The 72,089-nt window shown below is 31.3% G+C and overlaps 5 protein-coding genes and 1 long non-coding RNA gene across 6 annotated transcripts; 3 read left to right on the top strand and 3 right to left on the bottom strand.

Moving 5' to 3' along the window:
• Nucleotides 1–15,786: 15,786 nt before the first annotated feature.
• LOC129902972 (protein EXPRESSION OF TERPENOIDS 1-like) lies at nt 15,787–18,245 on the bottom strand. The gene is made up of 2 exons (XM_055978441.1): nt 16,902–18,245; nt 15,787–16,469 (listed from the first exon to the last, which is right to left on the bottom strand). The coding sequence occupies exons 1-2, from the start codon at nt 17,653–17,655 to the stop codon at nt 16,087–16,089; spliced, it is 1,137 nt and encodes a 378-aa protein (XP_055834416.1). The 5' UTR covers nt 17,656–18,245; the 3' UTR covers nt 15,787–16,086.
• A 23,052-nt stretch (nt 18,246–41,297) lies between these two features.
• On the top strand, nt 41,298–41,827 carry LOC129904498 (uncharacterized). The gene is made up of 2 exons (XR_008770433.1): nt 41,298–41,384; nt 41,563–41,827. It is a non-coding gene; the product is annotated as an uncharacterized LOC129904498 (long non-coding RNA).
• A 1,353-nt stretch (nt 41,828–43,180) lies between these two features.
• Nucleotides 43,181–48,847, bottom strand: LOC129904585 (coatomer subunit alpha-1-like). Its single transcript, XM_055980146.1, has 3 exons — nt 48,356–48,847; nt 46,966–47,460; nt 43,181–46,364 (listed from the first exon to the last, which is right to left on the bottom strand). Exons 1-3 carry the CDS (start codon nt 48,561–48,563, stop codon nt 43,411–43,413), a joined length of 3,657 nt encoding a protein of 1,218 aa, XP_055836121.1. The 5' UTR covers nt 48,564–48,847; the 3' UTR covers nt 43,181–43,410.
• A 2,779-nt stretch (nt 48,848–51,626) lies between these two features.
• Nucleotides 51,627–54,440, top strand: LOC129903325 (S-type anion channel SLAH4-like). Its single transcript, XM_055978848.1, has 2 exons — nt 51,627–52,580; nt 53,823–54,440. Exons 1-2 carry the CDS (start codon nt 51,648–51,650, stop codon nt 54,090–54,092), a joined length of 1,203 nt encoding a protein of 400 aa, XP_055834823.1. The 5' UTR covers nt 51,627–51,647; the 3' UTR covers nt 54,093–54,440.
• A 10,686-nt stretch (nt 54,441–65,126) lies between these two features.
• LOC129903069 (floral homeotic protein PMADS 1) lies at nt 65,127–69,155 on the top strand. Its single transcript, XM_055978550.1, has 7 exons — nt 65,127–65,555; nt 65,632–65,698; nt 66,154–66,215; nt 66,340–66,439; nt 67,502–67,543; nt 67,648–67,692; nt 68,731–69,155. The coding sequence occupies exons 1-7, from the start codon at nt 65,368–65,370 to the stop codon at nt 68,908–68,910; spliced, it is 684 nt and encodes a 227-aa protein (XP_055834525.1). The 5' UTR covers nt 65,127–65,367; the 3' UTR covers nt 68,911–69,155.
• A 679-nt stretch (nt 69,156–69,834) lies between these two features.
• Nucleotides 69,835–70,263, bottom strand: LOC129902360 (protein yippee-like At3g08990). The gene has a single exon (XM_055977582.1). The coding sequence runs from the start codon at nt 70,261–70,263 to the stop codon at nt 69,835–69,837; it is 429 nt and encodes a 142-aa protein (XP_055833557.1).
• Between the last annotated feature and the right edge of the window lie 1,826 nt (nt 70,264–72,089).

Raw genomic sequence — 72,089 nt, 5'->3', positions numbered from 1 at the left:
GCATTGGACTCACCCAACTAATTTTTCAAAATCGAATTCTAATACCCTTTGTTCCTGATGTTGTTGATTGTGGGTTCCATGAAGAATCTACAAATGGAGAAGAGTAAGAAGGATTAATGTTCGAGTTCGGATTCGAATATTGAAAAAGCTTCTAAAAAGGTTTCTAAGAAAAGAGAGAAAAAAATTAAATCTGTAACTACACGGTCAAAAATATCAAAGGTTCAGTTTAATTATGTATCTATTTAATTTCAGTCTTAATCTAATGTATCATAAATACTAGATGTAATGTATCATGTTTTCATTAAAAGTTCTGATATATAACCCTATTTTTTTAGAAAGTGTCTTAGTAAATTTCAATTTCATTACTACAGGTATCATTTATCATGTAACAGAGTTTGCTATGTATCCACAACATTATTCAAATTGGGAAGAATATGTATCTGTACGCATTACTCAATACTCTTGATACATGAACAGTGTTTTCAGGATTGTATCAATGTATGGCATGTTGTTATTATGTATCAGATATATTTCAAGAAATATCATATATCATTATTTTGTTTTCTATATGCAGTTATGGAGACTATGTATCTGCTCACATTACCCAACTGTCTTTATACATTAATCCTAATGTCCTATAACTTGTATAATTTGTTTATATGATACATAACTGTATAGTGAAAATATATTGAATTTTAGTATCAAAAAATTTGTCATCATAAGGATTGAAATGTACAGACAATGCTAATGAATTTAGACATTCGAAATTCACGCCGAACAGGCTGTTTAAAAGGTATTTTTCTGACGCAAAATCTAGTGTAAGCAAGGGACTGCTCGTTCAACAATTTGAGATGGGCGGATGGAAGAATAATCAGGATGTCGTTCAAATAAAAATCATATATTTTATTCACACACTCATATTTTCTCAATTTGGTGGTATACCGATATCAATCGATGATTTCGAATAACCGATTGCAGAGGACTTAGATAACGTAGAATAGTTATGTATCAATGGATAAACACTTTTATTGTTTTATTATTTTTAAGATACTTTTGTCGAAGTTTTTGAGTGTTACTCTTAAAACTTGTCTATAGTTGTTTCAAAATATGAATATAATGTGTTGTTCATTTCAACATGTAAATAGTTATGTAGTGTTTTTCTGTAACTTTAGTGTGCTTAATACATAACACTTCTTATGATACTTAATAATATTCATGATACATTAAAAAATATCACAAATAAGTATCAGACCCATAAATGTTTATTTGTAAATGACTATTAGTATTTTTTCTATTTTGGTAGCTCATGTTGGTACATTGATGGCATATATATGATACACTTCGTACGAATTCAAACAAGTAATAACTTGACATATATATTATACTATATACCTTTTTAACCGGTCAAGATGATATAATTTTTAATACATGTACTAAATTTTAAGTCACATTGTATCAGTTTCACAATTTTTCATCTTTTTATATTCTGAACAAAAATACATCTCAACTTAAAGGTTAATAAATTGTTAAATTGAATAGTAACACTCAAATATATTGTATCAGAAATAGCCAAACTAACATCACAATGTAGTGAAAATTAATAGAACAATGAAAAAACTACAACTTAAAAACTATTCATCAGGAACATTAATGTATCATAAAATCACCGTGTCACTTCTCCTTGGGAAAGAATGTACAAGCTCATCGGTTGTGATCTTCTTGTCCACAACGTCCACAACAGTTTGTGTTTGATGTTATCTTTTCATCTGGATTATTTTTTCTTCTTTTTCTTGATCGTCCAGGCATCCTTTTGAATCTGAGCGACATCACTACTTCATCTAAAACATTATTTAAAATAAGTCAATTTTTCTTATCTGACATTGAAACTATTGGAACTTCATATGTTTTTGCTATTGCAACTGATTGGTAGTAATCAGAGCACCAGATACATTATAAATCACCAATGAATCATGTATCATTCAATAAACATGCTAGAGTGATTCATAAAAACGTCAAGCTATATTATATAGTAATGTATCATGAACATTATCTTGTTTCATAATTGATAATTTCGAATTAATACATGTATTTGATATATCTTAATGGTTGCATTTAGTTGTTACATGTATTAAGTAGTTATTATTAGCCTAATACATTTTTATATATCAGTTCTAAATACATTTTTCATTCTTATGATACAATTATATCAAATACGAAATTCGTATGTATCTGATATTTATTAACAACCACATTATAATATACATATCAAAATATAATCAAACTACATGCATCATTGCCTACTAAAACATATTTGCACCATTTGTTTAAACAAGGAAACAATATATATGTATCAGATTCATACATATTAATCTTAAATATATGCATCAGTGACAAAAAAAATACGAAATTTGGTATAGTTATGATATGATACATACATATTTTTTCAAAGAAATAATATGATTCATGTCTAATAGTGTATCATGAACAATCTATTTGGCCATAATATATAACATGACCATAAAACTACATGTATCTTTTATATTTGACTCAAAATAAACATCTGACCCACAACAATTAAGATGCTTAATTTATCTACTAAGTATCTATATTACTAAACCTTTTACGACATGATACATAAATAGCAATGTATCATTACATTCAATACTTCCAAGAAAACACAATTCAAAAATCAATAAACTACACAATAAAGATAAATCCATACCTTTTATTATCAGATCCATACCTATAAAATCGAGAATAGCTTCAATTTCAGGATTTCAATATAAAACTATTTGATACTATCAGATCTCAATTTTTTCCCCTTGATTTATCAATGTCCAATTCAGTTGCAATGGCTGATTTTAAAGACAAACGATATATTTTTCCAACTACGATTCTATTACTTTTGTATCATTCATACCTCACTTCGGATTCCCATATTCCTGAATATCTCATCAAAATTGAGATATTCATGATGTATCTTTCATTGATTTTCAAAAATTTTGATCCAAAATTGAAAGAAATTTCGATGCTCTATTGAAGAATCTTGAAATTTGAATTTGATGAAGTTGTTATGAAATGGGAGGAATTGATTATCTGTTTGAATTATGTGATAGCGTGTATTATGGGATTTAATTAGATTCTTACATTTTGTTTCCTTAAATAACGTAACAGCCTGGAAGTCTATGTATCAAAACTTATGTATCCGGAAGGCACCATATGTATCTGGATGATTTTAAAAATCAGGAATTTTTGAAATTAAATAAAAAAAATAGGGATAAAATATAATTGAGTCTTAGTATTATGGGATTTATGTAACTTATTGTTAAAATTATGGGTATTTGTTCAAATTCGTCCGTCTGTTTTTCCTTTTCTACCATGTGAGTCTAGTTTCTAATGTTGGGGTTTTAATTGGGCTGCAGGTACAAAATGGGCCAGTGCAGCCTTTTCGTTTATGGGCCGTAGGGGAGGGTAAAGTAGCTTTATGAGGTGAGAATTCTCATACAAATGAACTCAACATCTAAGTATCTACTTATATATTACTCCCTCAGTAATCAGTATCACTTTGTATATTTTAATTTGACTAGGTACGAATTTAAGAAATTGAGAAAAACTTTTAAATTTATGTTTTTAAATTTAAAATGTGTATAATAAACATAAATTTTGTGATCTTATATATATCATGTCATATAAGATAGTGTTATTAAGGGTAAAATGAAAATATTGGACCGTCTATTTAAAAGAGAATGTGTTTTTTTCCACAACTCTTTAGTTTCAACTTTTCATAAGATATATTTAACAACACAAAAATTTAAAAATATTTTAAAATATTCAACACATCTTAAATTTAAGACCACACAATTCAAAAGTATTTTTACTTACATAAACTCGATACGAAATCGAAGTCAGACGAATAAAATGAAATGAAGAAATACATGTCATATGAAAATTTAAAATAAAAGTATTATTAAAAGAACATTCGTTTCGAAACAGCCTAAATAGAAAAGCAAGACAAATAAATTGAAATAAAGTGTATCCAAATTGATTGACAAGATGTGCATTGATTTCAAATTAGATTTAGGGGGCGTTTGATTGGGAATAAATTACCCTGATATTACTTTATCAGGATAAGTTATCCCGAGATAAGTTATCTTATCATATATATGAGATAATTTATCTCATTATCTATACTATTTTAAAAGCACGAAGAACCTTAAAATGTTGATTGAACTTATTACCCTTAATTAAAAGGCTTTGTTTTAGACAAAATCATTTTTTCACCATTTTTCTTCAATTATTATACTATTATTTTAATGATATTTAATATTGACTATAACAAATATAATAAAAACTAAATGGAAAAAAAATTCTTATTATGCTTAAATTTTGAAGAATCTTTTTCCAACTAAAATAGACTTGATTTTAAAAAAATATAGCAAAAAAACTTTCAAAATAATAAGCAAAAAGGTTTTAAAAAAAATCCAAAAATAGGGAGAAAAAAATAGTCATCAACGTCCAAAAAAAAAATAGGCAAAAAAGGTTTTAAAAAAAACAAACAATCTGTATGGCCAAAAAGAGTCTAAAAAATTAGGTGTTCCAAAATAACAGGCCAAAAAAAAAGTCCAATGGCCAAAAAAAGTCCAAAAAATTAGAATTTTTTTTTCTACTAACACTTGAATTACTAAGTTTATGGGACACTTCTAAATTAATTAATTTTCATTAAATTACTATTTGATTATCTTTTATAATATTGACTCATAAAATATATGGGAATGAAAAATAAAAGAGTGCTAAAATATATGGTAAGAAGTGGTAGTAGAATTAAGGTAGACTCCTAAAATAAATGAAAAGAAGAATTAGAAAAAGACTTCTAAAATAAAATATATGGAAAAGAGAGTTAATGTTTAAGTGAATTTAATGTAACTCCTAAAATAAATGAAAAGAAGAATTAGAAAAAGACTCATAAAATAAAATATATGGAAAAGAGAGTTAGTGTTTGAGTGAATTTAATGTAATATAATATAATATAATTTTTTTTTCTTAAAACAAGGATTCGAAGTAATCTTGGATCATTTATACGTCCATAATTTGTTTGTGGGGGAGGTGTGGGAAGGGGGGAGGGGGGCGCTATGCTTACACAAATTTATTCCTTTTGGAAATTAAAAATGATTAAAATATTTAAAGATTTCAAGTTAGAATTTATCTTGCCATATTTAGAATCTACTTAGTATTATTTAACTTCAATTTACAAAACACAAATTTTCATGCACATTTCCAGATATTTTTATGTCAATTGTTGTAAATTTATTTTCTTGTACTTCAATTCATGTTGTTGTTTTTCCTAATTGTGATTTAATCTATTTCTATTTTTTGTTTATTTAACTGATATTGTTCTTCAAATGTTTAAGTGAATTTAATGTAACTCCTAAAATAAATGAAAAGACGAATTAGAAAAAGACTCATAAAATAAAATATATGAAAAAAAAGAGTTAATGTTTAAGTGAATTTAATGTAATATAATATAATATAATTTTTTTCCTTAAAACAAGGATTCGAAGTAATCTTGGATCATTTATACGTGCATAATTTGTTTGGTGGGGGAGGGGGGGGGGTTATGTTTACACAAATTTATTCCTTTTGAAAATTAAAAATGAATAAAATATTTAAAGATTTCAAGTTAGAATTTATCTTGACATATTTAGAATCAACTTAGTATTACTTCACTTTAATTTGCAAAACACAAATTTTCATCCATCTTTTCAATTATTTTTATATATGTCAATTGTTGTAAATTTCTTTTCTCATACTTCAATTCTTTTTCCTAATTGTGATTTGATCTATTTCTATTTTTTGTTTATTTAACTGAAATTGTTCTTCAACAAACTTTTGATTAGCTCCATGACATGTCCTTGTGGTCTCATGATCTTATTTTCACAAGGAGAGAAACAAAGTTGATTTGTTTTCAATATTGTATTATTCAAGAGATGGAGGAGGTAATTTATATTGTTCGATAGTATTTTTATATATGTCAATTATTATGAAATTTCTTTTCTTGTACTTTCATCCAAGTTTTTAACTTTTTTGTTCTAGTTGTGATTTAATTTATTTCTATTTTTGTTTGTTTAATTGAAATTGTTATTTAACAGACTTTTGGTTAGATCTTGATATGTACTTATGGTTTCACGATTTTTCACGAGGAAAAAAATAAAGTTAATTCGTTTTTGATATTATATTGTTCAAGAGATGGAGCATGTAATTTATATTGTTTGATATTACTTTTATTTATGTCAATTATTGTGAATTTTTTATCCTAATTGTGGTTTTATCTATTTCTATTTTTAATTATTTAATTAAAATTTTTGTTCAACAAACTTTTGATTAGGTCCATGACATGTACTTGTGGTCTCAGAATCTTATTTTTGTAAGGAAGAAAATAAAGTTGATTCATTTTCGATATTATATTGTTCAAGATAATTTACTTTATCATAAAAAAATTGCGTGATTTGATTAACTTCTTGCAAGATACTAAAATTTATATTTTGATAATCTTAAGAAAAGTTTGAAAGTATTTTTGAATAAAATAAAATCTATCAATATAGAAGGAGATATTTATCAATTAAATATCATAATTGTGAAAGAAGATCATTTTTAGGTTTAGAAGTTTAAAGAAATAGCGTTTGAAACATCTTTGTACTCGGAGGAACCTTTTTAACATGTAGTTGTAGTTACTATGTGATTATAGTTGTAAGAATCTTTTTTTACGTATTACTATTTTCCTCAAATTATTATTTAATTATATTTATAATGTTTTAAATTAAAGAGTCCTAAATAATATGGTAAGAAGTTTAGAAGAATTAATAATTAAGGAGTCCTACAATATATAGTAAAAATTATTAATAATAATAATAATTAAGGCGTTCTAAAATATATCCTAAGAGGAATATGAAAATGTATGGTAAGAAGTAATCGAAAAATTAACAATTATGGAGTCGTAAAAATATTGTAAGAAGTATCTACAAAATTAATAATTGAGTAATTAATTAAGAAGTCCTAAAATATAAGATAAGAGGAAGAAGAAAATATATGTAAGAAGTATTATGAAAATTAATAATTAAATAGTCCTAAAATAAATGGTAAGAAGTGTTAGAAAAATTTATAATTAAGGAATCCTAAAATATATGATAAAAAAATATTTTAAAAATTAAGGAATCCAAAAAAATATGATCTAAAAACATATATGGTAAGAGTTCTAAGATATTGCAATCCACCTTAGTTGTAACTTTTCATTTCTAGTAACGTACATACTTTGAAAGGTGAAGGGCAATACATATTGTTATACGGATAGCTAAAATTTTAAAATCACATACTTGCACTAATTATTTAGCATCTGCTAATAGACATTTTTCTAGAACAATTATATAGGGCATAGTATATTCCCCCCCCCCCTCCTCTCATTTTTTGCATTTATTCCTAATTATGATATAAATTATGTGGTTTTCTTTTCTTACCCTTTACAATTAAATTTCACGGCAGAGAAAATAAAATATAATCTCTCTATTTTATATCAAAGCACATGAACATTTTTCATAAGTTAATATTCTTTTGAAAATAATTTAGAGAATAAATAATTAATATTGAGGATAAATTTAAAAAATAATTATTTATAATTTTATTGATGACATAAGACACACGTGCAAAATACGTATTCTAAACTAGTTAAGATATAAATAATATGATAAATAATTCAAAAATTATCTAATATCTCTATCCAAATGTTAGATAAAATAATTTTTATATTTTATCGTAAAATTATTATATCTTTATATCTCGCATCAAACGATTCCCTAGAGATGGTCAAGTCTAAAATGATGGTGCTGGCACAGTTACAAAATGGACCGTTAAACTGTTGAACGGACAAGAATACGAGGGCCAACAGAATGACAAGTCATTCTTATTGAATTAGTGATTAGATAGATAAGACAATTCCATTCAACAAAAGAATAGTGCAACACATTAAAAGGAGATCCTGTTTCTCCAAGGCATGAGATTAATTTATACTATTGTAAACCATATAATATAAGGCATTAATATTGAGAGATAATACATGACATAGGTTCAAATTTATTGAGTATATGACAGCTAATTAAGCCATGGTATATGAGCTAGGATGTACGAAGAAAATTCTTATATAAACCATATAGTTCCACCATTATTTGTGGTCAGGAAGTTAAAAGCAGATAATGCTAAAAATCATTTTGGTAGTGTTGGCAACAATTAGTCAGCTCCATGTATAAAGAGTGCTAATCAGTCTGTTAGCTTATTAGTTTGTCCTTTTTAAAAAAAAAATTTCTAACCCTTGTGAATAATTAAATCATTATTATGGATGTAGATTTATTTATTTTTCTAATTAGAAGATGACTTTAGGTTAGTGAAACGCTTTGCGTCCTTTTTATGAGAATTTTCAATACAAGTCGTGATTGTTGCAAGTTTCGCTTTCTATAGGGAGAAACCCGTAAGTCTCATGAGCTAGTATTTACGATTTCAATACTAGAGTTAATTATGATGTCTTGACTAATTAATTGTTTGGAGAAACTATTGGAGTGAAATGGCAGATACGGGTCAAGTAATTGTTGGACTCCATGAAATTGAGGCATGCGGCAAAGCCCATACGTATGAGGAGACAATTTAGAAAAAAGTGGGCCAAGTGTAGCGGTCCCATTTTCGATTATCAATTGGTCCATCATATCATATCCTCCATTTGCATTCAATTATTTATAGATTACAAATAAATAAATAAATAAATAATTTGTATTTATTTGCATTCACCCCAAAAGGCGGAACCCATGTCCACCACATTATTAACATAAAATAAGTTCCCTATAAAACAAAATTTAGTCAAGTTTGATTAAGCTTGTGTATTCTTAGACAAAAGAATAATGTCAAGAATATTGAGTGAAAAGATAAAAATTAAAAATAATATTTGAAATTTATTAAAGTTGGAAAAGAATATTTGTTAGACGGATTGGACTTAAATTTGAAGTTTATACGTTCGGAATTCTAGTACAGCAATCTTAAATGCTAATTATAACATGTTGAAATTTTATATTGGCCGGGGGCTTGGAACATTCTCTTTATATATTCTTCAAAAACCTCAAATTTTGAGCTGGATTTTAAAGTTAAATTAGACTCAAAATCCTTTTTTAAAATTTTATTTTATCGTGGCATCAAAGCTATCCCATTCATGGTTTCACTTACTTGATGTTGTGCTCCCATAATTTTATATTGTCCATGTTCTATGCATTCGGAGAATGTTGAGTCTACATCAGTTGGGCTTTGGATCTTTTTATATTATCTTAGACACTTTACCTCTCGAGCTTCTATGATTGAGTTAAGTCCAATATTTTATTTTTCAATATCATCGTAGACACTTCACTTGACTTTAACATGTTTTAATGACTTGATAACATTTGCAACTTGTTAAGTCATATATAGCCAAATACCCCAATTCAATTACCCTCTCATAAGGTCACAGCAAAATCCTCAGGGCATTTAGGTCCAGTTTTGCAGATAGACGTACAAATGGGATAGAAGAATGTAGTACCACTGCTGCCATGCAACAATAGAAAAAACACTCTTGTACGTTATTTGAAGACACTATTATTATTATTTAGGGGTCCAAAAGACACATTAATTATTATTGCAGTCTCTAAATCTGAATAGTAATATGTATTTTATGTTGGAATGTAGAGTACTACTGACATTTATGAGGACTAAAAGTTGTGACATTTTGGACCACTTTTTTTTTTTTTTTTTTTTTAAAAAATTATATTATTTTTTTGCCAAAATGTCAAATACCAAAAATATTACAGAATGAAGAAGCACGCTGGCTTGTTGGTGGAGGCCTCAGCCTACTCTTTCCTAAATTCTCCACACCCTATTAACCTACTTCTTCATATCCTAGTGTGTATTGTATCATTAGTTTGGGATTTTTTCTCCTAATTCAAATCACTATTTTCTACTAATTCTTCTTCTTTTACCTAACTGAAAATTAAAAAAATCTACTATTACTAACTAAATGATTGTGACATAATTAGTTATTTAGTTTTGTGTTGTTTTCCAATTTTTAATTTCTATTAATCCTTCGCTCAAAAAAAATTGAGAATTTTGGGGAGAAGTAGAAAGTAGCAACCCTTTTTGTAAAGTCAGTTCCACTTTATATAACACGGTCGGTTGTACAAGAGTCGAAACCATTTAATTTTAGTGTAAATTTGGATGTAATTTTTTAAAATATTTTAAAACTATGTAGAAATATTATAAATAAAAATATTTAATAATTCAAAGTATTCAAAAAGTCATGTAAAACAATCATGATTAAATAAATACTTATTCGACTCTCTAAATAATAATAATGATATACAATAAAGTGTTGGATAGAGAGAGTGGTACCTATTAGCTCTCACGAAGTCTACTTTCGAAAAAAAGAAAGTAATATGAGTAATAAATAAGTAGTAGGTGCCCAGAGCATTTTTAGAGAGAAAAATAATAATAGATGATGATGCAAAAACTACCACCATATTGAGGTGTACGTCAAATTGATAGGTTGAGCTGAATTAAGATGGTCTGAGTTAATAGATGTTGATAAATAAGTGAATTATTGACTCAATTAATAGTTACTTGGACTGAAATAGACTAAAATTCAGGCTAAAACTCAAACCTTCCAATTCTCACTAAGTTTTCATCTTTTTATTTGTTCTTCCAATTAATAGTTATCATGAATCAATTTGACCTAGATATCAATATAATCCAAACTTTGATGAATTAAAATAATTTAAACTAATAAATGGACGAATCAACAATTAACCTAAACTTAAACGAATTGCGCTAAGTATGATCCATGGGCTAATTTTTCCACCTGTACCGCTACAAATGCCATCGCAACAGAGAAAAAAAGTCAGGATAACAAATATTTTTCTAAAATGACATAATTGGCGTTTTACTAATTTTTTAATTTTTTTTAGAGTAAAACGCTTGCAATGATAAAGGTATTAAGTAAATGTATTGAAAAATGATTCCTTTTGTTCTTTTAATATCTACTATGTAATATACAAAATGTTCATGAATGGTCATTTGGTTAATAATTATTTATAAGAGTGTAAAATGTCGATGGAGTGCCTTTAGTTTCAGGTAGGCTGACAAGTAGTTGCATTTTGACTTAAGGAGAAACAAACGATAGTGTGAAAGGACAATAGGTCTCCAATCCCCAAAACAACCCTTATCATTCTTACCATCTTTAATAAAACTATATCCTAAAATTTAATATTTAATCTGCCAGATCACGAGCTCTGATAATCCAGAGGGTAAATAAAAGGAAAAGGAGTAATTTTTTTTATAGTTATATATTGAAGTTTGATTAAATTTAAATTAGATTTTTTTTTTTGATTTTTATGAACTCAAACACAAGATTTCTAATTAAATGTGAAAGTATTTCAACCATCTCACCGCCACAATCAATGCAAGAGGCAACGTAAATATTATAGTCACTTCTCAATGTATTTTTCAAAATATTGAATATATTATATTCAAAGGATGATATAATAAAATTGTCTATTTGCTGCTTTTTAAAGAATGTGTCAAATTAATATTAAACATGTAAAAATGAATGAAGGGAGTATAAGCAAAATGAAAGAAATTTCAAGATAATTGCTCAAGGTAAATGAAGCAGTTGCAAAGTTTTATTTCTTTGTTGAATTACTCAAACATTTCGTCTTTGCCGAAATTGTATTGTATCCTGAAATTGCGTAAAAGTTCAATGGGCACATTCTAAGTTGCATAAAATTTATGTAATGATAATGTCATTGAAAAGCTAAACCGACCAAAATTCGTTTTAGTGTTCACAATTAAATAATTATACAAATTTAATGATCTTTTTAAATAGAAATACATTACTTAAGTAAAAACTAGCAAGTTTCAATAATAGAAATTATGAAATTAACTATATAATTTATCGATAATTTCTAACTAATCTATAGCTAAAAAGCTTCTAACCCTAGCTGCTTAAATTTTCTTATAATCCATTACTAATTCATCATTAAATGAGATTAACACGAAAATTTTATTGTTTAAATTAGCTAAGTCACAAAAAGACAACTCTACACTGCAAAAAATTATATACATCCTGGATAATATAATATAGTGTATATAAATCCCCACAAAATAAAGAAAGCTGCTTCTTGTTTGGGGACCTTATTAGAAGCAGGCAGCTGCAGGAAAAAGAAAAAGACCATGTATAGGCAACAATTGTTTCTAAAATCTGCAAAGTCATTTATTATTCCTCACCATAAATCTGCCATTTCTCTGAATTACACTATTTTTGACATATTACAGAAAATCTACTGTACTAGAAAAGCAAAAAATTGGCCTGAATTAACTTGATTGGGACATATAAATACTTAATGGATAATCACATGGATGCTCATCAATGACCAATACAATGGATACTTCCCTAGTTCTACTAGCTAATTTTTTTAAAGAGAAAATAATATTGAAATTTATAGATTCTAAACCCAATATCAAATTCATAGCTTATTTTAATCATCGAATTCATAGAAAAAAACTTTAAATTTATTTAAAGGATGTTTTATATAAAATTCAATGTCTGAGCAAAATTTATTAGGTTGGTTTGAACCCGTACCTAATATTATAATTCTGCCGCTACTATTAAACTTTTTACACAATAACAAGGTAAAAATATATTTACATAATCAGATCGATCATCTTTAATTTCTTTTTACAAGATTGTATATAAAGTATAATAACAAGTAATAACCCGCTATGACTGATTAAACTACATTTATAGGAATCGTTTGGTTGGATGTATTAGAGAATATAATATAATTTATTTTTTTATTTGATAGGATTTTCAATTTATATATAAAAAATGCATATAAGTTATACATCCTATTCAGTATTATAGAGTGCAGAACCAACACATAATAAATCATGGTATTAGCAATAGTACTTAATACATTAATAAACATGATTAATGACAAAACTATATTTAATACACCAAATCAAACAATAGATAAAACATAATTTCACATAACTATTAGCAATATTCATAATACAATATATTCAATAATATTCTTACATACTCTACCAAACGAACTCGTATTATTTAAATTCTTAGCAGAATCACTTTATTTTCTCTCATGTTAATGTTGGAGTGGATAAAAAGTTTCACATTGATTGGAGAAAGCATCAATAATATGATTATATAGACTTGGACAATTGAGTTAGATAAGAATGCCATATTTTTACGGCTAAAAGAACCCAATGCCAGCAAAGCCTTAAAAAAAAGGTGGTTATTAGTCTGCATAGTGTACTATAAGTTGTTTGCCCTAATAAAGAAGAGAGTACTTAGTTTCAGAAATTTCGAATCAAAGGAAAACTTCTCCGCGTTTTCAGCTCTCTCTAAATCAAGAAAGGGTAGGCTATATATAGTTAAAAGCTGTTCCCTTGTTCTGCCACAAAAAACGTACTTAACATATTATCACCATTTACTTTCAATCTCTTAATCTTTATCACTCACACCTTTCTATGCCTTGTGTAATTTATTTGTCAATCGTGAGAAGAAAAATAAAAGGAATTTAAGTTATACATGCCCGAAGTTAGAGACGGATCAAAGATTTAAAGTTTATAAATTTCTCTAGCAACCTCAAGTTCATCTATAATAATAAGTGAGTTTACCGTTAAAAGTATATAAATACAAGTATGGGCAAAGGAATTCTTTTTTGTCTCAATTAGTTATCATGTTTTGCTTGGTTAGTGTCAATTTAATAAATCTTCAAAACTATGACCCCATTTGGATTGACTTATAAGTTGTTTTAGGATTTTTTTGAGTGTTTGACCGACCAACTAAAAGTCATTTTGTGATTACAATAAGCCCCGACTTCTGAATCAGGACTCGACTACGAGATATGACTTTTGAACCGTGATCTGATCTCGACACTTGACCTCAACGATCGATTAAGGACCCGCTTCAATACTTGACTTGGGATCCGACCTCGACTCTCGATCTGACACCCGACACGAAACCCCACCCTAACACCTAACTCGGGACCCAACTCTGACACCCTGAAATCTTACCTCGATTTCTGATTCGAGATCTGACACTCAAATTGAGGTCCGACCAGGAATTCATGAGTTGGATCTCAAATCATCTTGAATTTAGGAAAAAGGGTTAATGACGAAAGGTTGTATCTCATTGAATTGTTGATTGAACGTCGCCTTTATTGAAAGACTCTATAATAGATAAAATTATCATTTACTATTTTTCTACAATAGACAAAATTGTTATTTATTATTTTTTAGATAATTGGGGCTTTTGACTTATATTATCTAAAACAGGAAAACAACTTATAAGTTTTAAAAAAAATAAGTTGGAAAATAGCTTATAAGCCAAAAAAAATAAGTTGGACTACCCCACTTATTTTTTTTAAACTTATAAATCAAAAATAATTTATAAGCTGTTTAAAATAATTTAAGCAAGCACTAAATTGGATTAGAGCAACTTTAATATATACATTAAAAAAGAAGGTATTCAAAAAATTAGACAGAGTTATAATTTGCAGTTTTACTAACGTCAATTTGATTAAGAAAAAAATATATTTTAAATTAACACTGCTAAAAAAAAAATTATGTATCAAGTCGGAATCAATCCATATTTTTTGGGTGAATAACTCTCTATTGATTTAACCAAAGTGCACCCTATTCCGTCTTGGAGTATTTTATGTACATACTTAATAACTGATCTAAAACATGATAACTAATGGATAACTAAGAATTCATTGTATACTATGGGTGTATATAAATATAAACTCAAAAAATGAAAAAATTAATATGGGAGACAACATCCCAGAAGAACGGACTTAATAGAAGAAAATGGTTGTCCCTGGTGCACGTCCCCCATGCATTTCTAATCCAACAGCCCCAAAAAAACAAATAAAAATAAGTAAATGAATGGTTATAAAGGGCAGATAACTCAGAGAAAATAAAAACAAAATCTTTGGACCCAACAAAACACGAAACATATCTACTTCCCTGCCATATAATCCGGTAAGTAATCGGATTTTCTGGAAGAAAAAAAAAGTAGTATTGTGTTCAAATCAGACCAGAAAGCCAATTGAAATTCATACTTAGTTAGAATAGGAAAAACCTAGAAAAAGAGAAAGAAAAAACACAAGATATGCAAAATGCACACATCCAAATATATACTAATGTTGTTTACACATTTATCTATATTATCATTATATTTTAACTTGTTGTAGCTAGCAGGTATCAAATTCATCTCTTTAAGAGCCGTTTGGTGAAAAGATTAGAGAGATTAATGCCCCTATTTATGTCACATAAAATTCGAAATTCTAAACTTTAACATAAATTTGGACATAGAAATTTTATGTTTTTTGAAATAAAATTTAATATATTTGAAAACTATATAAAAAAAAGTATAAATTACAATAATTAACATCATAAAAGCTAAGCATATAATATAAACAAAATTCGATTAAAAAAAACTTGATTGACTCTTTAAATTTTAAAGGCTTCACATAAATTGTACAAAATAAGTATTTCGATACAAAATTTAGAATATTAACTAGATCAGGATAAAATTCATACCAAAATCTTGGGATTATCTAATCCCATATCGAAGGATATATAGTCCAATCGAACCAATAGACACCTATGTGATACATGATATATAATATGCATAAATTAAAGTCTCCTACTAATTTCTTCTAGCAAAATCACAATAAAAAAGAGCTTATAGATCAGACCATTCATATATTAATACTAACAAAATAAGAGTCATACTTGAAATTCCAAATATTAAACTAACATCCTATCAGAAAACCAATGTCTAAATTCATGGAGAAATGCTAGAACATTTGTTTCTCCTTCCCATTACCTAAATGGATGTCAATGAAGTTAAGCAAAATCAAGAATGAGATTATTTTAAGGATCTCTCTAATCCTTCCCTAAAGCCAAAACGTCTGGATTTTCATATTTAAATTCAGACATCGCCTCCGCTTAAGGCCTTGGAGGTGGAAAGAATTGCGTACCGGCCAGGAAAGCAGTAATAGGAGTTGGATACACCGAAGGATCATACATTGTAACTGCTGGTTGGTGTTGGTGATTCGTGGTGGCGGCTGCTGTGGCGGATGTGGTGGCGCCGGTTATAAAATTCAGCGGTTGTTGAGCGGCGCCACTACCAGATGAACTCTCTCCACCACCACTATATCGACCCTCTGGCCCTTGATCATACAGAATTCCTTTGAATAAATGACCACCAATATTAACAGCCGTATGATAAGCGTATTGATCATCAGCATCGTCGATTGCACTCACTTTTACGCAACGAAAAACAGCTTGAGAACTCACTTCTGATGGAAAGTGCCCACCTAACTCTAACCCTAGCATTCAAAAAAAAAAATACCTTAGTACAAAAATCAAGTCAAGAACTTCATCAATACTTAAAGAAACAAAGCAAAAATAAAGCAACAAAATCATAACATTTTCCTTTCGTCAAGTTTACTTCTTAACAGTAGATAAAAGGGAAAATTGAAAAATATGAATGTACGCATGTAAATAATATGTGTATATATAGTCCCACGAGACAAAGTTATGTAGCATTTTTATCACGGATTTTTGTTCTACTTGATTTTTTTTCTTCCTCTTATTTTGTAGTTTAGCATCATAATTCTAAAACACATGATGTACTTTCTTCAACCCACTTTTTTTTTTAATTAGATCATAAATATTCAAGTAAAAATTTTAAAATTATTATGTCTATTATGACTCGCTTGAGCTTGTAATGATTAAATTCTGAATCCGTTTCTGATTACCTGAAGAGATGTTGGGTATACGAGTACAAGCAAGAGAGGAAGAGGATGGGTTTTCTCTTGGCCTTTTAGGAATATTAGAGTGATGATCAGCTCTCAAGCTAAGAAGTTGAGTTTGTTGCTGATTTTGTGATTGCTGATTTTGTTGTTGCTGTTGAAGAGCAGTAAGTTGTTGTAGTCGTTCACGTCTTTTAGCAGCAGGCACCCAAGTACTTTTAACGTGTGTATGACATTGAAATCCCCTGCTCTTACAGCAAGTCCGGCACCTCATATGTGAACAGTCTTTTTTAGCTTGATTTCCACAATCTTGACAGTTAATTCCTCCACCAGCTCCACCACCACTACCAGTACTACTCGGACGCATAACCCGAAACCCTGATGATGATCTATAAGAAGAAGAATTAATATTATAATTATTATTGATATTATGATGATGATCATCAGTACCACCGACAATGTTATTGTTACCACCACTACTACTACTGCTACCAGTACTGATGATTCTTCTGTTACAACTGGGCCCCACACCAACTGAGAAATCCACATCTTGTTGTTGTTGATGAGGCTGTGCTCGTTGTTGATGCAACTGATAGTACTGTTGCCATAACTCAAAACCCTTGTTGTAGATCTCGTCGTCCTTGAAAAGGAGAAAGCTATTCGTAGCTAATTGATCTTGCTCTTGTTGTTGTTGTTGGTTATGTTGGCTCTTATTTTCTCCACCTCCACCACCACCACCTAGTGTGAAAAAACCAGACATTTTTCTGCTGATGTGTCTGTCGTCAATTTTAACTCTATATCCATAGCCAAAAAAACAAAAACAAACCTCTCAAGCCTAGTAAATGGCTATGATATTGATCATCTATGGGCTATTATTTGATTAGAAGTTTTTTTGGGGTTATATTAAGTGCTCTAGCAGCTTTTCAGGACAATTTCTTTTGTTTTTCAGGAAATCGAAAGAGGAGAAAAAAAAATGGTTGCACTTCTCTACTTTTATGGTGCATTAAAGTCACAGACTCTGCAACGCCGCCATGGCCACTGCTGCTACCTCTTCCTCAATTTAAGACTATCAACAGTACCATCTTTCTTGTCTCTCTCTTAAATTTTATTTTTTTGATTCTCTCACACACACTAATTCACTCTCTCTTTCTCACATTAATATTTATTTTTGTTTCCATTTCTTTTCTACAGTTCTCTTGCAGTTGAGAGCAATAAAATCTCATCAACTAGGAATTCATCGTGGCCGTTGCATGGTGATCGGACGGGTGTAAATCTTCCACCTGGCATGGAATCAGCTTTTGCTTATTCGTCCTTGCACCGGAAAACACGCTCTACTTTTTCTGACCGTCCCATAATTAAGAAGTTTTTCCGCAAGATTTCTAATTTCAATAAAAACAAGAAATCTATAAATATTAATACCAATTGAGGAAATATAAATTTAAATAATGAAAAATTGCGGTGAATCGATAAATATTTCTCAATTTTTAATTAATAGTTTTGTATTTGAGTTTGAGAATAGAGTCATTTTTTGTAAGAAATATTTTTAAAAATGTAGAACTTCTTAACGAGAATTTAGATTAATCGAGTCCAAAATGAATATCTTACCCCCATTGGGATACAAATAGATTTCTACTGTTATTAGTTTTTTTTAACATATCAAAGAAAAAATCATGTTTAACCTTATATAACACTAATAAGAGTAGTATGATAAAATAATTATGTCAATAATTATTTAAATATATAATATTTAAATGTGATAAATAAAAATGAACTAAAAATATAAATTTACAGCCATTTCAGTAATTTTCGGTATCACAGACCAATCGGTGGATGTGGACAATAGTGGCTTTGATTACGATGGGAGAGAATCACTAACCCTAATATAAACCTATTCTAGTTGTCTACATTTCTAATCATATTTTCAATTAACTAAATACTATCATAAACTTGACAGTATATTTAATGAACAGTATAAGTAATGATTTCTTATCTCTTCTACAATGATTTATTGAACAAAGTTAATGCCGTAAAAATTCTTTGATTAAATCGTCATTGTATTAAAATTATTTTTTTAAAAAAACTTATTTGCAATTATATAAACTTGATTATATTAATAATATAATTATCAGTATGTTAGCTTGTTATCATAAATTAATTGTTTATTTTTTAGATTATTAGTTTCAATGATATAACTATATAGTTACCTGCAGTGATCTTTATCAGACATAAAAGTGTAGATCATAATGTGCGCAAACAAGGTTAAACCCTTTTTAGTCCTTTCTTTTCACCAGTTAATCAATATCATTTAATTTTGAGGCTCAATTATCTTTTATTGTATTGTATTTATATGGGGTACGTACAAAGTTTCATACGCAGAATTAGTAGCGGAGTCACAATTTTTAGTAAGAGGTTCAAAATTTAAAAAATTAGACACATGAACTAGCCGAATGATATTCAACATCTATTATATATATACATAAAATATTATTTTAATCATATATAAATAGTATAAATTATCGATGAAGGGGTTCCGATAAACCCATCACAGTAAGATGGCTCCGCCCCGATGCAGAACAATTTCAGGATTTTAATATATGTGGCATGGGTCATGCCTGATAGTGAGAAAATCTTAAATTTCTAGAACATAAAGCACATCATTTTTAAAAAAAATGTTTTAAGTGAGAATTATCGGAGAAATCATATAGGCTTAACAAAGGGGCCAATAAATAATATTTGATTAATTCTAAAAGATATTTACGCAAAATACATTGTCTAGCGGATATATTTTGAGCTAGAAAATATATTCAGAAAATATCTAATTTGATAGATATATTATATGTTCACTCACGTTCCCCCTAAATTTCTAGAGTACTCCTCTGATTCCTTTTCCTTTTCTTTCTAATTTTTGTCGTAGAATTCCAAGAATTTTTAGAACTTCGAAAACTCTTCTAACATATCCATTAATTTTTGCATCAAATGTCTCGTATTCCCCTCTAATTCTTTGCTAATCATTTTAGCTTTGACTTATTCAGCAGAGATCAATTTTATTCTTAGAGATGAATATATTTATAAAATCGATTCTTGAAAAAGTGAAATGAAGAGTAATAGGAGATGTCTATATCTTTAGGTCAACTCCTTGTGATGTAACAAGAAGGGAGGGGGGAGAGGGGGGGGGGGGGTCTTAGGTATAGAATACTTAAATTAGTAGTATACACTATTAATACATAAGGAGCCAATCAAAAATAATATATACTTCAATTAATATATTCTTAGCTCACAGTCTGTCAGCTGGTCTTCTTAATTGAGACACAACCAAAAAGGTCTTTCAATAATGATAGTAAAAATAATAATAGCATAGAAAATCCATAATATCGCAAGAATAAATCTAACAAAGAATTAATTAAAACAATATATGGGGTTTATAATACAGAAAAATCTTAATCGTAATGATACTATTTTTCACTATATATGATACATCGTGACGTAGCATATATGCAATATTTTGTTGAATTGTGGAAAACAGAAGTACTAAACTGACATTGTTATTGATTTAAAGAGTGTTGGTAAATATAATATCCAAATTGTGAAAATAAATATTTCCAAAACATGTATTATTATATTCAAAATAAAGAACAAAATGAAGGTACAATTAAACAATTCAGACTTTCTAAAAATATAAAAATAAATATGCCATAAATTTTTTCCCAAAACACGAAACACTTTCTAAATCTTAATGACCATGATCCTTGTAGAATCTTTTAAACACGAAACATTAACATCATAATTAAAAAGATGTGTTCTCTTTAATAGTTTAAATTTTCAGATAAGATGGTGATATTCATATTATATTAGAATAAACGAAATTCTTGAATTCAAGTCTCATCACCATCGGTTATAAAAACATGAATATATTATTATGTTTAGCTCATGAAAAAGATGTATAACTAAATCTGCAGGGAATATTATAACAAAAACTGTTTTTAACGATAATAAATATGAATATTAACAAGGAATGGTAAAGTCTTTATTGGTATTAGTTTATTGCCATTGAATCCAATGTCGTTATGGGCTTGAATTGAAGACATTTGCAAAGAGTGTTAATTGCCTCTGAAAAAATACGTTTATCAGAAATTAAGCTATTACCATTAATTAATTACCTAAAAAAATGTAGTGGAGATGTGTTGAGACATAACTAAGTAATTCCAATATGTGCACTCTCCAGCTAATGGCTTAAGTTCATCTTTTTTGATGTTATAGTCACACTTTAACATGAAATCATGATGCCATTCCCCAAAGATTTTAACGCACTCTTTGCTATAACTAGTTGATCCTAAATGCTATTGAATGATTGTTCTATGCTTTTGTATTTATGTTGCAACTTGAAGGTCTAAAATTATGATCCTATCTTGGTCTTTAGCCCTTCATAATTCATTTTACAAACAAGTTGAAGACTACTCCAAATTCAGCATGTCAATGGTTACAATAGTAAACAAAAATAATTTTCGAAAATTTAGCCATATTGCTTAAATTAAAGTGTCATTATCCTAAAAATAGAGGTAAGATCTGCATATATTAGATTTTGTTCATATCTCATATGAAATTACATTGAGTATGTGTTTATTCTTGTAAAGTGACTTTTTAAATTAAAAAAAATAGAATATTGGAAATGAAACATAGTTTTAGATATGTATTTAGGGTCTAACTAATCTCCAAAATCTAGTTAATGAGCGGAGAATTGTGACTCCTCAATACTGCATCTTATGTCAAGGATTGAACATTTGGTACATGGGCATATTAATTTGGTACCCATCATCAATATTCATTTCTTTTTCCTTTAACGTAGGACTCTTCAACACATAAACGTAGGTTTTAAGTAATTATCTTTTATCGTGACTTTATTTTCAAATATTTCAATTATCGTTGCATCTGATATTTTTATTTGTTTCTTAAACTTGATCACAACCATCATGTCATTAACTTAACTTCTATACCCTTTTCTTTTGTAGTGGGTTTTCAAGAATCCAATCAGTCACTCGTCACATTGTTTGATACCAAATTCTTCTGCACTTAAGAAGCAATCATGCATGAACATGATTAAAATCAAGTTACTGTATTTAGTCAAAATATTCCATTTTATTTATAATAATTAAACTACAAAAATCCAATTACTAACATCATTAATCTGAGTATAACTTTTGAATCTAAAATGTACAGTAATATTGACCAAAATTCTCTTGTTTTTTTCTTTTCTTTTTTCTCTAGTCATCAGTACATTGACAAGATTTATTTTGTCCATTGGCAATATAATAATTTGCCCGCCTCATGTCTCCACCAACAGTATATTTTAGTCAAAATGATTGTGATGTATTATACCTATGGAAAATTTTACCCAAAAAAGTGCCTTAAGCAGCTGTGTGATGAGACATAAACTCTTTGAGGACCATTCTTTAAAACTCCTACCACAGCTTTTTGAAGGAAAAGTGCTATAACTCTATCATCTAATAACTAGTTGTACTAATATACTAATATTATATTTTTTATTTGAGTTTATAATTTACCATTGACGATATAAAAAAATATTTACACAATCAGATAACTTAAAAGATAAGTATAAGTAATTTCATTTAATAGTATTTTGATTGATAACATAAATAAAGGATAAGTAGTCCGCTATAATAACAACATATATAGTGTAATTTTATAATTGGTTCTGCCAAAAGAGGTGGTGTACGCAATCTTATTCATATCTTGTTAAGATAGATAAATTGTTTCCAACAGATTTTTGACACAAGTAAAACATATTAAATTCCATAAGCAAAGAAATGCAGTAGTGAATAAAGAAAATAGCAACAACAACAAATAATACGATACCTAAAACGAAAAAAAATAATAGATAATAATAAAATCAAAGAATAAAAATATAATAGGAGAATACTAATAATAATATTGAAGAAAAAAAACTCAACAACATGTTAAATTTTATTAATAATGTAAAAAATGTATTACACGGATAGTGTATATATATAACTTAAATTCTTATTAATTATTTTGATAGTACTAGTATATGTCACGGGACACTTCTTAGTATTTGAAGAACACGTGATTTCACCTAATTATTGTCAATAATTAATCAAAATTATGATATTAGTTAATTAATGCATTACTAACAGAGTGTGGACCAATAAAGTGTAAACAACAATATTTAACCGTACAAGGTCCTTCACCCAAAAACAAATGATTAAGGAGCGGCTAATTAATTAGTAGCCACATTATTATTTTGATTATTATTAGTGGTGCATATTAAATGCGAAAGGCAAATAATTCAATCTTTAATTTTTTATCTTTTTTTAAAAATAGGTTTTTAGGGGCCCGAGGTTTCTTTTTACTACTATTTGACCCTGTAACTTTTTTGGTCTTTCTTTTTTTCCTACCTAGAGACTATATCTTTCCTTTATATTGAGTTTTGCGTATTAAATATATACTGTCATTATTCTGGGATTCATGTTCTAAAATTTAAAATAATAAGAAAATGCAACATGCTTTCATGTGTAACGATAAAGATCTAATGATTTAATTGGTCAACCCCATGAAATCTGTTAAAAGACAAAATTAACTTTATTATTTCGAAAGTTTGGTCTCTATTGGTCCCTCTCATATCCTAAATCTTGGTATATTTAATTTAATCAATATAGTTATTGCTGAATTCCACGCTATTTTTGGGCTTTTTGTTGGTGTAGTGTAGTTAAAAGATTTGACAATTTTTTACTAACTCAATTTATATTAAACTCATGTTCAATTGAGTCTTAATTGCTTTCTAAACTGAGGACTTAATATATAATCACATTTTTAAATTTGTCATAATATTCTATTTATCAAATTTTAATAGATTATTCCAAATAGATTTTTTGGTTTAAATTTAGATTTTTTTCACATAAAATAAATATATCATTTATTTAATTAATTATACACATTTGCCTCCAAAAAAAAATTAAATTTAAATTTAAAGTGTCTAATTAAAATATTTTATTAGCAGTAAACTGAGATACTAAAGGGGAATAAAATTTTGTTTGGGGTAAAAAAAGGAAGTAAATGATTTAAATTTTTTGTGTTGTGTCCCAGGAAATCAGCTGTGCAAGTGAACTAATTCAATTGAAAGGAGTACAAGTATACGTAGAGAAAAGATAGTGGAATATTCTTAATCAGAGGCTTTAAATTTATGCCCTAAATATATAAAAAATCTTATTGAAAACGTCATTCTCAATTCAAATTTAATAGTAAACTCATTCGAAGAAAATCGAAAAAAGAAAAAGGAGAGTTGGAATGAATGAGAAATGGTGATTATTAGTGTTTGGTATTCCCAATAATTCTGTGAGTCTTCTTGAGCCCTGCGCCTCCTCCCCTTACCCTTTATTTTTATGTTTTTAATTATACATTACTACCAACCCGACGGGACGGGAATTGACTCTTCAATTCCCTTTATTATCAGCTTATTTTCAATATTTACTTGAGTATAGGGTATTTAATTAACTTTTTAAAGTAGGTTATAAGTTGAATTCAATTTATGGCTTTAAACTTATTTGTACAATTTGGCCTAAAAATAAATGTTTAAAAATATTTTTTTTTATCTTTTTAGATACTTTAAAAAATGAGTTTAAAAAGTTAAAACTACTTAAAATAAGCTAATTCAAACATCCAAAAACTAGATTGGATTAGCTTATGTTAAGTCTTTTAAAGTTAAAATAGCTTACAATCACTTGAATTTAAGGTATAATGATAAAAATAAGTAAAAAGTCATAAATTACTACTTCTAATTTATGACTTTTGACTTATAAGCTAAAAACTAAAAATTAATCCAAACACGATCTAATAATTAAGAGTCTTTTCGAAACAATTTTTCTATCTCTATGTTGATATGTCTTATTCTTTTCAGTCTTTATTTGTTAGATTACAAACCTGTTAGGATGAAATTATAACTTATAATTTATTATATAAGCTAAAAGTCAAGGTAGTTTAAAAATAAGTATTTAAAAAGACTTTTTAATTTACCCCAATAAGAAAAGTGCTTAAACATATATAAAATAAATCGATCAAAACATGCATGGGATACGTTGTTCTTATTTCTTCCCCCATGCCTTTGTAACTAAACGCGTCTTAGTTAACTGTGATTAAAGTTTTGATGATTTAAATGATTTGTCAATTCTAATGCTGGTGATTTTCTATGCCAAAAGAAAGAAAAAAGAAATATATGGAATGAAGAGGTTCACTATGTAGCATTTAAGATGCGTATTTATAAATAATCCCTTCATTCCCTATTAAGTAAATTTATGAGGCAATGCACATATATTAAGAAAAACATTCAATGATATACCTTAAATTACATTCTTATTGTTAAATCATATTTAATTAATACATATTTTAACTTTAACCTTTAATTTAACAGTAATAAAATAGTATGATTTGATGTAAACACAATGTGAATAATGTTTTTCCCAGAAAAAACATTCTACGTATTATCCTTCTTGTTTACTCTCTCCTTACGATTATGACAAAGTACTTATAAAATTTTTGAATTAGTTGAGCCACACGACACAAAATGAAACGAAAAGAACATGCAATAAAAGAATGGAAGAAGAAGTTGAGAGCTGTCCCTTTAATTACTTAGAGCAATTACTCATTGGCAAGCCACTGAGATCTGTTTTCAGAAGTTGGATTAAATTTTTATATCCAAGTAAATATTTGGGCTACTGCTTCAAGTTATGTCTACAACCTGTTCATATAACATGAATAAAACGGCAACAATCCTAACACTTTTTTAAAAAGTCCTACACAACTAAATAACGTCGGTACGAAGAAAAATATTTTTCATAAAAAGTATTTTAAAATAAAATGGATAGATTTTTTAATTTATTTTCTTATATTTAATACGTAAGTAAAAAATATGATCCCAAAAATATTTGTATATAATCTAGACTATATTCGAGGTGATGTGAACGGGAGCTATGGGGGTGATCAAAGTGAAGATAGGGGTGTATTGTTGGAGGATAGAAAACACAACCTCAAGCAATTTCAACAATTTTTTAACCGCTACACTAAAACCTCAACTTGTGTCAATTTTAATCTATATATACAATGTAATTTTTCGAAAAAGGGGTATCGCTTGACACCCCTTGCCCTAGGGTAGATCCGCCCCTGGGTGGAGTTGACACAATCAATATGGTATATTACTTGTAAAACTTATTTTTTCTACTTTAATTAGGAAAGTCATTTTTCTACTTTTTAAGGAACTTATTTTCTTAAAAATAATATTTTTCAAAAACATGAGAAAATTTGGAAAACATTTTGCATATCGAACACACCTTAAATGTTTTGTTCATTGGTACATTCAAGAACTACTAAATAAACTAACACTAGAAAACCGTCTATTATTGCTCATTTAATTCAGTGTTAAATACAAGTATAATTAATTGGTTTAGATTATTAAAGCATGCTATATAGCCTAAATAATTGGTTTTCAAGTTGGAGGCTTCATTTAATTTGTTGCTGGAGTTTTTAATCTCACAATATGTTAACGTAAAACTAAATTAAATATTTATTCATTTCATTCAAAAGGTAATTTTAATCCTAATCTTGCTATGTCGATTCTCCTTTAATTTCTTCGTATATATATATATATATATCCCCTTACCATGGGCTACACATATATTATGTCTTCTCAACTCAACACAAGGTTCTCTTTGTAATAGAAAAATCCTTTCGATTAAACAATAGAAAAGACGAAGAAAAAACAAACAAACTATATAACCTAGATTCTGGCTCTGAAATATACAGTTTTTCACATTCAAAGTTACATGTACGTACTCCTATTAAAATTACTAGAGTACTAGTTTAGATATGAGAAATTTAGTGCATGTACACATATAATTAAAAGTGAGAAATTAAGAGAAGTACTTGTACTTGTATATGGATATGAATAACGGGGTCGTTTGATAGTTGGTTAGAGTTATTTAGATATTGATAATATAGGGATTATTACGAGTAAATGTTTGTATTATTGTGGGATCATTCATTAGGTATTATGTATTGTGTGGTTATTCATGTATTATTTGTTCTAATTTATGTGACATAGTTGGAATTTCGAAATTAAAACAACTAAACATTGACCTTGAATTCGGATATATAGAAGCTTTAAATTTTTTGAAATAAAATTTATATATTGGAAAACTACGTAAAAAAATTCTATCAATCACAATAATAAATAACCTAATATATTTCAAAGAAATGTAAAGAAATTTTGGTCAAAGAAACACTTGATCGGTTCTTAAATTCTAACTCTGCCTGAAGGAAATTGGATCGGGTCACCCATGTGGGTCAACCTGAATCCATATTAATAAATAAATAATATATAATTATTATATATATATATATATATATATATATATATATATATATATATTTATTAAAAGGAAGAGACACCACTAATTGAAAAGTTGTGTCCCTTTTAGTTTATAAAAGGTTTTTGAAAAGAGAAACAACGTAACTTTTGAAAAGAAAAAAATAGAACTTTTATGCTTCCTTCTCCTTCTTCTTCATTCAATTCCTAAAAGGTTCTTGTGAAGATTTCTTCTCCAAAAAATATTGAAAGATTTTACTTTGAAAAGTGTTGGAATAAATCTTTAACAAGATACGATTTTATACTGTGGCTTTATATGGCGTAGTTCATCTTTGTATGTGATTACACTTTCTATTAGTGAAACGAATTCAATGATCCTGCAAATTAAGTGTTTAATTAGATTCTTCATTGGTATCAGAGCATAGGGTTGTTTTTTGATTTCTTAATGTGTGCGTCTTCACTTTTACAACTTTGTTTGACAATAATGGCAGCCTTCATATGTGTAATTTTTTTCAATGGACATTGATATGACCATTAGTTGGTTTTGGAATATTTTTTTTTACCATTTTATTGGTTCAAAAGGAAGTACCCCATATGATATTTAATAGTAGATCCTAATAGTAGTGTGATTCAAACGAATGTGGAAAAGCACTATTCCTAAAGATATTAGTTGATTGAAAAAAAAAATCTCTATTTTTTTTTAAAACAGTGAGATGTCACACATTCTTTAGTCAATATTTGTGAAAGTTGTGAAAGTGATAGATTTTTTTTTGGATCTTTTTAAATTTTTTCTATACGGAGAAAATAGCTTGTATGATGGATTTTGGTTTGATAAAGGAACCTATTAAACATTAATATTAAAAAATTCTATCAATGTTGGAATACTGCAGTAGCTCTTCATTAGTTGTCCACATGAGATTTTTTTTTGTTGTTTATTCTCAAAGTTAAAGGCAACAGTGAATTTTTTTTTCAAAAAAAGTTCTGGACTTCAATGCTATTTGATAAATTAAAAGGTTTTTTAATCGACAAATGCAATTTACTATTGAGAATATGAGCAGTATACCTATGGGCAAGTAATCACGTTTTTTTCTTAAATCATATATAAGACTTCTTTTATACAAATTATTGTATAATTCTTTTCATATGTGGTTGGTCCTAATCATTTTTATAAATATGTTACAGAAATTCATGATAATGATAAGGACACCCAAACGAGTTTCACAAAGCAACAGAGGGATATGGTGAAAAGTTTGATTGACAATTTGGTTAATCTTTCGCCAAAATTCAATGTTCAAGATAACGATCTTACAAGTTTTGTGAAACACATAACGAGAATTAACAAGTTAATTCAAGAAGTTGTGTGGATTGGGGGTTTATTAACCGTTGAGAAGAAATATATGACTTTATGATCTGCATTGCCTGATGATTTTCAAAAAAAAATACTTAACAAATCTTGACATAAGTTACATCTCAAAAAGTCGAGATCTTACAAGTCATTGGTCAAACATTTTATGGATAAATGCATTGACTTGATAGTTAATAAGAATGTGTGTCATTCTCATTGGCTGCTTATAAGATATAAATTGCCTATGGACTTGCATGCAGATGTTATTTTATTCTATTCCTGTTCACAAAGAGATATTACAGTGATAATGTGTATATTATTTGTATGTATTTGCAGTTGTATAATTTTTTAAATTTATATTATTTATGCAATTACATTCTTAATTGAATTTTCTATATTTGTTATAGAATTATACATATTTAGTCTTGAATTATGTGATTTAAGGTAAGTGGTTCTCAAATGATTGATTGTGTTTGATTTATGACATATTAGAATTCAGATGATGATTGGAAAATTAGTAAACTTTCGAATCTGAACCTAATGTGAAATGAATATTGACATAGTTAATTATCTTAACAACAATATATATATATATATATATATATATATATATTTATACTTGTTTAATTAGTATGTCAACTGCTACAAAAAATATTGTTGCCGAACTTAACAAAAGTGATAAGCTTAACAGTGATAACTATAAAATATGAAATATGAAAACTAATTATGTTCTGAAAGAGCAAGAATCTCTTGAAGCTCTAAATATGTCTATGACACTTCCTGAAAATGGTAATACCCTCCAACATATGAAAGTCTCAAATAACCCTAAATTTAATCAACAAAGAAAAAAATATTTCTTGCTCCAAAGATGAATAGAAATATGGCTAAGCTTAAGTGCTATAGTTGTAAGAACAAGGGACACTTTGCTCGTGATTGTTAGCCTAAAAGGGTACATGACCTTATGAACAATTTACCAGTGATGTAAATGTTTCTTATTTTACTTTTTTAATCGAGTCACTTCCTATGTGGATTGTAGACTCAGGAGCCACCGAACATATAGCAAATGAAAGAGATGCTTTCGTAGATTACCGACGAATCCCACGAGGATCCAAATGGGTGTATATAGGAAATAACTCTAGAAAGGAGGTTAAAGGAATTGGTACTTGCAAACTTGAAATGCGTGGTGGCCAAACTCTTCTCCTACATATTCTGCCATTTGCCCCCATCAATTTGTCATAATCTAGTCTCTGTCCGAATATTGATTAAGTTAGGATTTAATTTATTCTTTAATAAACATGGTATGGATCTGTATTTGGATAAGACAAAATATGAAAGTTGTTATTTTTATGACCGATTCTTGGTATTGGATGTTTGTCAAAGTCCCAATAATAATGATATTAGTTTTTCTTTATTTACGTCTTCTAATTGTGAGAATGATGTAAATACATGGCATGCTAGGCTTGACCATATTGGTCAGTAAAGAATGAACCGCTTAGCTGAGAAAGGTTTGCTTGGCACAATAGATAAAATAGAATTGTCTACTTGTGAATTTTGCCTAGCCAAAAAAACTGCACAGAAATCATTTGGAAAAGGCACAAAAGATGATATTCAGTTGTAATTAATTCATTCTGATATCTGTGGTCCAATGAATGTAAGGTCAAAATATGGTGCTATATACTTCATCATTGTGATTGATGATTTTACTCAATTTGATTATGTATATCTGATTTCTCACAAATCTAAAGGTTTAAATTGCTTCATTAAGTTTATGAACTTAGTTGAGAATCAATTAGATAGAAAAATAAAAGCTCTAAGAACCGATCGAGGAAGAGAGTATTTGTCTGATGAGTTCAAATGATTATGCGAAGAAAAGGAAATTCAAAGACAATTAACTACTCCTTATACTCCATAATAAAATGATGTTGCGGAACGACGAAATAAAACTTTGTTAGAAATGGTAAGGTCGATGATGGCGCAAGCAAAATTGGCAATGACCTATTAGGGTGATGATTTACTCACTGCTTCATTTGTACTTAATCGTGTTCTTTCAAGGAATCAGTTACAACTATGCCATATGAGCTATGGACTAAACGAAAGCCCGATTTAAACATTTTGAAGCCTTGCGGTTGTGCTATTTTCATGCATAATCTTTCTTCTCAATATGAAAAATTAGGCCCAAGGGGAAAAATGTATATTTATAAGATACTTTGAACAATCTAAGGGTTATGTGTTCATAGGTGAGCAAAATAGTGGCACTATAACTGAAATTGAATCACTTGATGTTACATACATAGAGAGTGATTTTCCTACGCAGGGCGAGATAGTTCAAGACTTATCTCTTTATGAAATTACGGACCAGACCATTTTCGCTCTCGAAGATCAAATGAATTTGAGTGGGAGTCATTTTAATGATAATGGATCAATTCCTATTTCCACAGATACACCATCTGAATCAAATCCTACTAATATTTCTGATCCAAGTGGGAGTAACTTACCAATTAATAAATTAATTTGTCAATCTGAACCTCGACGAACAAGTCGTTCATAAATTTTCCGTCGTCAATTTGAGATCAAAGAAAAAGCTTTTATAGTTACTTCGGATGATGAAGAGCCAAAAAATATAAATGAGACTCTTAAATGCCCCGCTAAAGAAAAATGTTTAAAAGCAATGAATGAGGAGATAGAATCAATGAAATCTAACCAAGTGTGGAAATTGGTTGATCTACCTATAGGTCGAAAAGCTATTGAAAATAAATCGATTCTCAAAATCAAGCATAAGGCAGATAGTAGTATCGAAAGGTTCAAATCTCGCCTAGTAGCTAAGGGATACACACAACAGGAAGGAATTGATTATGAAGAAACGTTTTCAGCTGTTGTACGATTTACTTCAATAAGATTAATTTTGTCTATAGTGGCTAAGTTGGATCTTGAATTACATCAAATGGATGTGAAAAATGCATTTCTCAATGGAGAACTAGAAGAAGAAATCTATATGGAACAAGCTGTAGATTTCATGCAAAAAGGTGAAGAAAATAAAGTATGTCAACTTTAAAGGTCGATTTATGGCCTTAAACAATCTTTTAGACGATGGTACTTATGTTTCAATAATGTGATCATATCGTATGGATTTGTTATGATTAATGAAGACCATTGTGTGTACATCAAAAGATTCAAAAATTAGTTTGTGATTTTATCATTGTACGTAAACGACATACTAATAGCTACAAGTGACATTGATTTATAAAAGAAACAAAAGAGTGGTTATCATCTACTTTTTAGATGAAAGATATGGATGAAGCAGCATACATTCTTGAGTTAAGATTTTAAGAGATCGTTCGAAGAGATTGTTATCTCCTTCACAAGAATCTTACATTAAGAAAGTTCTTGAACGCTTTAATATGCAAGACTGCAAACCTATAAACACTCCAGTTTCTAAAACTGAAGATTTGAACCAAATGATGTGCCCTCAGACTGCACAAGAAAAGGAACAAATGAGAAAAGTTCCTTATAACAATGCAGTTGGAAGTCTTATGTATGTTATGATGTGTACAAGAAAGGATATTTTTTATGCCGTTGGGATAGTTAGCAGATATCAATCTGACCAGGACCACAACATTGGAAAGCAGTTAAAAGGATATTTAGGTATCTCAAAGGTACAATCGATTATTCCTTAGGTTATCAAGGAAATGATTTGCAACTCAGCAGCTATACTGATGTTGATTGGGGAGGAGATTTAGATGAAAGAAAATCCACCTCTAGATATGCATTTTTGCATAACAATGACGCCATATTATGGAATAGCCAGAAGTATTCATGCATACCCTTGTCTACTATGAAAGCTGAATTTGTAGCACTTTCACCTGCTGTGCAAGAAGCTGTTTGGCTTAAGCATATTCTGGTTCACTTGGGTGTGTATAACAATGTTGTTGAGCCTGTTACAATCAGTTGTGATAGTCAGGCTGCAATAGCCTACACAAAAGATCCAAAGTACCATGGAAAGACGAAACATATTGACATAAAGTATAATTTTGTACGAAAAATAATAGTACAAAAAAAAGTGAAAGTGAAATACATATGTACACATCAAATGATAGCAGATCCCTTAACGAAACTCATAGCATGTGATGCTTATGAGAGACATGTGAAGTCATTGTACCCTCATGACTTTAAGCAATTTTTTGAGAGATTTAATTTGGTGTTTGTTATCTTAGTATATTGCCAAGAGATCATGTTTAATTCGGTCTGGTGGGACATTTCTAGAAAAGCATATCACATTGGATTAAGAGATTCATGAGATGAGAAAGATCATTGGATATTATCACATCAATTGTGTTCATTGACGTCATTTATGTTTGTCTATGAGACAAGTACATAATGATGAACTCAAAATTAAAAAAAAAAATGATGAGAAATATGAATGTGATAAATGATCTAGGGTACTGCATATCATAATCTACTCTAAGTTTCATTGATCGAGATATTGTATATTTCTAACGGATGTACAACAACGAATCTCTCGAAGTATGCACTAGTCATACGGTCTAGTCGTAATGTATGAAAGTTATAGAATAGGAATGAGAGTTGACCCACTATGTGTGAGTGGGAGATGAAGGAAATTGGATCGGGTCACCCATGTGGGTCAACCCGGATCCATATTACCAAATAACTAATATATAATTATAATATATTTATTTATTAATTAAAAGGAAGAGACACAACTAATTAAAAAATTGTGTCCCTTTAAGTTTATAAAAGGTTTCTCTGAAAATAGAAATTTTCTGCTTCCTTCTCCTTCTTCTTTATCCAATTCCTAAAAGGTTCATGTGAAGATTCTAGTGAAGATTTCTTCTCCGAAAAGTGTTGGAACAAATCTGTAACAAGGTACGATTTTTGAGTGTAACTTTATGTGAGGTATTTTGTCTTTGTATGTGATTACACTTTCTGAATAGTGAAACGAATTTAATGATCCTGCAAACTATATGTTTGATTAGATTCTTCACTACCACATAAATAGAGACAGAGGCATATTAGTTATTTAATCATCTATCCTACATAAAATAATACATAGATTACCTCATGACTTGTCCATGCATTATATTTTATGCGAGTTTTTAAATTATAAATCAAAACACCGTAATAACTTACGTCCTAACTAACTATCAAACATGATATTAATATTATTACTTATGCAGAATTAAATACAAATTACATAACTCACCTCCAAACTATATTAAACGACCCGTATATTTTGGACTGAAGTGTAAGGGTGCATTGATGTATATTTAGGGTTTTTAGGTAAAACAATCTAAGTATTTTTTTGGTTTCATAGTTATGAATATAAGGAAAGTTCCTTCACAAGTCGCCATCGTACGGAACCTTTAAAGCTTCAGTTTCTTAGTTTAAAACATTGTAAAGGCGAAGAAGGAGGAGGCTGGGGGGGCCGTCCTAGTCATCACATGGTGGGTCCATGTCATCGTAGTAGTCCAAGGGTCCCACTGGCCTATCCATGTGCTTTACATAATGTTTATATTTAAAAGAAAGAAATTAAATATCATTTTTTTTATTTTTCTTTTTTTTTTTCTTTTTTTTACCCCCATTTTGGAGGATTTATAGTGTTTCCACACTTCCCCTCCCGTGTGACTCGAACCCAGGACCTACCGGTCGTGGGTGGAGGTGCTTAACCAACTGAGCAACCCTCACTTGTCAATATCATTTTTTTTTTATTATTTTTTTTGATATTCTTGAAAAAGACCGATAAAAAAGATTTTGAATTACCATTTCTCATTTTATTTAACTAGGGAGAATTGACATATACAATAATCGCTTCCACTTAAGAATCAACAATCTCGTTGGTTATGGCTTGATATCCCTTTTGAGTTCAGACAATCATTTCGAACCGCAGACTCATTGGTGGATCAACGAGTTCTGATATCAATGTTATTGATCAAATAGGAGAGTTCAACTCAAGAGACTGGTCTGATAGATTTGGAAGTTATAATAAGGGTAAGTTTTCATAAAGCAAATGGATTTAGGAAGTAATTCTATCCACTTTGTCTTGCATTATTGTACTCTAATCCACTAAAAGAGCACTATAATTAACTTTGGTGAATAGTAATACAAATTACTCCATAGTTAACATTAATCTTTAGTTAACCACAGTGTAAAGCGTACTTTGCCTTAGCCACATGGTAGGACACCAACTTTTGACAACCCTGAGCAAAGTTGGTATATTAATGGAAGCTAAAGCTAGCTAGGTAATTATAATTAGCTAGGTTTTTTATGAAGGTCGGTTATATAGAGTTATTAATTGCAAAAAAAGAGAAGTACCATTCGCATATATAGGGAAAGTGAAATAGTCATTTGGAAAGCAAAAAATTCATGTTATTTTCCAGAAAAAGGCAGACATGTTGTTGTGCTTTATATGAATGTGTTGACATATTTTTACCGTCTATACATTAATTTCTGATTTTTAAGTACCTTCCATTACAAATTACTATTACTTGTTATTTCTCCTTGAAGGACAACCTACTACTAATTTATTCTTTGGATCTGTCAAATTCAAGATAGAGTGGACAAATTATCTTTTTATATTATGGAAAAATTACCAAATTACACACCTTATATTCCTATATTTTCAATTATTCCTTATAATTTGTAAAAATTTCAAAACTTCCTCTTCTAATACATAGGAATGATGTTGATACATCGCGATTTTATACATAAGTCTTTTTCATGATATATCGCTAGTTGATACAAACCAAACACAAAATGCATCAGTAAAACTTATGTTTTACTGCTATTTTTGTTGTGTTCATGATATATTATGTGTTATAAGCTGATTCATAAGTTTTATTGATATTACAATGTTTGGTTTGTATCAACTAGCGATGTATCAAATCGCGATGTATCAGCGTCATTCGTATGTATCAGAAATCTGGAAAAAAAAAGAGAGAATTCGGATAATTACCAAAAAAATTGGGATAAATTGTAGTTGAGCTTTTTCACTATGAGATTTAAGTAAAATACCCTTATATTATTGCATAGGTAATAGCCTAAAGAATTAATTAAACCTGATTCCGAGCCGAGACCCCGCCTGATTTTGAATCGAGACCCCACCTAACTCAGGACCCGACCTTCACCTAGAACCCAAGATCCAACTTTCACACAGGACCCGAGACTAGTGACCTAAGCATCGACCCTCGATCTTGACTCGGGATTTGAGCCCCGAACCGTGACACAAAAAACCTCGGACCCAACTCTAGCCCAGGGGCCGGAGTCTCGACCAGGGACATAGGTCATGAGGCCTAAGACTTGACCCCGATGAGAGACCCGACAATGATTCGAGACCCTCACCCAAAACTTGAAACCTGACTCCAACCCCAAAACCAAAGTCCGACCTTTACGGCCCGGTTCATTAAAAAGGGAATGAAAGTAAATCTCAAACTGTAGATCTTAAAAATGGGTTAAATTGGGCTAGTATTGAATCAATTTGAGATTACTTCAAATATGAGTCATATTGGGTTGGCTGAAATCAGCCCAACATAAAATTATCGGGTATCCAACCCATAAGTGAAATAAATTTATCATACCATCAAATTAAAATTGAGAAATGAAGGAAATAGCAAAACTGATGCTTCAATATATGACCATTAATAGTTAATAGTAAATTGTAACTTGCAAGTACTTCATCAACCTATATTCTAGTGCTTGTGAAATTGTAGGCCAGAAGATTTAATTAACAACTATAGTTTGAACAATTATTTGGTCGACATTAATAAGAAAGCGAAATTGGTAAATGGAAAAACTTACAAGTGACATCTTTAATAGTAAGTATTAGGGCTGTACAGGGCAAACCGATAAACCGCACCAAACCGACAAACCGAACCAAACCGGAAAAAAAAACCGACTAGTGGTTTGGTTTGATTTGGTTTGGTGTTCGGAAAAAAAACCCGACCATTATAGGGTTGGTTTGGTTTTAACTAAAAAAAGTCAAACCGAACCCAAACCGACCCGAGTATAGATATATTATTTTTAAATTATATTATACATAAAAATATTTATTAAAATATAATTTATAAATATTATTTTTAAGTTTCTTTCATAATTTCTGATTTTCTGTCTAGATTTGGACTTGAGCCCAACTAATTAATATGTAAAACAGGCCCAAAAAAATGAAGATGAAGCCCAAAATCTTTTCAAAAGACCCAAAGGTCCAAAAGACCAAAACAATCAGATAAAGAGGAGAGCATATGCTCCTCTTTCACAACCCTAGCTTCCTTTCCATTTTTCTTCCCTCTCTCAACAATATTCGCCGACCCTCTTTTGCTTTCCTCTCAAACTAGCAACAATCAGTTCCTCTTGTTGTCTCTTTTATGAATGTTTATGTAGGTATATATCTCCTTCATCTTTTGTCTGCTCAGTTCTTTTGGTTCTTCGTTTAATCGGTCGAATTCATTTCCTTTTTTGTGCATCTTCTGTATGTTTTCGTATTTGAGCGAACTGAATTTGGAGGATTTTTGGTTCTTTGGAGGCGCTTATTTATTGGGGCCTAAAGCCATCAAATGTTTGGAGGCGTTTGTGTTAGGGTGGGGAGGCGAGTTATGGTGGATATCCATGGATTTCCATATGCTATGGTATACATAATATGGGTTGATACATATTTGATCAACTTCTGAAATGATCGGATAAGTCGAGCTTCAGAGACTGTTCTTTTGGTTTCTATTAATAGTTGTCCCCAGCTTTCTCGATTTGGGTTTTGTTAGTCAATTATTGTTGCTAAAGTTTGACATCAATATAGTTAGTTGCTAATTAAAATTCAATGTTGAAGTTAGGTTTCTTCTGCTATAAACTGTTATTTGCTGCTATAACTGTTCCTTGTGTGCTAGATGTTGATGTATGCAGCTCCTTGTTGCTTCCAAAGAAAAATTGGTCAGCTTCTTAGAGTAAATATGTGCCTGCACATAACAAATAAAAAAGCAAGGAGCTGCAGGGGGCTTGTGGTGCATGTTTGTTGCTGCAGGTATTTCAAAAGGGAAGTTGTCCTGGGTGGAGGGCTGATGTATTGGTGGAGTCCTAGCATGGCAGGGTGATGTCTCCATATTATTGCCTTCTATTTTCCAAGGTGTCCTAGATGCTATTGTGCCTACACATAGACCATTAACAAAATACAAGCATCCAACCAAACAGGATAACCAGAAATGGCCATGTGAGGTCCTCTTAGTTGAGGTGTTTGATTTGGTGGTTGTATCTGTGATGTCTTCTATGCAGTTATTGTTAAGGCATGTTGATGTATCACTCCAGCACCTGCAACAATACAACAAACAAACCCAAGCAAGAAAGGACTTGCACAATCTAGTAAAAAAGAAAGGACCTTAGACAGTGCTTTAGAGCCAGTTAGTTTTTTCCAAGTCGCTCGACTAACGTCTCCAATTACCCGTTTGAGTTGAAACTTCATGAGGTTTGCATATATATCCTTTTCTTTAGCCTTGCAAGATTTGAAGGCTTTTTACCCAAGTTTGAGGTTCCAAATAGCAAATTTCTCTCTCTTTAGGCTTAAGACAGCTGATTGTTTCAAGGTCGCTCGCCTAACGTCTCCAATTATCCGTTTGAGCTGAAAATTCTTGGGCCTTGTCAAAATAATATATACTGCAATCCTGCAAAGTTTGGATGCCTTGGTGTAGGTCCTCAGGTTGCAAAACACCCTGCATCTCTGACCCTGCTGTAGTTTGGTCATAGTCTGCTGTAGTTTGGTCATAGTCTGCTGTAAGTTTGGATGCCTTGGTGATGCCTTGTTTGAAATCTGGCATGATGAAACCTGCAGCATTCCTTATATACTAAGTTGTTATTGTGCTGTTACTCTATTTGCTGTGCTGCCTTATTATCTGTTGTAATATCTTAGAAATAGTTTCATTCATCTATGTTAGTTCTTAGTTGTATCTTAAACATCTATTACAAATTATAACCTTTTTTTTGTTATATACAGAAATTGTCTTTCTCGATGGAAGGTACAACTTCTGGAACTAAATCAGTAGTGATTGACAACCACCATCCGATTGTGCCAACAAAATCTCAACAGCAAGAAGGTAAGAACATTCCTCATCTACGCACTCCTAAAAAGCAAAAAAGAATCACTCCTGAAGAACCTTCTAAATCTGGGAATAGTGGTAGAGAGACTTTCGAGATTTGGGATCACTTTTCCAAGTTTAAAGCTAAAGGAGGTAAAATTAGGGCAAAATGCAATTACTGTCCAAAAACGTTTGCTGCCGAAAGCAAGAATGGGACTACTACATTATGGTCACATCTAACAGTTAAATGTAACAAATCTCCCTTTATAATCGTTGATAAGAGACAAACAATGTTAAAACCTATTAAAGAAGGGTGGACAGAAGGTCTTTTGGATTCTAATAAAAGGGTAGTGTATAATGTGGATGAAATTAGAAGGGCCATTGCTGAATTTGTAATTATTGATGAGCAGCCATTTAGAGTTGTAGAGGGAGAAGGCTTTAGGAAATTAATGACTAAAGCCTTACCAAATTTTGAACTACCTTCTCGTGTTACTGTTGCAAGACATTGCTTGAGGATTTATCAAGAAGAAAAAGATAAGCTTAAATGTCTTATCAAGGACCAACGTATTTGCCTTACTAGTGACACGTGGACATCACTCCAAAATTTGAGTTATATGGTTGTCACTGCACATTGGATTGATGACCAATGGAATTTACAAAAGAAAATTCTGAATTTTTTTACAACACCAGATCACAAAGGGGAGACTATTGCTAAGGGAATTGTGGAATGCTTATTGGGTTGGGGCATTGATAACTTGTTTACAGTAACCTTAGACAATGCGACTGCCAATGATGCTGCCATTAAGCATTTGAAGGTGCTAATGGATGATTGGAATGGGGTAATACTTGGAAATGAATTTTTACATGTTAGGTGTAGTGCTCACATATTGAACTTGATTGTAAAAGAAGGGTTAGATGAATAAATTGAACCCATTTCTCGTGTAAGAAATGCGGTAAAATATGTTAGATCTTCTCCTTCAAGGTTTGCTTCTTTTAAGTCATTTGTTGAAAAAACTAAGATAGATACTCATGGTCTTGTGAGTCTTGATGTTGAAACTAGATGGAACTCGACATATACAATGTTAGATACAGCTTTAAAATTTGAAAAAGCCTTTACAAGAATGTATCTGGATGACCATAAATACCAAAAGTATTGTCGGGAAATAAGTGCATTAAGAGGAAATCCATCAGCAACTGACTGGAAGAATGTGAGAGTTTTTGTCAAGTTTCTTGATCTTTTCTACCAAACCACTTTAAAATTTTCAAGGACTTCGTATGTTACTTCCAACTGTTTCTTTCGTGAATTTTTTAGTCTTCGAAGTTCTATTAAAAAGTATTCTAAATGTGAAGATCTTATTTTGGTTGATATGGCCGACAGGATGAAAAGTAAATTTGAGAAGTATTGGGGAAATTTTGAGAATATGAATATGTTATTGCTTGTTGCTGTTGTGTTAGACCCCAGATTTAAGATGAAGTATGTAAACTTCACTCTTTCCAAAGCATATGGTCCTTTGTTAGGAAGATTAAAGTCGGAAGATGTGGCAAGTGTTTTAACGCGTTTGTATGATTCTTACAAAAACTCTACCGTTGATGCTTCTTTTAATGACAATATTAGAGGTGATACTAGCATGCATGAAACCGATGATTTATTGGAATCTGAGTGGGAGAAACATTTGGCAAACGAGGGAAATATTTCCAACAAATCTGATCTTCAGATATACTTGATGGATGATGTGGTGAAGAATAAAGATTTTGATATCTTGTCTTGGTGGAAAGTTTCGTCTAGTAAATATCCAGTTGTTTTAAAAATTGCGAGAGATGTTCTTGCTATTCCTGTTTCTACTGTTGCATCTGAGTCGGCATTTAGCACAAGTGGTCGAATTCTTGATTCTTACCGGAGTTCTTTACTGTCAAAAACAGTAGAAGCTCTAATTTGTACTCAACAATGGCTACGATCACCTTCTAAAGAATACAATTTTCACGACAGTTTAGAAGAAGTCCAGAACATCTAGCAAGTTGATGAAGGTATTGTTAATTGGTTTATTGTTTATTCTATAACTTTGACATTGCTTAGTACATTGTTAATTGGTTTATTGATTTATTCAAATCATAGTTTATTTGCATCTCTTGTACATAGATGCATCATAAGGAAAGCAGACAAATAGTTCCATACTGGTATAACTTTGCTACTGCCTTAGTGCTACTGCAGATAGTTCCATACTTTGCTACTGCCTTAGTGCTACTGCAAATAGTTCCATACTGGCACTACTTCATGATATTAGACTCTTGTTTTTCTGCACAATGACCAAACCTTGTTATTATTCTGAAGCTAAATTCATCAAATAATCAGCAGATTACTAAATAGGCTCCTACATGCTGCAGGCATCATACAGTTTTTGGTAAGTAAATTGCTTTTTCCCCGTAAGTTGGTCCTTTTAAACTTGAGAAACTTTGACAAAATATTGCACTGTCTACAATATATTCCTGTACCTAGTCAATCAATTAACTAATAAGAATTTTTGGTTTGCCTTGTACTTTAGACCTTAATGTGTTATTAAAGTGTTACAGATTTGTTTTTTTTTTCTTATTTTTGTTATTAATTTATTCATTTTTCTTGCAGAGCATCGAGACTCACCTTTGAAAATTAATTAGCCAATTTCATTCACGATGCACCATCTGTGTGAGAATTGGTATGTTAATTAATTACACTATTCTTTTACAAAAGTTAAAGACTTCTTCTACAAAAAGTTTTTTTGTAAAGCTCATTTTTTTTTAGTTATGAATTGGCTGGCATTTATTCATGATGCACCTTTGGAAACCTTTATATCTCCTCTAGAGCTATATTTGACTTAACTTTTTATTTTGCAGATAAGAAAATAGAACCAGATATGCAGATTGCTTCCAATATTATGTTTATTGAGTTTAATTGAGAGATGAAGCAACTTCAGTTGTAATAGTTTAGATGATTTAGAGTATACTCAAACTCTAAGGTGAATTTTTGTTTTTGTGACATCTAACATATCATTTTGTCTAAAGCTGTAGTTGCTTAATTTTATGGAAGAAACTATATTAGTTTTTATTTATGTGTGATTAAGTTAATTGGCAGAAGTGGTGAACATTTGGGTTCATTATGGCTATTTGACATTTTAGTTATATTATAAAGTTAAAACTTTGTTTTGCCTCCGTCTATAAAAAATCCGAAAAACCCGAAAAACCCGAAAAACCCGAAAAATCCGAGAAAAAATAATATTGAAAAACCCGACTTGTATTGATTTGGTTTGGTTTATAGATTTAATAACCCGACACAAATGGTTTGATTTGGTTTGTAACAAATCCGAACCAACCCGATATATGTACACCCCTAGTAAGTATTAATAAGTGCTCTCTATCAACATATAAGTACAGTGCTTGCGCAATTAGGTCCTTTTTCAAAAATATTCAAACCATCACCCAGGCTATCCTATTACTTCAGAATTAAAAATAATTTGAGTATTTAAATAAAATTTATTGATCGTTCCAAAAAAAGACAGTTGGTAAATGAGGAGTCAATAGCCCAGATAAGGACATAATCCATTCAAGGTGAACATGGACTTGAACTTGGTGGCCCAAACGAAGCCTGTTTTGGGCCGTCCTTTATATTTACTGATAAATAAATAAATGGAAAAATTACTAGGAAAAACATATTTTAATAAATAATTATTAATTTTAACGATATTTTTTTATTTATTACTATTTATAGCAATACATAGAAATATTATGATATATCTACTATGTATTAAAAGTGAATTATGCATGCAATATAAATGTAATATAAGTGTTTTAAAATATATTATACTTGTTTGGTAAAAAATTGACACAATGTATTATAAGTGTATTAAAGTATGTGATAAATATATTATCCATGAATAAAACTTGTATTATATGAGTTTTATAAATTATTCTCGCTAATATGTATTATAAATGTTCAATGAAAAAAAAATATTATTGTTATAAATTATAAATATTTTCTTAATGTAAAACATTTATGTAAATTTTCCTAAATAAATATTTTATTTCATTCTAATTATTTTGTTTGTCTTCAAAATCTTAACGTTTAAAATAATTGACTACGAATCTACCATATGATAGGGCTGATATAGTTCAGCACAGCTCCTAGAAATTAACATGATTAGTTTAACCACGTCAAATGAATGCATCGAACTATATTTCCTTACCATCCACTGGACAGTAACTTTACCCGCAGTACTAACGATCACCATGAATCCATTACTGTCGTCTAAACTTGAAAGGATTCACCAAATGAAATGAAAGAAATGGGTGATTAGGAATTCGCGATACCTGAATTCTCCACCAACGTTCATATTAATCTCGAGTATAATTTTCAGCCTTTCAGGTCAAACTGCGAAAGGCAATCCAAAAGTTCCACATCCTCGGGGTTTTACTAGTTAGACTTGTGTGTGAGACTAGGTGAGCACGCTTCAAAGAATTGGTCCAAGTCAAAATCTTACATGATATTTATTACAATCAAAATTGTAACCATAAAACTTATAAAGAAAGGCAATTTGGTTCATAAAACTATTGCAAAAATCAAAACAAATATAAACCAGAGGTACAATCTGATCAAAAGCAGGTCTGTCAATACTCATCACTAACTTCTAATGTAGAACCGGAAGCTTCTGAAACGATGGCGAAAAGAGCTGATTTGAAAAACTGAAATTATCTGACCTGTGAAGGTGAGCAAAGCAAGCCAGAGGCATCTGCTCCTACAACTGCAAGATCACAAACAGTACAAAGCTGTCCTTGCTGGGATGGAACAAAATGAGTAGTACAATAAGGGCAAGTGACATCCTTCTGGCCTCTGTATATAGGGACATATGTAGCGCCACAGACCACAAATGGATTTCTGAAGTCGTAATTCAACTCTGTAGCATCTCTCATATTTTTCTCAGCTGCTTGAAGAACCTGGCGGGCTGTTTTCGCTTGGCTTTCACTGGTTGGATTTGTCTCCAACAGTCTCCTAGCAAAGTTGGCTGCTGAGCTAAGATTGTTTGCCTTATAGCAGACGGACATAGCATTCTGTAATGCAAGTCTCAAGTGTGGAAGCTGCAGATTACAGTGTGTGAAGTAGGCAGCCAACTCTTGCTGACGAACAGGGTTGTCTTTCGATTCCTTCCTCTTAACCTCCATCTGCAAACCTAAAACATACTCCTTCACTATGATAATCAATTCCTTGACCTCATCCACCTCTCGTCTTGATTCAACCACAATCAGGGGAATGGTGTGAAGAATGCTCACGAATAATCTAAGAGCATCAGAGAATTTCCCAGTAGTAGTGGCTCTATAGGCAGCTTTAAGTTTTTCTTCCAGCTGACTGAAATTGAAGATAAGGGCAGGTGGACCCCGCACATTGGGACTAGCTGACTCACTCCAACCTCTCTCAATTGCCAAAGAGATAACTGGTGCCGAGGAGAAGGCACGCAGATGTGTGTGGCTTCCCATATGAAGATCAGCAAACAATTGCTTTAACGGAGAGAAGTTCTTAATCCCTAGTTGTCGGCTCAGCAACCGCATAGCAGTATCGAAATTACCAGCAGCTGCATGTTCTGCAGCAAGAGATGATTTTTGGACCCAAATCTGGCTGACAGGCATGCCAGGGGTTGGGGTAACAAAAACAGAAGAGCGAGCATTGGAAGCAGTCTTCGGTGTGTCAGTATCAGGTGGCAGATCCAAATCCTCAAGATCCCATCCTCCTTCCTCGTCATTTTCTTCTTTTCCTTCTTCATCCTCCAGAACCATACTGATATCCCCATTCTGCAGATTTTCCACCTCATCAATATCCAGTGACTCACCCCAATCAGCATCTGCAGCCTCTTCGTACTCCTCATGTCCACCCCTGACTGTAGCATCCAAACCACCTTCAAATATCCCTTTTGTGACCATCAGTAGAGGCCAGTCTCCCCCACCCAAAATGGGAGTTGGGGGCTGCAAGAGAGATGCTTTCTTCTCCTTTGGCAATGATGGAACGTTACCACCCAGTTTTTCTGCAAGAAGCTCAGCAGTATCCTTCAGCCCGTGGACATTAGCTGTGACATATGCAAGGGGAAGATGGCCAGCATCCTCCAAAATCTTAACACGCTCACGAACATCACCAAGGTACAAGGCATCGTGGAATTGACCCATAACTTCATTTTTTACCTCAGCAATTTTCATCATTTTTGATAACTTATCCAGGTTTCCTGTTATTAGATAAAGGAAAGAGAGCCTCTCAAAGTTCTTCGTCTTCTGGTAGGCATATTCAACAATACCTGCATTACCCTGCCGAAGGGCCTCCACCCCAAGCCTATACCAATGATCCTTCTCATCAAGCTTCTTAGCAGATTCAAGAGCTATCTCAATGTTCCCACTTTCAAGTGCTAAGTTGAAACGAGTAAGCTCATCCTTGACAAAATGAAGAGCAACCTCAGGAAAACCCTTCTGCTGCAAATAGGCAATCATGGCTTGACCACAAAGCTCGGAGTTTCTTATCATACTCATAACCTGGTCATATCTCTTTCTAAGCAGGGCCAGCTTGAAAATATATTCAGTTGAATCAATAATAATAGGACGGTTCTTCCCATCTCGATCCAAGCAAAAAATAGTGTTCCCATATATCTTAGAGATGTAGACTGGGACATCTAAGGTTTTGATGATTCCACTATCGCCATTGGGAAGGCAGTACTTGATGTGGGTAAGTGTTGTATAAATGAAGACCCCGTTGTCATCCCAGGCACCACTCTTGACACGAATTGTCTCATGAAGAGTGCAACGGTGCACAAGCTTCTTATCAGCTATTACTATGGAATGCTTGCTAAGCAAAGCAACACTTTCCATGTCAGATGACCAAACGACATACCTGATGAAAGGAGTTTGCAGCTCGCCAAGAATAATTCTCTGCTGCAGATCAAAGATAACAACTCTGTCCTCTGCCCTGCACAGTAAGTTTCCCGTGCCAGCATAAAATATTGCATCAGTAGCAGTAGGAAGAGGGCTTTTCTTAACAATTTCATTTTTCAGATTTTTGACCAGGACTTGATTGGCGCTCTTCTCAAGCACTGCAAATCTGTTCCGAGCAACAAAAACTGCTGATCCTCCAGTTCCCTTTTTCGCATCTTGAACAGTATCACCCCTACCATAAGTGTCTTTAGGTATAATGTATAGTTCATAGGAGCCCCCATCAACGTCCGAACAGATCAAAATAGCATTCTCAGTAGGACTGTAAGAAAGCGTACGTGGACCTTGGTTCAGACTGTTTGAACCAGGCCTTCTAATTGGTATCAACTGATTCTCCTTCTGAGTTGAATACTCGTACACGCGGAGAAAACGATCCTTAACATAAAACAAAGAATCACCACTCACAGAAAAAGCAGGGCGTTCTCTCTCCAACTTGAACACTATCATCCCACTGTCATGACCAGCTGCTAGAAGATTCATCTCAGGATGAGCTGCAAGGATCCAAAATCTGTCATGCTCCCTGCGGAAAGTCTGGAGACCAGTCCTTTTTGTAGCATCCCACACTCGAATGCTCTTATCCTCTGAATTTGAAACAATAATATCTTGCCTTGAATGGAACAAAACACAAGATACATTGTTCATGTGGCCTCTCAATGTGTCCACCTCCCAGGCCTTTGTATCTAGAAACATCAAAATGCAAATAGTAGTGTATAGTCTCATCATAGTTAACTGAGAAGATCAACAAACGCATTAAAATGTCCAAGGTTCTAACAGCAGACAGCCTAATTCAATCTGAAGCAGCACCTGTTTTCTATCAATTTAATTCAAGGAGAACATTCTTCTCCAGGATTAAAGAAAAGCTTGAGTTTACATCATGTATGATTTTCCTAAGCATACAACAATTAAATAAAACATTCATTTCTTTACGGTACCAAGAAACTACAGTTCAGCATGAGTCTAATAGCTTCACCAAGTTTAGAGATAACTGCAAACTGCTACCACTCACTAGCTCAGACGTAGCAAGGTACAACAGTTTTAGCAGAATAAGGAGTTCCTAGCTGCCAAATTATTAATGTTAATTGACGAGGTTCTATAATTTTGAAGATCCTATTTCTCTGGCTAAGTGGACAACTAAAAAACTCTTATTATAGCTAAAATGATATATAATAGAAAATAAGCCAAACAGCACAAAACTGAATTTAGTGCTAAAGGTTCAACAGATATGTGAGAAAACATTTATGGCTGGCATTTGAAAAAGCTTTTTAAGATTTCAGAGCATACCATTCATACGCCAGATTTTCACCTGGCGATCATCCGCGCCAGACACAATTAGGGGCAGTGTAGGGTGAAATGAAGCCCAGTTAACCCCTCGATCATGACCCTCCAAGACATACTTCACAACAGCATCTACTCCACCAAAGAAGTCTGTATTCATCTGGCTCAAGCGCAAGATGTCATCAGCAGGAGAAACAGTTTTCTTCCTTAGAGCACCAATATCCCAGACCCGAACAGTCTGATCCAAAGATGCAGAGACAACCAAGTCCTCTTTGGGATGAAATAAGGCACACATCACATAATGGTTGTGCCCAGTCAAGACAGAAATACAAGTGCGAGACTGCCAGTTCCATATCCTGATTGTCTGATCATCACTTGCACTGACAATCCAGGGATATTCATGATGAAATTGGACAGTGCGAATATAATCAAGATGTCCAAGCAGAGTAAATAAGCAGCGATGCAGCTTATAATTCCAGACCTTTATCTTGTAGTCATCTCCTGCAGCAAACAAATTACAAGTATTTAAATATACTAAGAACAGTCCAATACAGAATTTCGATTATACAAGTGCACAAAGACATATAGCTTAGAAATGTTACAAGTAAATTAAAGGTGAGAAAAAAGACTAGCAATCAACTAGCAATTCTGTTAAACATATGCTTTTAGTTTTAATTTATTTACCTTAGTGATGATAGATAAGTTTGTTACAACGAAGGCACTTGCAGCACTATACATGACATCCATAAAGTTTACCAATCATCAATATAAATATAGGAATTATGAATTGAGCCTTGAATGTACATAGGAGCTCACAGTTCTCTTTTATTTTGACAATATCATGAATTATTTGGTCCTTCTTAAGACAGAAAAAAAAAGACATGAAAGAAATTACTCCATATTGGTTGGATTAAACACTGAATATCTTATGTGTAAACAGAATGCCACTCGAGTCTTCAGTCAGAAAAGAATTAATGATGCCTCTTCTAAAGAAGTTAACGGATGAACAAAGACTAAAAGTGAGATCACATTACATTTTCTAATGATTCACGGGGCATTCCACCTGATCTAGAATTTACAACAACAGTAATAAAACCACATATCAAACAACAATTCAGATACATATAAAAACACAATGTGAATGATATACACTAGCCGATGCCATTAATCACATAGATCAAACAAATTAAAAAGGAAAAAACTACCAAACTAGTGCATAAACAAATTCTTACTGGCAATTTCACTAATTCGGCAAAAGTAGCATTTTCATTTAATAAATCACACATGTATTCATCAAACATAACAGTAGATCCACAGTCTATCATGAAATCAATAGCATCAGTTAAATAGCTACGCATCAGCACATTGAAAAAAAGGGGAAAAAGTGAAATCAAACCTCCTGATACAAAAAGAGGCTGAGACTTATGAAAATGAACGCCACGAACAGGTCCATCATGTTCGTCAAATCGATCAATGAGAGTTCCCATACGGTAATCCCAAAGCTGGATCACACCGCTATGAAGACTAGCTAAGATCCATGGCCTTTTGCTGTGAAAACTGAGTCCTTTCACTCGATTACTCTTCGTTTCGAACTTCGTCAACATCTTTCAAAATTCCTCAATCTCCACCGCACAATCAAACGCAACAAAATCAAATGCTCAAAAAAACTAATTTTACTATATATCTGAAACCCTAACTGGATTTAGAGATCAAATTCAACTCAGATCTGATCGGAAAACTGCATTTGGTATGAAGATCGGTGAAGGGAGAGTGCGTATGTTGAGGGAAGTTGTCTCTCTCTGTGTTTTTTTAGTGTGCGTTAAAGAAATCGGGGAAGAAAAGGGTGCGTAGATCGGAAGTTTCATAGATAGAAGAATAATATAGTCTAGTACAAGGAGAAATAGAAATTAATGTGAATTGCTGGTGGATCTACGGGTCCCAGCTGTAAGATTCATTTTTACTAAGAGAAAAAAATAATTATATTCTTTTTAACTATTTAAATTATTTTTACTTGTTGAGAAAACAAAATTCATTTTTACGATATTTTTAGTCTAAGATTAGGCATGATAAAGTAATATATTATGTTTTTTCTTAACTTTAATTTGTAATCATTGAGTTTGAATTGATTAAATTAACACACAATTCATTCCCACCAAATGAAGTTTTAAGTATTTGGGATTAAAAATTCAAAGAAATGGGAAGATTTGTGGTGATGTTACATATCTTATTGAAGTGGGATGGATGAAACTAAATCTTGCATCCAGTGTTTTGTTTGATAAGAATGTGTCACCAAGCTTTATAAAAATATAAATTTTATATAATGGTGGTCAGATCAGATATGTTGTATAAAAAACAAAAATAATGAAAATAATAATATTGAAATAGATGTGTGGCCATACTAAGGGTGATACGATCATGAATGAAGCTATCCGAGACAAGTTTGAAAATGGCCTTTGTGATGGATAAAATGAAGGAGACAAGATTGAGAAGGTTCAGACAATAAAAAGAACATGTTATGCCCCAGTTAGAAGAACTGAGAGGTTGGTTATAGATATAAGGAGAGGTATAGGTAGAACGAAGAAATTTTGGGGGAAGGTGATTAAACATAACATGACATTCTCGCATGCGACTTACCAAGGACATGAGTCTAAATTAAAAAAAAACATAAGGTAAAAGATTAAGCCCTAAATAGTACTGTTATTATTATTCTCTTCCTTCAATTTTAGTATTACCTAATGTTTATTTGATTCGATTATCATGTCTTTTTGGCATGTTATTATTTTTTATTCATTGTTGACATTCGATGGATGTAGTCTATCTTTGTAATGTCAGGCTGAATGGGGGGCGGGCGGGATCGCACTAGAGAGTCGGAAACTTTCACTACAACTGAAGAGGCTCACACTTTCTATCAAACTAACACATCAAAGAACCAAGGTTGATTTCTTTGCAATAATAAAGGTAGTTGAAACGAGATTAGCTTGAAAAGAGTACTACTACTAAAAAATAATTAAAAAAACACACTCTAAAGATAGAAAATAAGACGATTGTAACGAATACTAATGCAATAAATATTCACTCATTAATAGTATGTGAGATAAAATAAATGAGCAATTTGGTGAAATTAGTACCTCGTGCCTAGGTTATGTACAAAGACGGAACCTTACTTCTATATCATAAAATCAACATTTTTTGTTTCCTTTGTCACAAAAACAGAAAGCTTAATTAAGCCATTTGAAAAGTGAGATCATTTTACATTTTTTCCTCCAATCGTAAAATATACACCTTTTGTACTTTATATACAAATTTAAACTTCAAAAATACAAATATAGGGAGTAACTTATTTTGTTACAAAAGGCTACACAAACTTGCTTCTAACAGAAAGACAAAAAGGCTAACAAAGATGACCCATGGGCCCATGGGCTGATGTTTGACCCATGAGATATGTGCTAATGTTTGGCCCATGGTCTGATGTTTGAGCTGCGTACTCTCGTTCTGTTAGTCCAATTGGAATTGGACCCAAATAATTGTCCAATGGGCTGATTTGAGCCATGAATTAATTGCCTTTTCTTTGTGTCCTAAAATTCTTGATTTTCAACAATGTAAATACTAAATCGTAGTACTAAGGTATTAACAAGTAATATTGGATCATATAAAATATTGAAAAGTATAATAATTGACAAATATACAATTTAATTAAACCACATAGTTAACGTTACGTACCTGTATATTCATTATCCACACAGTGGAATGTTGATATATACACTTTCTTACTTTTTTTCCTAGAAAATTCTTTTTTGGAAAAAACTATGAACGTATTATTATCAGTAACCATCAACATGTCGCAACTTAAAGAGCACCTAACTTCATGACCATCTCCCAGGAAGGTTGCCACAAGGATCAGGCCTCAGCTAAAGAAAAGAAAACATGAACCTGTTAATTCCACAACCTATACAAGAATTCTCCATTGCTATGTGCTCTATTTGAATTGAGGCAGTAAACATATCTAATCTTATTGTGGTTTCTCTCCTTATTTGTGTTAATGCTTCAGCTGGCTGTATAGTGAGTCTTTTAAAGTGCTTCCAGTTCCTCATATAATTATTCACAATTAGTTTAATATTTCAATAGACAAATATCTAAATAGAAACAACATTTAGACATTGGAGCTTCAAAAAATCAACACTATGATATATACTCATATTGTGTTGACTGTAGGCTACAATATACATTTCAATTTGATATTCAATTTTCCATTTTGTGGTTGAAATTTGAAAGTACTATTGCTTGCAATTTTTTAGTAAATTTTTACACATCCATATAAGCTTATATTTCGCGTTGAAAATACTGAATTCATATTAATCCTCACATATATTACAATTATACATGACTTTAAGCCTTTTTAATAACCCCACAATGTAAAATATATTTTAGTACCATTGGTGTAGAAATTCAACTCATAAATCTTACCACTCAAAATAATATAAACTCAGTTTGTACCTGCCTGAACGTACCTCCACGAATTAGACGGAAAAAATGATTTTGTACTCTTTTTAATTAACTCCTTTGTCTCCTTTAGCATCTAGCTAACCCAATTTGCACTTTCTTTAATCCTACTTAATTTGTCCCATTATCAATCTCTCCCCTATATTAATCTCTAACAAGATACATTAAATTCCATAACTCCTTCAAATATGTCGATGAGAATCACCCCAGTATTAGATGAGATAATTCTCACACCTAATACTCATGAGTCCGAAAACCAAAATACTATACCAAATATTGATATTATGATCGATGATTCCCCTATCTCTTCTTCACAAAAACGAGAAGACGATCATAGCCTTCTCGCTTTTATTAGAGTATCTTCGATGCTAACGAAGATTCATGCAGGCTATTTCAGAATAAGTTTGTCTTTATGCTGGGAAACTTTATTATGGAAAACACTTCTCGATCCAAATAATAACGAAACGAAATTCTTACACCGTGTTCCTCAAATGATCTATCGTCCCGTTCTAATATTCCTATGGTCGTTTGCTTTATTGATTCTAGTTCTACTTTCTTTACTCTACCTCTTGAAATGCGTCTTTCGATTTAATTTGGTCAAGGGGGAGTTTTTACACCATGTTGGTGTCAATTACCTTTTTGCCCCTTGGATTTCATGGCTTATTTTACTCGAATCCTACCCTTTTATTATTGGCCCAAAACACGTTGGTTACAAATCTCTTTGGTGGGTTTTTGCGGTTCCCGTAATAATTTTAGATGTGAAAATTTATGGACAATGGTTCACTAAGGGGAAAAGGTTCTTAACAGCCGTGGCTAACCCGACGAGCCATTTATCGGTCATTGGGAACTTAGTCGGGGCTCGAGCCGCGGCTAAAATGGGCTGGCAGGAGGTTTCGGTTTGCTTGTTTTCATTAGGGATGGTTCATTATTTGGTCCTTTTTGTTACGTTGTATCAGAGGTTATCGGGAAGTGACCGGCTACCGGCTATGTTGCGGCCGGTTTTCTTCTTATTCTCGGCAGCTCCGAGTATGGCTAGCTTGGCTTGGGCGTCAATTACTGGAACCTTCGATACAGCTTCGAAGATGTTCTTCTTTCTCTCGTTGTTCCTCTTTACGTCACTGGTAACGCTGTTACATTAAAAAAGTACTCATTTTTTAAAAAAAATATTAGAAAAATATTTTATTAATAGTGGAAAATAAATTTTATACTATCAAGTTGTTCATAAAAAAAAAAAGAAGACAAGTACGTAAGCCCAAAATAAGCTAATTTATTTGATACAACAGGTTAAATTGATCTTCGTATTAAATCTAACTTATTATATAGAAGCAATGATCTTCTTATAATTAAAATGATCTGATTGTTTATATTTTCTCTTTTACTTATATAGTACATAGAAGTTTTAGAGTTCAAATTTTATTTACGGTAAAAAAAAAATCAACTTTATTGAGTACTGAAACCAATTATTTGAACTATAAAATAGACGATCTGCTATAACAATTAACAAGTTATATTCCGATAATATTAAAGTTTTTTATAGGATATATGAGTTGAATCCAAGATTAAAGGAGTCTTCAACTTGCAAAAGTTGGTGAATATATATCAACTTTAATTTATGTATCTTTTATTATTATTGTTGTTTCAATCCTAAGTTGGAATTTTCCACTTCCTTGCATGTGCAATAGTTGAAATTGACTTTACAACAACTTTGTCTTCAAGTCTACGTATGTGTTGTATAGGAATATAATTATAATAATGTTTCCCCACATACCACTATTGTTTTCTTTTAGAAAGAATCAACTTCTTATTCATGTTTCTAATTTCATTGTTTTTGTCTTTTTGTATATTAAAAAATATTAATGTTATTGGCTGCTATTATTAAAGTATTCATGTCTTCTTGTACGAGCCGTACATGCCGTGATCAAGACGACTCTCACTTGTCAAGTCTACTAGATTCACAATCCCATAAAATAAATTTGATCAAATCTTTTTAGGCAGTCAAAAATATTAAATATACGTATAGCACATACAAAGTTTGTATATATATACATAGTATATTTGTCGACTGTTTTTTAGGGAGACTCTTAAGTGAATTTCTTGATTATTATATTTTTGGGTGCGATGAAGACCAAGAAAAGCAGAGCCAAATATAGAGTGTAGCATATGGATTCGATCAAGTTCAATAATCTGACCCTAATCTTTTATATATATATATTAAAAAATACAACGTGATAGATAGAAAAATATATTATGAACTAAGTTACTAGTATATTAATGTTGATATTCTAAAATTTTGAATTTTTAAAATTTTAAATTCTCAATTTGCTTCCGAACGATAATGATTGATTTCTTGTTGAACTTTAAAGATATGCAGGCCAAGTCTGTTCAAGAAATCAATGAGAAAATTCAACGTGGCATGGTGGGCATATTCATATCCAGTAACACTACTAGCATTGGCATCCACAAGATATGCAAAAGAGGTTAAAGGAAAAGTGCCACACACCATAATGCTAATTCTATCATCTCTCTCAGTTTTAGTCATCATTGCTCTATTGCTCTCCACTGCTCTTTACTCTAAAATCCTCTTACGTGATGATGATCCATCTCTCAAGCTATCCAAACATTCTGATTTATGAGAGACGCATTCAAAATTTTAAATATATATTTGTTTTCGCTTTTGTTATCGACTATGATTGAGTTTAGTGGTCTCCAGCCAGCGCATGCCTAACAGGAGTCTACCTCTCTCATGAGTCTGCCCTATGTACTATATTAATTATTATATTTGTAATTAATTAAGAGCTTAGGGCTGGTAGCTAGAAGTCATTATCGTTCCTAAGTAATTAATTAACATATGTTATTGTATGGAAATATTGTCTACTTGCCATAACTAGTCTTTAGTTGTTGAGTTAGACTTGTATTCAAATGTTATTTGGGTTCTATGTATTACTTAATTTACACTGAATTTAATAAAGTTGAACTTTTTATATACATTTTTAATTTTGGGATTTTCTCATGTGTATGACGTTTGAAATATGTCCATGTTTAAGTGACCAACTTTCTGTCTAGAGATAAATATCAATTTATTGTCGTTATAGCCAGCTAATCAGATACCTAAGTTTGATGAGCTATATATACTATGGGAAGATCACAATTGGCAAATATAAAAAACTATATGATAATGACAGGCGAAGTTTCTCCCATCGTTAATATCTTATATGTTAATTAAGAGAGATTAGTAGGTTAGAGTGGACTTAGACATAAGCTTCAAATGATTTAGTTGATAACAATTACTGCTAGCTATATTACTTTCTATATACGTTCTTTATTTGACTTGTTCATAAAATTTAAGACGTTTATTTAACATTGATAAATAAAATATCAGAGGAAAAAAATAGAACAATCATTTGATATACTTTAGCTCGGGGATATATATATATATATATAGGTCAGTTGGTAGATCGAGCCATTCTCTTTGAATTGGGTTGCTGTGATGACGGGCATTCAATGTCTCCTTGTTCAGATTTTAGTCATTTAAGATAACCTGGTGGTAATTTTTTTTATGATATCTTGATATTTATAGTTTCAATTTCTTCCATTTTTTTACTTGTCCGTTATAGAATTCTATCCTATGTTCTTAAACAATGAGTAGCTAGATTTTTTTCGAGATTTGGATGGAACTTTTTAATATGATAAATTCTTGATACATTTTCCTTTACATAATTGAGCCTTTTAATTCTCTGCTTATTCAATGACAATATGTTTATCTTAGTTAATTGAAGAGTTCTCAATTAACCGTGACTGTTCATATGGTTATTTAATAATTAATTGAAAGAAATTAATAAATCAATTTCAATTTGCAAAAATATACAAGAAAAATAAACAACGTAATTTTATAAAGACTAATTAAGTAACATGAAACAAATGGAGTAGCTTCTCAATTTTTTCGACTATTAAAATGAAAGGTTTTCTTATAGTACACTTAATGATTTCATTCTTAAACTAAATTTCATACCGTCCGTCATATCACCATTTACGGATCTCTCTCTAACTAAGTTTCACGGATCTCTTCCTCTAACTAAGTTTCATGTAGCCCATCACCATAATTTATGTGTCTATTTCTCCAAACTAATTAAGCTCAATGTAGCTCATTACTAAGATCCATGAATCAATTTTTGAGATCCTCTATATATCACTCACATGACTAAATATTTTTGTCTACCGAATTATTTGAACTATGACCTAATCTACCCCTTTTTCACTTCTAAATATTCACTGCTTTAAGTAGAAGGAAAATTCAAAATAGAACACAAGACATTGTTCTAATGATATTTTCTTTTAATCAAATTATAAATAACTATATTTACCTGTATTTAGAACTCCGCCTTCATTGTTTTAATATTATTCAATTTTTATTCTATGACCAAGCAAGTCAATGGACAATATGCCTCTGGATCCGCCACTAGCTAGCCATGCCATTAATAAATATTTTATGCACTTTAATCTTATATATTTTATAAGACATACTAGCTGCCAAGCTGTCAATTTCTCATATTGTTGACTAACCAACTGATCATGAATATTTAATATCAAATTCTCTAAAAAAATCAATTTAATCGATGTATCCAAATAGGATTTTAAAGTCAGACTTAGAACAAACTAGATCTAATAATTAAATTACAATTAGTAGTTAATTAATAAGCACGGCAACATGAATAGAATATGACTGTATAATGATATATGCAATTTATAACCCTTTAATTTTTTTTTCCGCCATGAGAGGCGTCTATTAACTTGACACAACTACAGAGTGAAAGCAAGTTCTTTTTTTTAAAAAAAATACTTTAGGTGCAATGTTATCAATCTGAGTTTTGTTCATCTATCCCAACGCTCGAAGTCCCGACATATTTGATGCATATATATCAATTAGGGGTGTACATGGACCGGGTTGGTTCGAATTTTTTACAAACCAAACCAAATCATTTGTGTCGTGTTATTAAATTTATAAACCAAACCAAACCAATAAATGTCGGGTTTTTCGATATCAATTTTTCTCGGGTTTTTCGGGTTTTTTCGAGTTTATCGGTTTTTTTCGGGTTTTTCATAGTAACTAATAAAAAGAACAGAGCAGTGTTTCTTAAAAAGAGTTCTAGTACCAAATATCAACATATAAGATGGAGGCAGGACACTATTTGATCTTTTAACTTTATAATATAACTTTATAAGATGTTTTTTTTGTATATTATTTAGATGGGCTTCTCAAGTCCAAATCTAAATGTAAGAAAGAAAACAAAAATTATGAAAAAATTTTAAAAAATATTTATAAATTATATTTTAATAAATATTTTTATGTATAACATAATTTAAAAGTAGTATATCTATAATCGGATCGGTTTGGGTTCGGTTTTACTTTTTTTAGTTAAAACCAAACCAACCCTATAATGGTCGGGTTTTTTTTCCAAACACCAAACCACTAATCGGGTTTTTTCCCCGGTTTGGTTCAGCTTGTCGGTTTGGTGCGGTTTATCGATTTGCCCTGTACAGCCCTAATACCAATTACTTAACTATGTACAAAGTGTTAAATTATTGTATTGAGCATTTTTAATATAAGAAAAAAAATAAAGTGATATCATAAGATATGTAAATGGAAAAACTTTTTGAGAAAATAAACACATTGAATTTTTTTTATTTTTTTTTGTTGAAATGATAAGAAGCAAAAATGTTCCTAGCAACTTGGGGTGGCTTTCTAAAGATGGGCTCAATTATCGATGGGCTTTTCTGGTCCAGCTTGTATTACGTGAGCAAGCCCACCGAATTGCCTCTAGCCCACAATAATTTCAAGAAAATATTACAAATTAGTAAATAAACTAAAAAAAGAAATGATTATTTGACGGAAAGGCTTTTTGCACATGTTTGTCTTTTTCCTGGTATCTTTAATTTTGGCTCTCAAATATAATGATTTAAATTTTTTTGCTCCCATTGCTCATTTGATAAAAAATGTAGACCAAAGTATCCTTATTTATAGATAAATTAATTTCTCTCGACATAAATTTAGAAATTTTTTGCATCGTCAGACATAAATTTTGTAGAAGTTAAAGTCTTATCTAATTTGCTCATCATAAGTTAAGAAAACTTTTGTCTTGTCCAATATAGCTCTATAGAAATTAAATTACGTCTTTTCTGACATAACTTGTGCATTCTTAAAACTGAACTTTTGCCTCATAGGTTCTATTCTGTAAGAACTAAGTTATATCTTATACGACGTAACTTGTACTTGTGGGTTCTAAACTAAACTAATTATACCTTCATATCGACATGATTTATATATAGAAATTAAGCACACAACTTATATAATATTTCAATACGAAATTATAAAATCATGCAGAGCGAAAGTTATATGTTTTTTTGATATGAAAGACATTTTTAGTTAATTTATTTCTTAAAGTATCAAAAGACAAAAATTAAATACCATCAAGTTTAAAGAAAAAAATTTAAAGAACATCGACTTTTGTGAGAATGACCCATAGATGACTGGACTTAATTACGAGGATGAACAACGTTAATATTCCCAAATTCCTTGTCATATAGTCGTGCAAGTAATCACAAAGTTGTAGGCTTTTAGTATCTTTTTTTTTTACTCCTTCCTAGGTTTTAGTTTAGTACCGCTTTTAGGGGTTACTGTTAAACCATTGGTTCTTCATTTGTCCCGTTTAGATATATACTCGTTATTGTAATGTATTCATAGTCTGAGGCTATAGCTAGTTAGTTTTATATGAAATGTCTATATATATGTTTAGTAATTGGTTTGTCATTCGAATAATTCTATTCTAGGATTAGTTGTCTGAATATCTAATTTAGTATTAGTTCGAGGTCGTTTAGACGGTGTAACCCCTTTATTAAGACGTTACAATGATTAATAATTTAAAGTTTATGGATTTCAAGTTGATAATTGAATTTATTTATTATAATTAGTCTTAATTATTGAATTACCAATTGAAAGATCTAAGCAAAAGTTATTGAATTTGTCTGATTGAAATTTGTACCTGATATTGTGTAACTCCACTCTTTTGGCCCTTTTTCATACAACACATGCCGAATGGTTTGTCCTAGTTACCTGTTTGACTAAGGAGTTAGTTAGTCAAACTACCATGGTTAGTTAATGGTAGTTAAACTAACTAAGTTGTTAGGAGGTTGTTAGAAAAGTAGTTAGTGGTGTACATGTATACAATGCACCATAAGTGCATTTTATATACATGTATGAATGTAATGTACAGAAGAACAAAAATAGATATTTTTTCCTCTCTTCTTTCATCCTTTTCTCTCTTCTCTCTCTCTTCCCCTCCTCTATTCTCTTCTCCCCTCTTCCTTTCAATGACTGCTTGATTTTAACCTCCATCAATGGAGATTTAACATGGTATCAGAGCCAGCACTGAGATCTACGGTGTGTACTCTATTGTTGAGAATCGAAGCCAAAAAGCAGTAGAATCGGAAGCCAACAGCTAAGAAGAAAAACAAGTCTCGAAGTTGTGAAGAAATGACCATTACAGTTGAGTTTGAAGCTGGATCTATGGAAACCAGCAACCTAAACAAAAACACCACCGCTGAAGCAACACGATTCAGCACTCCGGTGATAGATCACAATCATCCGCTTTACCTTCAACCTAATGACACTCCAGGAAGCTCTCTAATCTCTTTGCAACTCATTAGTTCAGAGAACTATGCAATCTAGAGTAAGTCCATGCGTATTGGACTACTAGGTAAGAGTAACTAGGGTTTGTTGATGGTAGATATCCTAAATTGAAATTTGGCTTTGAGTACTTTGATATTTGGGAAAAATACAACGTTGTTGTTTCATCCTGGATTATGAACGCTGTGAGATCAGGCCTGCTTAGTAGTATAGTGTATAGTGATGACGCTCACAAAGTGTGGTGTGATTTAAAGAAAAGGTTTGACAAAATTAATGGTGCACATGTGTTTCATCTTCATAAGGAGATTCACAACCTAAGCCAGGGAACTCTGTCAGTGACTGATTACTACACCACACTTAAGAGTCTATGGAATGAGTTTGACTCCATCATGCCTTATCCAGGATGCTCCTGTGATGTGTCCAGGATATTCAAAGAACATTGTGAGTATCAAAGACTACTTCAGTTTCTAATGGGATTGAATGAGTCCTACTCAGCTTCTCGAGGGAAAATTCTACTTCAGACTCCTACTCCCAATCTAAACAAAGCCTTCTCACTCATCTTAGATCATGAAAGTCAGAAAAATCTGATCCATATAAGTTTGGATGCTTCTCTTCATAGGGCTATTGAAAGTACAACTCTGTTCAGTTAGAAAACTTATACATGAAAGTGGTAACTTTAGACATCAACAAAGAGGTGGTGATGGTCATACACATAGAGGACATTATGACTCTCAATACAAGCCACAGTCCCAGAAGCCTCAAAAAGTTGTATGTGAAGTGTGTGGATACAGGGGACATACTAAGGAGCAATGCTTCAAAGTTAAAGGCTATCCTGTTCGGTGGAGATCAAAGAAGAAAGGTGGAGGCACCAGCTCCTATGCCAATCAAGTTGAAGTTTCTCAACCTGCTGACAATGCCACTTCCACTCTGAATCCTCCAGCTCCAGCAATTTTTTTCACACAAGATCAGTATCAGCAGATCATTTAGATGTTGGCAAAAGAAGTGAAAATGCAAGGGAGTACTCAGCTAAAGCAGCTACTGCAGGTAGTAAGTTGTCTGCCTTAGTCTCCAAATATGTGCCTATGGATTAGATAGTTGATACTGGAGCCATAGATCATATGACAGCTAGTCTTGATGTGCTTGATGCAATTCAACCTGTGCCTAGCTCTGAGAGGAGAGAATTTCACCTCCCTACTGATAATGTAGCATTAGTTTCACACACTGGGAGAACTAAAGTACTTGGTAGTCAAAGTATTAGTAATGTGCTGTTTATTCCAGACTTCAAGTGTAACTTACTGTCTGTGTCACAACTTACCAAAAAACTTCAGTGTATGACAACTTTCTTTCCTGAATTTTATATTTTTCAGGATCTCTTTAATGGACTATTCAGGGGGATTGGTAGAGAAGATCAAGGTCTCTACATCCTCAAGGAAGGTCTCATCAACTTAGTTCCAATTTTTCCTCCCTCAGCACATTCAATAAATACTTCCTCTGCTCCATCAAGTCAATCTGAATCTGTTGTCTTGTGGCATAGAAGATTAGGTCATGCTCCTATAAATATAATAAAGAAATCCACTAGTCTTGATATTGTACATACCACTGTGCATTTACCTTGTACTGTCTGCCCTTTAGCTAAATAAACTAAGCTCCTTTTTCCAGCTACCTCTCATGTTTCTAAATCAGTGTTTGAACTTGTTTATTATGATATTTGGGGTCCTTATAGAGTACCAACTCATTTTTGAATGAAATACTTTATTATTATAGTAGATGATTTTCCTAGATTTACTTGGTTGTTTCTAATTACATCTAAAGCTGATACTATAGTGGTGTTGAGAAAGTTTTTTGCACAGGTTCACAATCTCTTCTCTAATACTGTTAAAACTTTTAGGACTAATAATGGTAGTGAGTTTTTTAGTCATGAGTTCCAATCTGTACTATCTACTCTTGGTATCCTTCATCAAAGTACACGTGTCAATACATCTCAACAAAATGGTGTTGCTCAAAGGAAACATAGAACTATCCTAGATATGGCTAGAGTTATCAGATTTCAAGCTAGCATACCTTTGAAATTCTGGGGTGAGTGTGTCACCACTGCTGTCTACATTATTAACAGACTTCCCTCCAAACTTCTTCATTACAAATATTCCTTTGAATTACTACATTCATCACCCCCCCTTCTCTCTCATATATAAGAACTTTTGGCTGCTTATGCTATGCTGTCTGTCCAAAGATCTTAGACAAATTTGCACCTAGAGCCATTTATATTGTCATGATGGGATACTCTTTATCACAAAAGGGCTATCTCTTATATGGTTTGTACTCTAAATCTCTGTTTGTCAATAGGAATGTAGTTTTCAAGAAGAATATTTTTCCATTCAAAGACTTGCAAGTCTTTTCTAATCTTGTTTTTTCTGTTCTTACTCTACTTACACAAGCTATTGATCCTCCTCCTATGCCATATTCTTCATCTCCTTTATTATCCCAATCTCCTTCACCTTCTCATAACTCCTGTCCAGACCATTCCTCACCCTCCTCAGACCTTCATATTACTCCAATTGTCCTTTCTCCTAGGAAGTCCTTTAGACAAACTAAACCTTCTCTATGGCTTTAGGACTTTGTCACTGCACACCATAGCACCTCCTTTTTATATCCCATGTCCGATCATCTGTCCTATGCTCATTTGTCTCCACCTTATGTTCATGCTCTGACTGCCACTCAGCTATCACTGAACTTACCTCCTATTTTGAAGCCTCGCTTGATCCTAAATGGATCCAGGCTATGGAATAGGAGATTGCTACTTTGCAGGATAATCATACTTGGAGTGTGGTGGACTTACCCCCGGCAAGAAACCTATTAGCTACAAGTAGGTATATAAGGTGAAATACAAGACTTCAGGTGAGGTTGAAAGGTTTAGGGCAAGGCTAGTGGCCAAAAGGTACAGCCAAAAAAAAGGTCTTGACTACAGTAAGACCTTTAGCCCTGTTGCTAAGATGGTTACACTTAGACCCATTGTTGCTCTTGCTGTTTCTAAAGGCTGGTGCATTTACCAAATGGATGTTCACAATGCTTTCCTCAATGGTGATCTCTTGGAGGAGGTATACATAATTATTCCTGCTGACTTTGCAAGACATGGGGAGCAGGGTAAAGTCTGCAAACTCCACAAATCACTCTATGGCCTCAAACAGGCTCTTAGGCAATAGAATCTGAAATTAACAAAAGCCTTGGTACAACTGGGGTTCAATCAGAGCCACTATGACTCCTTATTGTTCACTAGACAAGTTGAAGGTGACATAGTTATTGTACTAGTCTATATAGATGATCTCTTAATCACTGGTAACAAGCAAACTCTGATAGACTGCACAAGAAGGGACCTGTAGAAATAATTCAAGATAAAGGATCTAGGAGAACTTAAAAATTCTTCCTAGGAATTGAGGTTGCTAGATCCAGAAAAGGCATACATTTGTCTCAAAGGAAATATGCATTGAAGCTAATAGCAGAGACTGGTCTAGGGGGAGCTAAACCTACAGCTACACCACTTGAACAAGATTTGAAACTAACATCTGTCAAGTATGATGAAGCTGTTTCCCCTAAAAGGGAACATGAAGACCCTGTACTGAAGGATCCTGACAAATATCAAAGGTTAATATGAAGACTTCTCTATCTTACAATGACCAGACCTGATCTTGCATTTTCAGTTCAGAAGTTGAGCCAATATATGCATTGCCCCAAGGAGTCACACATGGATGCAATACTCAGGGTGGTCAGATACATGAAAGAAGCTCCAGGCCTCGGACTCTTCATGCCATCAGAAACTACAGAGCAGCTCCTTGCCTACTGTGACTCAGACTGAGGAGCATATTTAGAGACTAGGAGGTCTGTCACTGGATACTTAATTAAATTTGGTGGAGCTCTCATCTCTTGGAAGTCTAAGAAACAAGAGACAGTTTCTAGAAATTCAGCAGAGGCTGAATTCAGGAGCATGGCAAATTGTGTAGCTGAGGTAACTTGGCTGATTGGCTTGTTCAGAGAGCTTAGAGTTCAAGTTATTCTTCTAGTCAGAATGGTGTGTGACAGCAAGTCGGTAATACAAATTGCAGCAAATCCAATCTTCCATGAAAGGACCAAATACATAGACATAGATTGCCATTTTGTAAGAGAAAAGATATGTCAAGGAATTCTGAAAACTGAATTCACCCACACTGAAGATCAGCTTGCTGATCTACTCACAAAGAGCCTTGGCAAAGCACAACATCAACTACTCCTAAGTGGCTTAATTAGGAGTCATGGATTTGTTTAGATTATGAGCTTGAGGGGGAATGTTGACTAAGGAGTTAGTTAGTCAAGCTACCATGGTTAGTTAATGATAGTTAAACTAACTAAGTTGTTAGGAGGTTGTTAGAAAAGTAGTTAGTGGTGTACATGTACACAATACACCATAAGTGCATTTTATATACATGTATGAATGTAATGTACAGAAGAACAGAAATAGATATTTTTTCCTCTCTTCTTTCATCCTTTTCTCTCTTCTCTCTCTCTTCCCTTCCTCTCTTCTCTTCTCCTCTCTCCCTTTCAATGATTGCTTGATTTTAATCTCCATCAATGGAGATTTAACATTACCTTCGAAAGATAGGGTAAGGCTGCGTATATACCGCACCCTTTTAGATCTTTTCAGACTTCACTTATGAAATTATATTAAATATGTAATTATTGTATTCGATTAAATTGAAGCTTTGAGGATCAGAGAATAGATGAAACCATCAATAATATTCGCATAAATCAAAAGTAGTTTTAGGCTAGCTAGTGCCCAAAAACTTAGAGCATATGCCATATCTGTTGGTACAATAAGACATATATGTATAAAAGAAGAGACCGCAATCACTCGTTTAACACAACGGTCCTTTATATGCATTTCTTTCATGCAATGCTACTAATTATATATACTAGCTATACAGAATCTTAAGCAAGATTTGTCGAAGAAATCTTTCATTTGCATACATTGGTTAAAAAAGTAATTAGATTTCAGTTAATGAAATGGCAAGACGTTAGTTCCCTTTTTTAGGTAAAACGGGACCCACATTGTGAAAGAGTGCCACGTCGATCGATCATTTAAGGAAAACCTTCTCGAGATAAAGATTAGATTCGCGTACACTATATTCTTTTCAGTGTCCAAACCTTGTTTTTGGGACTATATTGAGTTTGTTGTGTTGTTACATGAGAAAGTATACAAGAAGTCTCACATCGGTCAATTATGGGATGGATACTAACCATGTATTTTAACTTATCATAACAAATTACTTATCAAATTTTTAAAATTAATTATTAATCTTTATATTTATTATATGTCCATCATATAATATGATCTGTAATTATCTTTTAAGTGGCCTGAATATTTTATCTACCTCTTCGTAGAGCCAACTCGTATAGTATAGGCCAATCAAAATCTTTTCATAATATTCGTCTTCAGTTTCCAATTCACGACAAAATTCATTGAATACTTTGGTTAAGTACATGATTATGGCCTACAAACATATGAATAAGAAAACAAAGGCAGTTAAAGGAATTGATTGATCAGAAAGATCAGACAAAATAACTTAAGTCAAATCCAACTATATTAAGCATCAACGATTATTCCTACACTAACCAATTTCAACATAGATATTTTTGAACAATTACAATATCTCTAGTTGGTTAATCACACACTTTAATATGATATTAAAACATCATTATGAGTTTAAATCTCACGATCTTAATTAGCTCATAATAAATTAAAGAATCAGATCCATATATAAAACGTATTGTATTACTAATAATTTAACATATCAAAGAAAATAAATTATATTTTTTCTTAGCATAGCTTAAATTTTAAAATAAAATGATTGTACATTTTAACGTCTACTAAATTTTTTTAACATTTCTACTAAAAATTTAGATGCTTGGTGTGTGACAAGTGACTGATAACTGAGAAGTTGTGATGGTGGGGACAACTACAACAAGTGACAATTGATTGATTCTTAAATTACTTTTATCAAATTCTGCAATCACCTTTCATTGTTTTGGCAACCCTTTCCATTTTTAGTAACCCCATCTTCCTAAGACTCTTCTCCTCCTCCAATATCTTATCACAAATCAAAAAACAAAAATAAAAATAAAATTGCACAATAAAAAGTTAACTAGACCTTTTAGGGTTTGAGAAATTCAAGATCTCAACTTAGAAGAAAAAAAAAGTTATGGCTCGTGGGAAGATCCAGATCAAGAAAATAGAAAACCAAACAAACAGACAAGTGACTTATTCAAAGAGAAGAAATGGACTCTTCAAGAAGGCTAATGAACTTACTGTTCTTTGTGATGCTAAAGTTTCAATTATCATGATTTCTAGTACTGGAAAGCTTCATGAATTTATAAGTCCCTCTATCACGTATGTATACAATTTTTATTTTTTTTGAAATTTTGTGTTTATATTAATTAATTTGATGTTGTTTATGTGTTGTTAGGACCAAACAATTGTTCGATCTGTACCGAGAGACTATTGGAGTTGATATTTGGACTTCCCACTATGAGGTTTTTAATTTCTTTGATTTCTCCTTCTAAGATCTTTAAATTTCCCCCTCTTTTGTTAACAAAATAAAAGATTATTTCTTTTTAGAATAGATCACACTTTCCTTTATTTACTTGATTATATTTTCAACACATCTTTCACGTTCAGATTTGATTCTTTTTTATGGACTAAAGGTGTAAAGAGATATGAATTACCCAAGATCTAGATCGATCCCCATGCTTTGATACTAAAAGTGTTTAAGATTTTATATAGATTTGTAAAAAATAATTTTTAACCTATATATATAATATTGTTTCTATATAATTTTTGAGTGTTCAATTGATAAGCCGTTCAGTTTATGTAGATAAGCCACATACGATCTCGTTTAAAAGTTTAAACATCAGAAAGTTATTTTATTTACTTGATTATATAAGTTTTTGAGGTATTTTGAGATTTATTATTTGTTAATATTGTGCAGAAAATGCAAGAGCAGCTGAGGAAGCTACAGGATGTCAATAGAAATCTACGAAAAGAGATCAGGTAGATTCTGATATTCATAGGAATCTAGATCTTTAACAAGAATCTAGGACTTTTTAATTTATTGATAAAAAAATCTGTTTTTTTTTTAAAAAAATTATTTATGTTTACTGATATTAATTGACAGGCAGAGGATGGGAGAAAGTCTAAATGATCTAAACTTTGAACAGTTGGAAGAGCTCATGGAAAATGTGGACAATTCTCTGAAGCTTATTCGTGAAAAAAAGGTTAATTCTAATTTAGCATTTTTGCTAATTACAATTAATTATCAAACTTAAATTTCTAAAATTGACTTAACCGTAAAAGTATCACTTTGTAATTGACAATATCTACTTGAATCTTCATCTAACAACATCAATAATAAATCCAGTGTAACCTCACAAATGAGATCTAAAAAGGTAAGATGTATGCAACCTTATCTCTACTTTTGTAAATAAAGAGGTTTTCTTTTTCTTCGATTGACCCTCGATAACCTTTTTCATTTATCTGAGCATGAAATCGACTATGTGAACAAACTCACACGAACATAATTTATTTGAATCTTCGTCCAGATCAACAAAACAAGAAAACATAGAGATACAATATGAGTATAGATGAGCTTCAATAAATAACTCACATTTTATTTTGTTAATTTAAATTACCTTAAAATCATTAAATGCAAAAGGGGTACTAGGAAATGTCTTATCTTAAAACTAGAGAGGGGAAATATTTGTTACATTATTTAATTGTTGTCAGAGTTCTTTCAGATAATATGACAACATTAAGCTTAATTAATAGGTCAGACAATCACTATTTTCTAGCTTTTTTTTGTTTTTGAAAAACATAATCATACTATGTGTTTACACCAAACTAAGTGAATTTACTATAGTTAAGTGATTGAGAATGTACGTTAATTATGGCCATGATTAAGTGTTAACATCCATGTATAAATACATATTATATTATTGACTTGATATAAATATTGGGTGCGAATATCTTTTTAACGTAGACCTATCACTCAAGTGATTGAACTAGTCCATAGATTATTAAAGATCAAACAAGTGGATATAATAAAAGAACATCACCCCTTCGTTTGTCTTTAAGACTTTTTTTAACCCTTTAGTTTTGTTTGTCTATTGAAGATTTATCCAATGTGAAGAGTTACATTGGCCCATATATTGATATGTTCCAACTTTAAGACCAAAAAGAAGTACTATACTTTTTCATTTGCTTGTCTTCCAAAGTTGGTCATATCCTTATGTGTCTTTGTGTAAGCAATGCCTAACTTTGTTTTATTTGTGAAAGAACAGTATAAATCGATTGGCAATCAGATTGATACATGCAGGAAAAAGGTAAGTATTTATTGGTTGTAATCTTCTATTGAGCCTGTTTATCCACCCCCACCCCACACACACAAAAAAAGAAGAAGGTGAATTCATATTTTTGTTGATTGCAGTTTAAGAATGCGGAAGAAATACATAGAAATCTCCTGCTTGAATTTGTAAGTGCTTAAACTAATTAATCAATTCCAGCCTAGTAATGTTTTTGCATTGCATTGTAGTTAAGTTTGTTTTTTCAATCATCCACAAGAACCCCATTTTCCCAAATTTAGTGGATCTTTCACACATTCATTAGAGGCCTTCATACATCACTAGAAACATAGGTTTTATCCGCGATGAATCAATGAAAGTTTTGTGTTATAAAATATGATTTTTCCACTGAAACAGTTTATTGAAAAAATACATGATGAAAAACAGATTCTCATTGAAATACTGGGAATAATCAATGAATATTTTTACTTTTCTCACGAATTCAATCGAAATATTCGTAAAACTAACAACTGAACATGAACATTTTTTAGTGGGAAATCTCAATAAAAAAATAATGATTTTTTTTAGAAGTGACATGAGTCCTTAAGAATTTGGAGTTTTACTACAACACCTATTAGATTTACTTGGTTCAAAATCTAGTTTTGTATTTATTTAGTGATTTTTTTTTATAAGTTCGAATCAAATTACTTGATTTAGATAAAACCATAACTAAAGTCCTACAATATCCGTCTCTGCCACTCTCTGGTCACACACAAACTTTTCTTAAACTATATATGCAATACATGGTAGACATATTTCCTTGCAATAAAGTGTCAATTCCCTTCTAATTAAGTGTACTAAAGAACACAACATAGCTAGTCAATTAGCGAGTAAAAAGAAAAGAAAGGTTTGTCGCATTTCCCCTATATGAATACAATAACAATCATAACATTACAATCTCCTCTAGTACCTAGAGGTAGGTAAGTATGTGGTGATCCAAATGGTCATGAACATCGTCAAATATTGCTTTTTCAAGAATCGAAGAGTATCTATTTTTTTGTGCTACTTCAAGTTGTACTTTTCAGAGGTTTAATTTGTCAAATGGAAGATTTTCACACAGCGAATTCAACATCTATTATATGGATTAAAAGATGTTTTACCCCTTTCTGGTCCCTCTAGCTCTGCGTCAGACTATATATGACGTTGATGTTTGCTTTTGAATGGTGTAGGATGCAAGACAAGAGGATCCATACGGTGGATTAGTTGAACAAGAAGGAGACTACAATTCTATGCTTGGGGCTCGTATATTAGCCTTACGCCTTCAACCAAGCCACAATCATAATCATCATCATCATCATCATCTTCACAGTGGAGGAGGCTCTGATATTACTACTTTTGCTCTAGCTTGAGTAGTAATTAATTAACCTTATATATTAATGTTTTCTAAATAATCACATGCAATGTTTCTTCATTAGACATGCATGAAAGTATTGACACTTTAGACTATTGTCCTGCTTTTGCTTTATTCAGAGTGTTAAAACCTAAAAAAAACTATATGGGTGTCAAACTCTATGGTTTTTTGGATTGATGTGTTATGTGACTTAATGTTTAATGTAATGTTTTAGTATTTTCTTATAAAGATCATTTGAAAGTATGGCAATGTTTTAATTTCTTAGTTTCATGAAACTGATTTTTTATACGCGACACCAATGAGTTGAAATAATTATTATTATTATTATTATTATTATTATTATTATTATTATTATTATTATTATTATTATTTTCATGTCAGTAGGTTGCCATGATACCATGTGTACTTTATGTCCAATACTGCAATACATATGTTTTTTTATGAATCTTTAGTTCTATCATAGATAAATGCGGAGTAAGAATTTAAATTATATTAGTTTAAAATTTTGTATCCAAAATTAGCCAATACCCTTAAATCACATATGAAATAAATTAATCCTAAATTCTATCTCAAAATATTATTGTTATTATCCCTTTTTAAATTCTTTTTAAAATTATTATAGCTTTTAATTATAATAACCTTCTAGCTTAGTCTTAATTATATATTTTGTATATGCTAGTAGAAAATATAAGAAATTTTTGTACCTTTTAAAAAAAAAAATTGTATCTTAGATAACATGAAACCAATATGAACTCAATTGCATGCAACATAAACAATAAAAATTCATATAATCTTTTTCTTTTTTCACTTAGAAAACAATTTATTAAGAAAAAATGTCTGCATTGATAGTTCATATGTCTGGATTTAAATCAAATATTATCTATATTGTATGATCAACATCTTCATTTAGTTGGTTGGCGCCTCAATCTTGATCACTATCATGTTCATCATCGTGATCATGATCCTGTTCATTAGCATCATCTTCTTCATCTTCATCAGTAATAAACATCCGCACATTATTCCAAAAAACAAGTTGGTTGTTGCTCATCAAGAATCTTCCTTCTATAATAGACGCATTCTGATGGCTATTAGGGACTAGGATGAGTTTCATCCCTAGCAACATTCCACAATTGAGGCAGTAAGTATCAGCTACAGAATTTCCATTTACTTGTTTATGGTATTTCTCTTTATCCACTTGCACATTAAACACTTTATTAAAGACCACTGTATTCCCATTTTCTATTTCCTTAATGAATTCATGGATTGATCCAATTCGGGTTTTGCATACAATACAATGAACGAAATCCTCTTTCAGAAATTCATCATAATCAACAATAAACTTCCTTCCCATTGTATTTGGAAAAAGTTATAATTTTTTTTTTTTGGCTGTTGTTGTTCAAGGCCCCCTTTCATCACCATTTGCATCTTGTTATATATATTTTTGAAATGATCAGGTAGTGAGAATCTAAATAGATAAGACTTTTTTTTTTTTGGTTATTGGAAGCTTAATTAAATCTCAAACTATATAGTACTGTTTAATATATTTGGAAAAAGTTTAAATAAGTTACTATGTACTCCCTCCGTTCTTATTTACTTGTCAAATATTTTCTAATTTGATTTTTCTTTTTTATTTGTCAATTTTGACAAATCAAGAAATGACAATTTTTTTCTTCCTATTATACGTACCCTCAATTTATTAACATTGAGTTAATGTTTTTGAAAAATATAGTGAGTAAATATGTTTAAAACTCTATCAATTAATAGGGGTAAAATGATAAACTCACTATATCAATTATTATTTTTTTAATAGGTGTGTCAAGTCAAAATTTGACAAATAAAAAGGAACGGAGGGAGTAGTAGTTTATGTTCATATAGGTACTACCAAATTTCAGTCACAATATTGTTTAGTATTGGCAAAAATTTAAATAAGTTACTAACAATTGTTTTATATATTTTTTAAGAATATTTTATTATGAGTTCAAGTGTTTAATTGGAATAAATTACAATTTGAGTGTCTTTATTTGCAAGTTTAAATGGTTGTCTATGTATTAAGTTCAGAAATCGTCCTGATTCTATCTCTTTTCGTTCCGTTTGAAGAAAGAAAGGTTGAATTCTAATCTAGACCTCCTTGTTTATAGTCAAACAACTTTCACTCCTTCTAATCTAAATTACTGAATGCCTTTTGGAGTTTTTCACGGTCAAAGTCAGAGTCAAAGTTTTTAATTTTTTTTTGAATTTTCTTCTATTTATAACTGTCCAAGCAAATTTACAAAATCCCAATTCCAAAAAATTAGCTTCTAAATCGGATTACGAATATTATCAGAGGGAAAACTTTAAATATGATGGTCTCTCAAACAAGTATAAATAAGCACCCTTGTTAAGCTTATTTTCACTCACAATTCACAAATATATAACATTTCCCAACTCTCTCTCAAGAAGCCATTTCTTTCAACGCTGTTATGGTACCAAATCTTTTTATTTTTTATTTTGGTTTTCTTTTTTAGTTGTTTTAATTGATGTTTTATTATTTAAGTATATATGCTTTTTAGTGTTTATTTGTGAATGGTTTCTGGTTGAATTCATGAGTTTTTTTTTTTGTGTTTTTGTTTCTTTGAAGAGGTGCACATTTTGTTCCCAAGATTATTTATTTATTTTATTCAGAAATTGATTTTTGTGATTTCTATTTGAAGAGGAATAATTCTTTTCCTGACTTGAATTTCATCTAAAATGTTATTTATTTGGTAGAATTAAAGATTGATAATTATAAATTTTTACACAATTTATCCCTCCCTAGATCATTTTTTTTCTAAACCTTTCATTGATTTTATTGGCATGTTGGATGTTTAGGGTGTATCTGACGATGGTTCAAAAACTCAAGATCAAAAGCTTTCCATTCCAAATAATGGCCATCCCAAAGAGATAACAGATCCTACATTGCGTGATAGGGTTATCTGTTGCGTTATAAACACGCAGGTCCTAGAGATTCCGAACAACGACCACGTTATACTTCCTTCTGTCAAAAGGTCGTCAACATCTTCTGCACATCAAAAGAATGCTAAGAAGACCAAGGAACAACATCGCAAGAAGTCCCATTAGGAAATTAATTAAAGTTCAACAAATACATTTCATGGAGCAGAATACTGATTATTCTCGTAGATGAATTGTATTTTCCTTTTA

Source organism: Solanum dulcamara, chromosome 9 (genome assembly GCF_947179165.1).
Source record: "Solanum dulcamara chromosome 9, daSolDulc1.2, whole genome shotgun sequence".
Taxonomy (NCBI): Eukaryota; Viridiplantae; Streptophyta; class Magnoliopsida; order Solanales; family Solanaceae; genus Solanum; species Solanum dulcamara.
This window is presented reverse-complemented; position numbering and strand designations above follow the sequence as displayed.

Excerpts from the sequence above, each read along its gene's own strand:
- LOC129902972 (XM_055978441.1), bottom strand. The coding sequence starts at position 17,655 with ATGTCTGGTTTTTTCACACTAGGTGGTGGTGGTGGAGGTGGAGAAAAT. Across the intron at positions 16,470-16,901 it reads TATACCCAACATCTCTTCAG|GGTTAGAGTTAGGTGGGCAC; the intron begins GTAATCAGAAAC and ends TTTGAATGCTAG.
- LOC129904585 (XM_055980146.1), bottom strand. The coding sequence starts at position 48,563 with ATGTTGACGAAGTTCGAAACGAAGAGTAATCGAGTGAAAGGACTCAGT. Across the intron at positions 47,461-48,355 it reads GCCTCTTTTTGTATCAGGAG|GAGATGACTACAAGATAAAG; the intron begins GTTTGATTTCAC and ends TGTTTGCTGCAG. Across the intron at positions 46,365-46,965 it reads GAAAATCTGGCGTATGAATG|ATACAAAGGCCTGGGAGGTG; the intron begins GTATGCTCTGAA and ends TGATGTTTCTAG.
- LOC129903325 (XM_055978848.1), top strand. The coding sequence starts at position 51,648 with ATGTCGATGAGAATCACCCCAGTATTAGATGAGATAATTCTCACACCT. Across the intron at positions 52,581-53,822 it reads TGTTCCTCTTTACGTCACTG|ATATGCAGGCCAAGTCTGTT; the intron begins GTAACGCTGTTA and ends TGAACTTTAAAG.
- LOC129903069 (XM_055978550.1), top strand. The coding sequence starts at position 65,368 with ATGGCTCGTGGGAAGATCCAGATCAAGAAAATAGAAAACCAAACAAAC. Across the intron at positions 67,544-67,647 it reads TTGATACATGCAGGAAAAAG|TTTAAGAATGCGGAAGAAAT; the intron begins GTAAGTATTTAT and ends TGTTGATTGCAG. Across the intron at positions 67,693-68,730 it reads GAAATCTCCTGCTTGAATTT|GATGCAAGACAAGAGGATCC; the intron begins GTAAGTGCTTAA and ends TGAATGGTGTAG.
- LOC129902360 (XM_055977582.1), bottom strand. The coding sequence starts at position 70,263 with ATGGGAAGGAAGTTTATTGTTGATTATGATGAATTTCTGAAAGAGGAT.